A 72,089-nucleotide genomic window follows, 5' to 3' on the forward strand; every position below is an offset into this window, starting at 1 on the left:
CCCATAACATAATAAACCAGTGGATGAAGTGTTTAAACTAAAAAGGACATTAACTCAAGAGAAGGGTAGATTGAACCTGGGAAAAACTGTTATTAATATTTCCCAACTCTTTAACCCCACAGAGGTACAGGAGAGGGTTTTAAACAAGGGCCTTACATTTGTTCCAACCCCAAAACATTGTAAAGTACAAATTCAGGAAGATCTGAAAAGGTTTTACAGGAGAGTAAAACTGACCGATTACTTTAGCGATTCAGAAACAGACAAGCAACCTTTTACACCACCATCAGAATGGACCCCACCAAACAATAAAATAGAGCCAGAAATCCTAAACTTTATTAAACAGACTCAATCACAAATTGAAAAAATCCCTAAACAGACAGACAAGCAAAACCTCACTGGAAGAGAGAGACGGGCAATCATAGAACTTAGAAACAATCTAGATATAATCATAAAACCAGCAGATAAGGGCAGTAGTATAGTGATCATGGATAGGCAACAGTATCTACTTGAAGCTCACAGACAGCTTAATAATACAGCCCACTACACGAAATTAGCAGGACCAATTTACCAGGACACACGAAAAGAGATTGGAAACATTTTAACAGAACTAAAGAAATCTAAACACTTAAATCAGAAACAAGTGGAATACCTAAGGGGGGAACAACCACAACCCAGAAAATTCTACATACTACCCAAAATACACAAGCACCCTGACACATGGACTGTACCAGGAGAAATACCACCAGGAAGACCAATTGTGTCAGACTGTGGTAGTGAATCCTACAGGATAGCAGAATACATTGACTCATTCCTAAACCCCTTATCACAGAAGCACCCTAGCTACATTAAAGACACTTACCACTTCATAGAAATAGTGAACTCACTGACCGTACCCCCGAACGCAATACTCTTTACCATGGACATTGAAAGCCTATACACAAACATAGAAACAGACAGAGGCATACAGGCAGTGGAAAATATCCTTAGAAAGTTCCCCCAACCCCACAGACCAGATGCAGCCATAATCCAGCTATTACACCTAGGACTAACAAAAAATGACTTTGAATTCCAGGAGCAATTCTACCTACAGATTAAGGGCACGGCTATGGGCAAGAAATTTGCCCCGGCCTACGCAAACATATACATGGCAGACTGGGAAAACACAGTCTTTGAAAAGTGTTCCAAGCTCCCGATGTGTTATTACAGATACCTGGATGACATATGGGGAGTCTGGACTCACACAGAAACAGAATTGCAAGAATTTGTAGGTATTCTCAACAGTCACCACCAATCGATTAAACTTAAAGTTACAACACATAGAGAAAGTGTGGATTTCCTGGACACCACAGTATTTAAATTACAACAGGAGAATAACAGCCACAAGCTAGCAACAAAGGTATTCTTTAAAGAAACAGACACACACACACTCCTGCACATAAACAGCCACCATCCAAAACATACCTTTCGGGGGCTGGTGAAGTCACAACTGACACGTTTTCACCGCATATGCACAAACGGAGAGGACTTTAGGGAAGCCACCACAACCCTATTTACTGCACTGAGACAGAGAGGTTACACAAAAAGGTTCCTCAGGCACCTTAAGTCTGATTTCCTGAGGGGACTGAATAGCCCACGGCCAAACAGAGAAGTAGCAAGACTACCACTGATAACGACATACGATACAATGACCAAACTAATACACGGAGTGATTAAAACCCAATTTGGGAAACTAAAAGAGGATGTTGACACACTTAGTCGATACCACATAACGTCGGCATACAAAAGAACTCGGAACCTTCGGGACATGCTGGTTCGGAGTAGGATAAGAAAACAGACAACCCAGAACTGCACAAACCCAAAATGTGGGACGTGTAAATACCTAATAATCCGCAAAATGATACAAAATAGACACACAGGAAAAGCAGCCCTAATTAAACAAAGAATTACATGTGAACAGCACAATGCTGTTTATGCAATTCGATGCAAACAATGCCACATCTTGTATGTAGGAGAAACAGGGAATAGTCTAAGGATGAGGCTCACAGGGCACCTCAGTGCTATTAGAACAAAGGATGTATACAAACCTACCTCCCGACACTTCATGGAGCATGGTCTTGAATCCCTGGAATTTATGGGGTTGGAGACCAACATGAACTGGACAACCTCACAAAGGAAGAGGAGGGAAAAACACTGGATTACAAACCTACAAACTCAGTTACCAAAGGGCTTAAATCAGATCTAAAATGGGGGAAATCCAACATCAAAAAACAAAACTGCCCCGACCTTAATTACCACAAATCCCAACCCCAACTTGATAAACCTCCCAAACCGCAACCACACCACACCCTACCCTAATCACAATAAACAGAGCTAACCCCTACTGTTTAAGCTAACCAAAACCACTAAACCCCACACTGCCCACAACAAACAGACCAAAGCCCCAACCCTAACTACAAACAGACCCCATCCATATCCCAAATCCTAACTCCAAATGCACCCCACTCTACCCCTAAAGCCTAACCGTAACTCTAATACAGCAAACCTAATCTCCCACCCCACCCCTAAAATCTAAGCCTAACACACCCCACCCTACTCCTAAACCCTGACCCTCACTTAACCCTACCCCTAATGCAACCCTAACCCATAACTCCAACCCCCCAGCCCTGAATCTAATCACAACTCTCCAAATGCAGCCCACTCTACCCCTAAAGCCTAACCGTAACTCTAATACAGCAAACCTAATCTCCCACCCCACCCCTAAAATCTAAGCCTAACACACCCCACCCTACTCCTAAACCCTGACCCTCACTTAACCCTACCCCTAATGCAACCCTAACCCATAACTCCAACCCCCCAGCCCTGAATCTAATCACAACTCTGACCCTGGACCCTAACCCTGATGCACCCTACCCTACCCCTAAACACCTAACCCTAACCCTGATGCACCCTACCCTACCCCTAAACACCTAACCCTAACCCTGATGCACCCAACCCTACCCCTAAAACATAACCCTAACCCCACCCCACCCCTAAACACCTAACCCTAACCCTGATGCACCCCAACCTAACCCCAATATAGCCCTGAACCTAACTGCGACCCTGACCCTCACCTAACCCCAACACTAACCCCAGTGCAGCAACCCTAACCCTAACCTGAACCCCCCAACCTCAATACAACATAACCCTAACACTACGTAAAATAAAGGGTAGAGTTCCAACACCAATAATAATAACTAAATACGACATAGAGGCCATAAATTGGCAAAACCCAGGAACTGATTATAACCCCAGAGGGGGATCAAAGGATTACGGATCAAGAAATTACTAAGAAGCGATCGGCAAGAAAAAGAAGCCAGGTGGTAAGGTAAAGCGTGGGCCAACCAAAAGTGGCAGGTATAAGTGACAAGCAGCTCAAGGGTTGAGTGAGAATACGAACACAAGAGGGTGTAACTACCCTCCTGCCCACACCATACAACCTAACCCTAACCCTAACCCAATTGTGTCAGACTGTGGTAGTGAATCCTACAGGATAGCAGAAAACATTGACTCATTCCTAAACCCCTTATCACAGAAGCACCCTAGCTACATTAAAGACACTTACCACTTCATAGAAATAGTGAACTCACTGACCGTACCCCCGAACGCAATACTCTTTACCATGGACATTGAAAGCCTATACACAAACATAGAAACAGACAGAGGCATACAGGCAGTGGAAAATATCCTTAGAAAGTTCCCCCAACCCCACAGACCAGATGCAGCCATAATCCAGCTATTACACCTAGGACTAACAAAAAATGACTTTGAATTCCAGGAGCAATTCTACCTACAGATTAAGGGCACGGCTATGGGCAAGAAATTTGCCCCGGCCTACGCAAACATATACATGGCAGACTGGGAAAACACAGTCTTTGAAAAGTGTTCCAAGCTCCCGATGTGTTATTACAGATACCTGGATGACATATGGGGAGTCTGGACTCACACAGAAACAGAATTGCAAGAATTTGTAGGTATTCTCAACAGTCACCACCAATCGATTAAACTTAAAGTTACAACACATAGAGAAAGTGTGGATTTCCTGGACACCACAGTATTTAAATTACAACAGGAGAATAACAGCCACAAGCTAGCAACAAAGGTATTCTTTAAAGAAACAGACACACACACACTCCTGCACATAAACAGCCACCATCCAAAACATACCTTTCGGGGGCTGGTGAAGTCACAACTGACACGTTTTCACCGCATATGCACAAACGGAGAGGACTTTAGGGAAGCCACCACAACCCTATTTACTGCACTGAGACAGAGAGGTTACACAAAAAGGTTCCTCAGGCACCTTAAGTCTGATTTCCTGAGGGGACTGAATAGCCCACGGCCAAACAGAGAAGTAGCAAGACTACCACTGATAACGACATACGATACAATGACCAAACTAATACACGGAGTGATTAAAACCCAATTTGGGAAACTAAAAGAGGATGTTGACACACTTAGTCGATACCACATAACGTCGGCATACAAAAGAACTCGGAACCTTCGGGACATGCTGGTTCGGAGTAGGATAAGAAAACAGACAACCCAGAACTGCACAAACCCAAAATGTGGGACGTGTAAATACCTAATAATCCGCAAAATGATACAAAATAGACACACAGGAAAAGCAGCCCTAATTAAACAAAGAATTACATGTGAACAGCACAATGCTGTTTATGCAATTCGATGCAAACAATGCCACATCTTGTATGTAGGAGAAACAGGGAATAGTCTAAGGATGAGGCTCACAGGGCACCTCAGTGCTATTAGAACAAAGGATGTATACAAACCTACCTCCCGACACTTCATGGAGCATGGTCTTGAATCCCTGGAATTTATGGGGTTGGAGACCAACATGAACTGGACAACCGCACAAAGGAAGAGGAGGGAAAAACACTGGATAACAACCCTACAAACTCAGTTACCAAAGGGCTTAAATCAGATCTAAAATGGGGGAAATCCAACATCAAAAAACAAAACTGCCCCGACCTTAATTACCACAAATCCCAACCCCAACTTGATAAACCTCTCAAACCGCAACCACACCACACCCTACCCTAATCACAATAAACAGAGCTAACCCCTACTGTTTAAGCTAACCAAAACCACTAAACCCCACACTGCCCACAACAAACAGACCAAAGCCCCAACCCTAACTACAAACAGACCCCATCCATATCCCAAATCCTAACTCCAAATGCACCCCACTCTACCCCTAAAGCCTAACCGTAACTCTAATACAGCAAACCTAATCTCCCACCTCACCCCTAAAATCTAAGCCTAACACACCCCACCCTACTCCTAAACCCTGACCCTCACTTAACCCTACCCCTAATGCAACCCTAACCCATAACTCCAACCCCCCAGCCCTGAATCTAATCACAACTCTCCAAATGCACCCCAATCTACCCCTAAAGCCTAACCGTAACTCTAATACAGCAAACCTAATCTCCCACCCCACCCCTAAAATCTAAGCCTAACACACCCCACCCTACTCCTAAACCCTGACCCTCACTTAACCCTACCCCTAATGCAACCCTAACCCATAACTCCAACCCCCCAGCCCTGAATCTAATCACAACTCTGACCCTGGACCCTAACCCTGATGCACCCTACCCTACCCCTAAACACCTAACCCTAACCCTGATGCACCCTACCCTACCCCTAAACACCTAACCCTAACCCTGATGCACCCAACCCTACCCCTAAAACATAACCCTAACCCCACCCCACCCCTAAACACCTAACCCTAACCCTGATGCACCCCAACCTAACCCCAATATAGCCCTGAACCTAACTGCGACGCTGACCCTCACCTAACCCCAACACTAACCCCAGTGCAGCAACCCTAACCCTAACCTGAACCCCCCAACCTCAATACAACATAACCCGAACACTACATAAAAGAAAGGGTAGAGTTCCAACACCAATAATAATAACTAAATATGACATAGAGACGATAAATTGGCAAAACCCAGGAACTGATTATAACCCCAGAGGGGGATCAAAGGATTACGGATCAAGAAATTACTAAGAAGCGATCGGCAAGAAAAAGAAGCCAGGTGGTAAGGTAAAGCGTGGGCCAACCAAAAGTGGCAGGTATAAGTGACAAGAAGCTCAAGGGTTGAGTGAGAATACGAACACAAGAGGGTGTAACTACCCTCCTGCCCACACCTTACAACCTAACATTCAGGAGTGACACGCTTTACATTACCACAGACAAAAAAAGATATAAATGCCAAGAAAAGAAAACCCAGAGAATATATCTTGCAAATACCTTAAATCTAAACTTGATCAGTGAGGTAGATGGTTAAATAACTTTTTGTTCCCCTTTTGCCCCCCCACAAAAAAAGCAGCAAGCAACTTCTAAAAATAGGGAGCACCAAGGAGGTTTTTTTAAATTTTAAAATCTAAAATATTTAAAAGGTGCACTTAAAATAAAGCATGGCTGGAAATGTGGGTCTGACAGACATGGAAGTCATCTTCCAAACCCCCCCCCCCCCTACGAGGTTTGGGACAGCAATAAGGGCACAAAAGATTACATATTTTTTTTTAAAAGTTGTAGTTCCCATGGACACGGTCTCTGGACATTGATGCGGGGACAGCCCCTTTAAGAGATGCCTGGTGCTGCGGGGACGGCCCCTTTAAGAGATGCCTGGTGCTGCGGGGAACGCGACAGCAGGGAGCTGCTGGATATCGACCTCGGTTTTTTTTAAAAGAAACCCTTTCCCCGGGGATCTGGAGGAGTTGGGGACACGGGTGAGAATCCGATAACTTTATCTAGTCTTTAGATTTTGAGCGTTCACCGGGTGATTTTTATCTTTGAAATCGGGTTTTTTTCTCAGCGACTGAAAAGCGAGCGCCGCGTGAGGCATTCTGGGATATGGAGTTCTCTCGGGTCAAACACGAGGGCAAGACCCGTAAATAAAAGGGTTTACTTGGTCTCTCTGGGGCTGGGGGACCTTTCTTTCCCCCTCCTCTCCCCCCGGGGGGCGGGTGGCAGCGGTTACGGGAGTTTTTATGGGGAATCGGACCTTGGAAATCAAAATTTTGTTCCACGCGGCCGCTGAAAAGCGAGCGCCGCGTGAGGCATTCTGGGATATGGAGTTCTCTCGGGTCAAACACGAGGGCAACGCTCTTAAATAAAAGGGTTTACTTTGTTTTTTTGGGGCTGGGGGACCTTTCTTTCCCCCTCCTCTCCCCCCGGGGGGGTGGGTGGCGGCGGATTCGGGATTTTTTTTGGGGAATCGGACCTTGGAAATCGGTTTTTTTCTGCGCGGCCGCTGAAAAGCGAGCGACGCGTGAGGCATTCTGGGAGATTGAGTTTCGTTTAACGAGCGATCGGGTTTAAAAAGGAGGAAATCGGTGGGAAGTTTAATTAATTGTTTAAAATACCCTCATAATTAAAAGGCATAGCCGGAGGTGGGAGTTTGGAGAAGTAGCTTCATGTTTTTATTTAAAAAATGAGGTGAGGCGGACAGGTAATCAAGCCCCGGGGTCAGCGGACAGTCAGACTCCGTGGCGCCAGAATGACCTGGAGCATTAAAACAGATTCAAAGGTTAAAAAGCAATATTTTTAAAAACATTACCTCAAAAAAAATAACCCCAAACATCTAAGATAAACTAAAGGAACATTAAAACATTAGGTTAAAAAAATATAATTTAAAAATAACGAACACGTGGAGCGAAGGGGGCGGGGCCAGCCCTGCATGAGACAGGACTCATTACATACAGGACAGAAATTCTAACCAATCCCAGGTCAAGGCTAGCCTGCTTGTGGGCGGGAACAAAACTTCAGCCAACAGTAGCACACAGGGGAGGGGCCAGTCCAAGGCTCCGGACTTATAAGCAACTGTAAACAAAGTTAAAATCCTTTCTCCCTGATGAAGCTTAAGGATAAGCGAAACGTCGGAGAAAAAAAGATTCCAGGCCGGAGAACTTACTGAACGAAAGAGTTTTTGGATAGTACTGTTGCAGGCTGAGAACCATCGAAGCCAGAGAGCCACCGGAGGGGAGGTGAGACCGGTGGAAAAAGAGCCTTTCCAGGCGGGACAGCCGGCTGAGCTGGGGAGTGTTTGGAGGACGCAGTCCCAGGCAGGAGACCATCTGAGCCAGGGAGCCACCGTGGGGTGAGATTACAGTTACTAGCGGGGACCTCTATTACCAAATAGAAGCTAGTAACATCTTTTAAAACCTTTTGCACCTTTCTACACCCAGGGAATGGCTAACACTATGCGGAACACATGCAGGTTGTCTGACAACCGTACGCATATGAGGTACACATAGGTGTCTCCCCGTAGCCAGGGATGAATTTGCTACAACAGTGAGAATAATTTATAGAATTTTCCAGACAATCCACCATCTAATATTCTTAAAGGGCCAGAATCAGCCCCCTAAGGGCATCTTAAAACAAGCTGATAAACTAACCTGCTTTATAAAACCGGCAAAACCGTCACAGGAAACCCTAACCAAATTGGCTTTGAATTCAGAAAATTGGGCAAAACAGACCAGACAGATTCTAATTGAGCACTATACAACAAACCTGGAAGAATTAGAAAATGAATTTGCTCAGGCTGCAGTGACAGAGCGCCTGGAAGAAATTATGATGAAAGCCACTAATTGGATTAAAAAGAGTCTTAGACATAAATTCAAAATTCAATCAATTGATGAGGCAAAGAGACATGTGGTGGGATTAGCATCACGGTTGACAGAGCAAGGGACCAGCACACAATTGAGGACAGAACAGCGGACCGGCACACGGACTAGGACGCCCCCACGCCATAGGCCAAATACCTGGGCAGCCTTGTTCCACCAGCCTGCGATCACAGCCCCCTCATGCCGCAGACGGACTGAACCCCCCCCCCCCACCCCGTGGGCCAGCTGCCACGACTTTGTCACGCCACCGACGGACACCCCCACCCCGTGAGCCAACTGCCACAACCTCGTCAAGCCACCGACACCCCCCCCCACCCTTTGAGCCAGCTGCCATGACTTCAGCACGCCACCGGCAGACCCCCCCACCCCTTGCACCAGTTGCCACGACTTCGTCACACCACCAACACACCCCCCCACCCTTGGAGCCAGCTGCCATGACTTCGTCATGCCACCGATGGACCCCCCACCCCTTGCACCAGTTGCCACGACTTCGTCACACCACCAACACACACCCCCACCCTTTGAGCCAGCTGCCATGACTTCGTCACGCCACCGAGAGACCCCCCCACCCCGTGGGCCAGCTACCCCGACTTCATCACACCACCAGCAGACCACTGAAACCCCCCCTTCCTTGCGGTCCAGGGCAGTGACCCCCCCTTCCCCGCCATCCAGGGCGGCGACTAGCCCTACCCCACCCCACAGGCCAAGGACCAGGATTTCCAATGTGGCCATCATTAGGGACCTGGACATCACACTTGGCTCTCAAGAGCCTGAGCCACGTAGACCCCAGCACTACATGGGGAACCAACATCAGACCGTATTAAACCAAATCACTAGGGATTCCTCAGACCCAAAACAAACAGAAGGGAGAACCCCTCCTACACCAGGGACAAATCCATGCACAACATTCCTGTACCCCAAAACCAGGGTCACGTACCAACAGAGACAAAAGAAAGACTGTACCAAACCAACCATCCCAAGAAATACAGCAGTTCTAGAGCCCGAGATCAGTGTCACAAAACAACCCCTTCCACAGAAACAAAGGAGCGACCAGACCGGACAGGTAAACCCAATAGACACAGAAATGAGGACAGGAACAATGAGAGCCCAGACAGATAACACAGTAGGAGAGGCAGAAATAGCTGAAGCCGAGGTAGGGAACACAATAGGGGAGGCAGGGGTAGCAGACATAGAAACAGAAAACACACCAACAGGGGCAGAACCTGACTCTGAAGGGGAAGATGCACGGAGAGTGACGAGGCACCCCAACACCAGCCGAAAAAACATTACCTGGAAATTGGAACCCAGAAAATCCATTTTAATAATAGGAGATTCCAACCTCTCCAAGATAAAAAGATGCCCAAATCCCACCACCCAAATTGATAGCTTTCCAGGAGCTAAATTCATTCATGTCACAGCAATTCTGGACAAATTGGAACCCTGTCCGGAGACCAAAAAGGTGGTGCTCTCAGTTGGCATTAATAATCGAACGCAGAGACCACTGACTGCAACCAAGCAACTGCAGTCATTACTTAAATTGGCTAAGAGCACATTCCCAAATGCTCAGATCTGGGTGCCGGAAATTAACTTCAGTAACTTACTTCCAGAAATGGAGAGGGATACAATCAGAGGAATTAACCAGCATATAAAAAAACAGAATTACATACCAGCAATTAATGCTAGATCCTTTAAAGTGGGGGCTGACCACATCCATTGGACAGATAGCACTGCCCATAACATAATAAACCAGTGGATGAAGTGTTTAAACTAAAAAGGACATTAACCCAAGAGAAGGGTAGATTGAACCTGGGAAAAACTGTTATTAATATTTCCCAACTCTTTAACCCCACAGAGGTACAGGAGAGGGTTTTAAACAAGGGCCTTACATTTGTTCCAACCCCAAAACATTGTAAAGTGCAAATTCAGGAAGATCTGAAAAGGTTTTACAGGAGAGTAAAACTGACCGATTACTTTAGCGATTCAGAAACAGACAAGCAACCTTTTACACCACCATCAGAATGGACCCCACCAAACAATAAAATAGAGCCAGAAATCCTAAACTTTATTAAACAGACTCAATCACAAATTGAAAAAATCCCTAAACAGACAGACAAGCAAAACCTCACTGGAAGAGAGAGACGGGCAATCATAGAACTTAGAAACAATCTAGATATAATCATAAAACCAGCAGATAAGGGCAGTAGTATAGTGATCGTGGATAGGCAACAGTATCTACTTGAAGCTCACAGACAGCTTAATAATACAGCCCACTACACGAAATTAGCAGGACCAATTTACCAGGACACACGAAAAGAGATTGGAAACATTTTAACAGAACTAAAGAAATCTAAACACTTAAATCAGAAACAAGTGGAATACCTAAGGGGGGAACAACCACAACCCAGAAAATTCTACATACTACCCAAAATACACAAGCACCCTGACACATGGACTGTACCAGGAGAAATCCCACCAGGAAGACCCATTGTGTCAGACTGTGGTAGTGAATCCTACAGGATAGCAGAATACATTGACTCATTCCTAAACCCCTTATCACAGAAGCACCCTAGCTACATTAAAGACACTTACCACTTCATAGAAATAGTGAACTCACTGACCGTACCCCCGAACGCAATACTCTTTACCATGGACATTGAAAGCCTATACACAAACATAGAAACAGACAGAGGCATACAGGCAGTGGAAAATATCCTTAGAAAGTTCCCTCAACCCCACAGACCAGATGCAGCCATAATCCAGCTATTACACCTAGGACTAACAAAAAATGACTTTGAATTCCAGGAGCAATTCTACCTACAGATTAAGGGCACGGCTATGGGCAAGAAATTTGCCCCGGCCTACGCAAACATATACATGGCAGACTGGGAAAACACAGTCTTTGAAAAGTGTTCCAAGCTCCCGATGTGTTATTACAGATACCTGGATGACATATGGGGAGTCTGGACTCACACAGAAACAGAATTGCAAGAATTTGTAGGTATTCTCAACAGTCACCACCAATCTATTAAACTTAAAGTTACAACACATAGAGAAAGTGTGGATTTCCTGGACACCACAGTATTTAAATTACAACAGGAGAATAACAGCCACAAGCTAGCAACAAAGGTATTCTTTAAAGAAACAGACACACACACACTCCTGCACATAAACAGCCACCATCCAAAACATACCTTTCGGGGGCTGGTGAAGTCACAACTGACACGTTTTCACCGCATATGCACAAACGGAGAGGACTTTAGGGAAGCCACCACAACCCTATTTACTGCACTGAGACAGAGAGGTTACACAAAAAGGTTCCTCAGGCACCTTAAGTCTGATTTCCTGAGGGGACTGAATAGCCCACGGCCAAACAGAGAAGTAGCAAGACTACCACTGATAACGACATACGATACAATGACCAAACTAATACACGGAGTGATTAAAACCCAATTTGGGAAACTAAAAGAGGATGTTGACACACTTAGTCGATACCACATAACGTCGGCATACAAAAGAACTCGGAACCTTCGGGACATGCTGGTTCGGAGTAGGATAAGAAAACAGACAACCCAGAACTGCACAAACCCAAAATGTGGGACGTGTAAATACCTAATAATCCACAAAATGATACAAAATAGACACACAGGAAAAGCAGCCCTAATTAAACAAAGAATTACATGTGAACAGCACAATGCTGTTTATGCAATTCGATGCAAACAATGCCACATCTTGTATGTAGGAGAAACAGGGAATAGTCTAAGGATGAGGCTCACAGGGCACCTCAGTGCTATTAGAACAAAGGATGTATACAAACCTACCTCCCGACACTTCATGGAGCATGGTCTTGAATCCCTGGAATTTATGGGGTTGGAGACCAACATGAACTGGACAACCTCACAAAGGAAGAGGAGGGAAAAACACTGGATAACAACCCTACAAACTCAGTTACCAAATGGCTTAAATCAGATCTAAAATGGGGGAAATCCAACATCAAAAAACAAAACTGCCCCGACCTTAATTACCACAAATCCCAACCCCAACTTGATAAACCTCTCAAACCGCAACCACACCACACCCTACCCTAATCACAATAAACAGAGCTAACCCCTACTGTTTAAGCTAACCAAAACCACTAAACCCCACACTGCCCACAACAAACAGACCAAAGCCCCAACCCAACCCTAACTACAAACAGACCCCATCCATATCCCAAATCCTAACTCCAAATGCACCCCACTCTACCCCTAAAGCCTAACCGTAACTCTAATACAGCAAACCTAATCTCTCACCTCACCCCTAAAATCTAAGCCTAACACACCCCACCCTACTCCTAAACCCTGACCCTCACTTAACCCTACCCCTAATGCAACCCTAACCCATAACTCCAACCCCCCAGCCCTGAATCTAATCACAACTCTCCAAATGCACCCCAATCTACCCCTAAAGCCTAACCGTAACTCTAATACAGCAAACCTAATCTCCCACCCCACCCCTAAAATCTAAGCCTAACACACCCCACCCTACTCCTAAACCCTGACCCTCACTTAACCCTACCCCTAATGCAACCCTAACCCATAACTCCAACTGCCCAGCCCTGAATCTAATCACAACTCTGACCCTGGACCCTAACCCTGATGCACCCTACCCTACCCCTAAACACCTAACCCTAACCCTGATGCACCCAACCCTACCCCTAAAACATAACCCTAACCCCACCCCACCCCTAAACACCTAACCCTAACCCTGATGCACCCCAACCTAACCCCAATATAGCCCTGAACCTAACTGCGACCCTGACCCTCACCTAACCCCAACACTAACCCCAGTGCAGCAACCCTAACCCTAACCTGAACCCCCCAACCTCAATACAACATAACCCTAACACTACGTAAAATAAAGGGTAGAGTTCCAACACCAATAATAATAACTAAATACGACATAGAGACCATAAATTGGCAAAACCCAGGAACTGATTATAACCCCAGAGGGGGATCAAAGGATTACGGATCAAGAAATTACTAAGAAGCGATCGGCAAGAAAAAGAAGCCAGGTGGTAAGGTAAAGCGTGGGCCAACCAAAAGTGGCAGGTATAAGTGACAAGAAGCTCAAGGGTTGAGTGAGAATACGAACACAAGAGGGTGTAACTACCCTCCTGCCCACACCATACAACCTAACATTCAGGAGTGACACGCTTTACATTACCACAGACAAAAGAAGATATAAATGCCAAGAAAAGAAAACCCAGAGAATATATCTTGCAAATACCTTAAATCTAAACTTGATCAGTGAGGTAGATGGTTAAATAACTTTTAGTTCCCCTTCAGCAACCCCACAAAAAAAGCAGCAAGCAACTTATAAAAATAGGGAGCACCAAGGAGGTTTTTTTAAATTTTAAAATCTAAAATATTTAAAAGGTGCACTTAAAATAAAGCATGGCTGGAAATGTGGGTCTGACAGACATGGAACTCATCTTCCCAAACCCCCCCCCCCCACGAGGTTTGGGACAGCAATAAGGGCACAAAAGATTACATATTTTTTTTTAAAAAGTTGTAGTTCCCATAGACACGGTCTCTGGACATTGATGCGGGGACGGCCCCTTTAAGAGATGCCTGGTGCTGCGGGGACGGCCCCTTTAAGAGATGCCTGGTGCTGCGGGGAACGCGACAGCAGGGAGCTGCTGGATATCGACCTCGGTTTTTTAAAAAGAAACCCTTTCCCCGGGGATCTGGAGGAGTTGGGGACACGGGTGAGAATCCGATAACTTTATCTAGTCTTTAGATTTTGAGCGTTCACCGGGTGATTTTTATCTTTGAAATCGGGTTTTTTTCTCAGCGACTGAAAAGCGAGCGCCGCGTGAGGCATTCTGGGATATGGAGTTCTCTCGGGTCAAACACGAGGGCAAGACCCGTAAATAAAAGGGTTTACTTAGTCTCTCTGGGGCTGGGGGACCTTTCTTTCCCCCTCCTCTCCCCCCGGGGGGCGGGTGGCAGCGGTTACGGGAGTTTTTATGGGGAATCGGACCTTGGAAATCAAAATTTTGTTCCACGCGGCCGCTGAAAAGCGAGCGCCGCGTGAGGCATTCTGGGATATGGAGTTCTCTCGGGTCAAACACGAGGGCAACGCTCTTAAATAAAAGGGTTTACTTTGTTTTTTTGGGGCTGGGGGACCTTTCTTTCCCCCTCCTCTCCCCCCGGGGGGGTGGGTGGCGGCGGAATCGGGATTTTTTTTGGGGAATCGGACCTTGGAAATCGGTTTTTTTCTGCGCGGCCGCTGAAAAGCGAGCGACGCGTGAGGCATTCTGGGAGATTGAGTTTCGTTTAACGAGCGATCGGGTTTAAAAAGGAGGAAATCGGTGGGAAGTTTAATTAATTGTTTAAAATACCCTCATAATTAAAAGGCATAGCCGGAGGTGGGGGTTTGGAGAAGTAGCTTCATGTTTTTATTTAAAAAATGAGGTGAGGCGGACAGGTAATCAAGCCCCGGGGTCAGCGGACAGTCAGACTCCGTGGCGCCAGAATGACCTGGAGCATTAAAACAGATTCAAAGGTTAAAAAGCAATATTTTTAAAAACATTACCTCAAAAAAATAACCCCAAACATCCAAGATAAACTAAAGGAACATTAAAACATTAGGTTAAAAAAATATAATTTAAAAATAACGAACACGTGGAGCGAAGGGGGCGGGGCCAGCCCTGCATGAGACAGGACTCATTACATACAGGACAGAAATTCTAACCAATCCCAGGTCAAGGCTAGCCTGCTTGTGGGCGGGAACAAAACTTCAGCCAACAGTAGCACACAGGGGAGGGGCCAGTCCAAGGCTCCGGACTTATAAACAACTGTAAACAAAGTTAAAATCCTTTCTCCCTGATGAAGCTTAAGGATAAGCGAAACGTCGGAGAAAAAAAGATTCCAGGCCGGAGAACTTACTGAACGAAAGAGTTTTTGGATAGTACTGTTGCAGGCAGAGAACCATCGAAGCCAGAGAGCCACCGGAGGGGAGGTGAGACCGGTGGAAAAAGAGCCTTTCCAGGCGGGACAGCCGGCTGAGCTGGGGAGTGTTTGGAGGACGCAGTCCCAGGCAGGAGACCATCTGAGCCAGGGAGCCACCGTGGGGTGAGATTACAGTTACTAGCGGGGACCTCTATTACCAAATAGAAGCTAGTAACATCTTTTAAAACCTTTTGCACCTTTCTACACCCAGGGAATGGCTAACACTATGCGGAACACATGCAGGTTGTCTGACAACCGTACGCATATGAGGTCGGACCCTGGTACACATAGGTGTCTCCCCGTAGCCAGGGATGAATTTGCTACAACAGTGAGAATAATTTATAGAATTTTCCAGACAATCCACCATCTAATATTCTTAAAGGGCCAGAATCAGCCCCCTAAGGGCATCTTAAAACAAGCTGATGAACTAACCTGCTTTATAAAACCGGCAAAACCGTCACAGGAAACCCTAACCAAATTGGCTTTGAATTCATAAAATTGGGCAAAACAGACCAGACAGATTCTAATTGAGCACTATACAACAAACCTGGAAGAATTAGAAAATGAATTTGCTCAGGCTGCAGTGACAGAGCGCCTGGAAGAAATTATGACGAAAGCCACTAATTGGATTAAAAAGAGTCTTAGACATAAATTCAAAATTCAATCAATTGATGAGGCAAAGAGACATGTGGTGGGATTAGCATCACGGTTGACAGAGCAAGGGACCAGCACACAATTGAGGACAGAACAGCGGACCGGCACACGGACTAGGACGCCCCCACGCCATAGGCCAAATACCTGGGCAGCCTTGTTCCACCAGCTTGCGATCACAGCCCCCTCATGCCGCAGACGGACTGAAAACCCCCCCCCCCCGTGGGCCAGCTGCCACGACTTTGTCACGCCACCGACGGACACCCCCACCCCGTGAGCCAACTGCCACAACCTCGTCAAGCCACCGACACCCCCCCCCACCCTTTGAGCCAGCTGCCATGACTTCAGCACGCCACCGGCAGACCCCCCCACCCCTTGCACCAGTTGCCACGACTTCGTCACACCACCAACACACCCCCCCACCCTTGGAGCCAGCTGCCATGACTTCGTCATGCCACCGATGGACCCCCCACCCCTTGCACCAGTTGCCACGACTTCGTCACACCACCAACACACACCCCCACCCTTTGAGCCAGCTGCCATGACTTCGTCACGCCACCGACAGACCCCCCCACCCCGTGGGCCAGCTACCCCGACTTCATCACACCACCAGCAGACCACTGAAACCCCCCTTCCTTGCGGTCCAGGGCAGTGACCCCCCCTTCCCCGCCATCCAGGGCGGCGACTAGCCCTACCCCACCCCACAGGCCAAGGACCAGGATTTCCAATGTGGCCATCATTAGGGACCTGGACATCACACTTGGCTCTCAAGAGCCTGAGCCACGTAGACCCCAGCACTACATGGGGAACCAACATCAGACCGTATTAAACCAAATCACTAGGGATTCCTCAGACCCAAAACAAACAGAAGGGAGAACCCCTCCTACACCAGGGACAAATCCATGCACAACATTCCTGTACCCCAAAACCAGGGTCACGTACCAACCGCTCCCACAGAGACAAAAGAAAGACTGTACCAAACCAACCATCCCAAGAAATACAGCAGTTCTAGAGCCCGAGATCAGTGTCACAAAACAACCCCTTCCACAGAAACAAAGGAGCGACCAGACCGGACAGGTAAACCCAATAGACACAGAAATGAGGACAGGAACAATGAGAGCCCAGACAGACAACACAGTAGGAGAGGCAGAAATAGCTGAAGCCGAGGTAGGGAGCACAATAGGGGAGGCAGGGGTAGCAGACATAGAAACAGAAAACACACCAACAGGGGCAGAACCTGACTCTGAAGGGGAAGATGCACAGAGAGTGACGAGGCACCCCAACACCAGCCGAAAAAACATTACCTGGAAATTGGAACCCAGAAAATCCATTTTAATAATAGGAGATTCCAACCTCTCCAAGATAAAAAGATGCCCAAATCCCACCACCCAAATTGATAGCTTTCCAGGAGCTAAATTCATTCATGTCACAGCAATTCTGGACAAATTGGAACCCTGTCCGGAGACCAAAAAGGTGGTGCTCTCAGTTGGCATTAATAATCGAACGCAGAGACCACTGACTGCAACCAAGCAACTGCAGTCATTACTTAAATTGGCTAAGAGCACATTCCCAAATGCTCAGATCTGGGTGCCGGAAATTAACTTCAGTAACTTACTTCCAGAAACGGAGAGGGATACAATCAGAGGAATTAACCAGCATATAAAAAAACAGAATTACATACCAGCAATTAATGCTAGATCCTTTAAAGTGGGGGCTGACCACATCCATTGGACAGATAGCACTGCCCATAACATAATAAACCAGTGGATGAAGTCTTTAAACTAAAAAGGACATTAACCCAAGAGAAGGGTAGATTACACCTGGGAAAAACTGTTATTAATATTTCCCAACTCTTTAACCCCACAGAGGTACAGGAGAGGGTTTTAAACAAGGGCCTTACATTTGTTCCAACCCCAAAACATTGTAAAGTACAAATTCAGGAAGATCTGAAAAGGTTTTACAGGAGAGTAAAACTGACCGATTACTTTAGCGATTCAGAAACAGACAAGCAACCTTTTACACCACCATCAGAATGGACCCCACCAAACAATAAAATAGAGCCAGAAATCCTAAACTTTATTAAACAGACTCAATCACAAATTGAAAAAATCCCTAAACAGACAGACAAGCAAAACCTCACTGGAAGAGAGAGACGGGCAATCATAGAACTTAGAAACAATCTAGATATAATCATAAAACCAGCAGATAAGGGCAGTAGTATAGTGATCATGGATAGGCAACAGTATCTACTTGAAGCTCACAGACAGCTTAATAATACAGCCCACTACACGAAATTAGCAGGACCAATTTACCAGGACACACGAAAAGAGATTGGAAACATTTTAACAGAACTAAAGAAATCTAAACACTTGAATCAGAAACAAGTGGAATACCTAAGGGGGGAACAACCACAACCCAGAAAATTCTACATACTACCCAAAATACACAAGCACCCTGACACATGGACTGTACCAGGAGAAATCCCACCAGGAAGACCAATTGTGTCAGACTGTGGTAGTGAATCCTACAGGATAGCAGAATACATTGACTCATTCCTAAACCCCTTATCACAAAAGCACCCTAGCTACATTAAAGACACTTACCACTTCATAGAAATAGTGAACTCACTGACCGTACCCCCGAACGCAATACTCTTTACCATGGACATTGAAAGCCTATACACAAACATAGAAACAGACAGAGGCATACAGGCAGTGGAAAATATCCTTAGAAAGTTCCCCCAACCCCACAGACCAGATGCAGCCATAATCCAGCTATTACACCTAGGACTAACAAAAAATGACTTTGAATTCCAGGAGCAATTCTACCTACAGATTAAGGGCACGGCTATGGGCAAGAAATTTGCCCCGGCCTACGCAAACATATACATGGCAGACTGGGAAAACACAGTCTTTGAAAAGTGTTCCAAGCTCCCGATGTGTTATTACAGATACCTGGATGACATATGGGGAGTCTGGACTCACACAGAAACAGAATTGCAAGAATTTGTAGGTATTCTCAACAGTCACCACCAATCGATTAAACTTAAAGTTACAACACATAGAGAAAGTGTGGATTTCCTGGACACCACAGTATTTAAATTACAACAGGAGAATAACAGCCACAAGCTAGCAACAAAGGTATTCTTTAAAGAAACAGACACACACACACTCCTGCACATAAACAGCCACCATCCAAAACATACCTTTCGGGGGCTGGTGAAGTCACAACTGACACGTTTTCACCGCATATGCACAAACGGAGAGGACTTTAGGGAAGCCACCACAACCCTATTTACTGCACTGAGACAGAGAGGTTACACAAAAAGGTTCCTCAGGCACCTTAAGTCTGATTTCCTGAGGGGACTGAATAGCCCACGGCCAAACAGAGAAGTAGCAAGACTACCACTGATAACGACATACGATACAATGACCAAACTAATACACGGAGTGATTAAAACCCAATTTGGGAAACTAAAAGAGGATGTTGACACACTTAGTCGATACCACATAACGTCGGCATACAAAAGAACTCGGAACCTTCGGGACATGCTGGTTCGGAGTAGGATAAGAAAACAGACAACCCAGAACTGCACAAACCCAAAATGTGGGACGTGTAAATACCTAATAATCCGCAAAATGATACAAAATAGACACACAGGAAAAGCAGCCCTAATTAAACAAAGAATTACATGTGAACAGCACAATGCTGTTTATGCAATTCGATGCAAACAATGCCACATCTTGTATGTAGGAGAAACAGGGAATAGTCTAAGGATGAGGCTCACAGGGCACCTCAGTGCTATTAGAACAAAGGATGTATACAAACCTACCTCCCGACACTTCATGGAGCATGGTCTTGAATCCCTGGAATTTATGGGGTTGGAGACCAACATGAACTGGACAACCTCACAAAGGAAGAGGAGGGAAAAACACTGGATAACAACACTACAAACTCAGTTACCAAATGGCTTAAATCAGATCTAAAATGGGGGAAATCCAACATCAAAAAACAAAACTGCCCCGACCTTAATTACCACAAATCCCAACCCCAACTTGATAAACCTCTCAAACCGCAACCACACCACACCCTACCCTAATCACAATAAACAGAGCTAACCCCTACTGTTTAAGCTAACCAAAACCACTAAACCCCACACTGCCCACAACAAACAGACCAAAGCCCCAACCCAACCCTAACTACAAACAGACCCCATCCATATCCCAAATCCTAACTCCAAATGCACCCCACTCTACCCCTAAAGCCTAACCGTAACTCAAATACAGCAAACCTAATCTCTCACCTCACCCCTAAAATCTAAGCCTAACACACCCCACCCTACTCCTAAACCCTGACCCTCACTTAACCCTACCCCTAATGCAACCCTAACCCATAACTCCAACCCCCCAGCCCTGAATCTAATCACAACTCTCCAAATGCACCCCAATCTACCCCTAAAGCCTAACCGTAACTCTAATACAGCAAACCTAATCTCCCACCCCACCCCTAAAATCTAAGCCTAACACACCCCACCCTACTCCTAAACCCTGACCCTCACTTAACCCTACCCCTAATGCAACCCTAACCCATAACTCCAACCGCCCAGCCCTGAATCTAATCACAACTCTGACCCTGGACCCTAACCCTGATGCACCCTACCCTACCCCTAAACACCTAACCCTAACCCTGATGCACCCTACCCTACCCCTAAACACCTAACCCTAACCCTGATGCACCCAACCCTACCCCTAAAACATAACCCTAACCCCACCCCACCCCTAAACACCTAACCCTAACCCTGATGCACCCCAACCTAACCCCAATATAGCCCTGAACCTAACTGCGACCCTGACCCTCACCTAACCCCAACACTAACCCCAGTGCAGCAACCCTAACCCTAACCTGAACCCCCCAACCTCAATACAACATAACCCTAACACTACGTAAAATAAAGGGTAGAGTTCCAACACCAATAATAATAACTAAATACGACATAGAGACCATAAATTGGCAAAACCCAGGAACTGATTATAACCCCAGAGGGGGATCAAAGGATTACGGATCAAGAAATTACTAAGAAGCGATCGGCAAGAAAAAGAAGCCAGGTGGTAAGGTAAAGCGTGGGCCAACCAAAAGTGGCAGGTATAAGTGACAAGAAGCTCAAGGGTTGAGTGAGAATACGAACACAAGAGGGTGTAACTACCCTCCTGCCCACACCATACAACCTAACATTCAGGAGTGACACGCTTTACATTACCACAGACAAAAGAAGATATAAATGCCAAGAAAAGAAAACCCAGAGAATATATCTTGCAAATACCATAAATCTAAACTTGATCAGTGAGGTAGATGGTTAAATAACTTTTTGTTCCCCTTCTGCCCCCCCACAAAAAAAGCAGCAAGCAACTTATAAAAATAGGGAGCACCAAGGAGGTTTTTTTAAATTTTAAAATCTAAAATATTTAAAAGGTGCACTTAAAATAAAGCATGGCTGGAAATGTGGGTCTGACAGACATGGAACTCATCTTCCCAAACCCCCCCCCCCCCACGAGGTTTGGGACAGCAATAAGGGCACAAAAGATTACATATTTTTTTTTAAAAAGTTGTAGTTCCCATAGACACGGTCTCTGGACATTGATGCGGGGACGGCCCCTTTAAGAGATGCCTGGTGCTGCGGGGACGGCCCCTTTAAGAGATGCCTGGTGCTGCGGGGAACGCGACAGCAGGGAGCTGCTGGATATCGACCTCGGTTTTTTAAAAAGAAACCCTTTCCCCGGGGATCTGGAGGAGTTGGGGACACGGGTGAGAATCCGATAACTTTATCTAGTCTTTAGATTTTGAGCGTTCACCGGGTGATTTTTATCTTTGAAATCGGGTTTTTTTCTCAGCGACTGAAAAGCGAGCGCCGCGTGAGGCATTCTGGGATATGGAGTTCTCTCGGGTCAAACACGAGGGCAAGACCCGTAAATAAAAGGGTTTACTTGGTCTCTCTGGGGCTGGGGGACCTTTCTTTCCCCCTCCTCTCCCCCCGGGGGGCGGGTGGCAGCGGTTACGGGAGTTTTTATGGGGAATCGGACCTTGGAAATCAAAATTTTGTTCCACGCGGCCGCTGAAAAGCGAGCGCCGCGTGAGGCATTCTGGGATATGGAGTTCTCTCGGGTCAAACACGAGGGCAACGCTCTTAAATAAAAGGGTTTACTTTGGTTTTTTGGGGCTGGGGGACCTTTCTTTCCCCCTCCTCTCCCCCCGGGGGGGTGGGTGGCGGCGGATTCGGGAGTTTTTTTGGGGAATCGGACCTTGGAAATCGGTTTTTTTCTGCGCGGCCGCTGAAAAGCGAGCGACGCGTGAGGCATTCTGGGAGATTGAGTTTCGTTTAACGAGCGATCGGGTTTAAAAAGGAGGAAATCGGTGGGAAGTTTAATTAATTGTTTAAAATACCCTCATAATTAAAAGGCATAGCCGGAGGTGGGGGTTTGGAGAAGTAGCTTCATGTTTTTATCTTAAAAAATGAGGTGAGGCGGACAGGTAATCAAGCCCCGGGGTCAGCAGACAGTCAGACTCCGTGGCGCCAGAATGACCTGGAGCATTAAAACAGATTCAAAGGTTAAAAAGCAATATTTTTAAAAAACATTACCTCAAAAAAAATAACCCCAAACATCTAAGATAAACTAAAGGAACATTAAAACATTAGGTTAAAAAAATATAATTTAAAAATAACGAACACGTGGAGCGAAGGGGGCGGGGCCAGCCCTGCATGAGACAGGACTCATTACATACAGGACAGAAATTCTAACCAATCCCAGGTCAAGGCTAGCCTGCTTGTGGGCGGGAACAAAACTTCAGCCAACAGTAGCACACAGGGGAGGGGCCAGTCCAAGGCTCCGTACTTTTCAGCAACCGTAAACAAAGTTAAAATCCTTTCTCCCTGATGAAGCTTAAGGATAAGCGAAACGTCGGAGAAAAAAAGATTCCAGGCCGGAGAACTTACTGAACGAAAGAGTTTTTGGATAGTACTGTTGCAGGCAGAGAACCATCGAAGCCAGAGAGCCACCGGAGGGGAGGTGAGACCGGTGGAAAAAGAGCCTTTCCAGGCGGGACAGCCGGCTGAGCTGGGGAGTGTTTGGAGGACGCAGTCCCAGGCAGGAGACCATCTGAGCCAGGGAGCCACCGTGGGGTGAGATTACAGTTACTAGCGGGGACCTCTATTACCAAATAGAAGCTAGTAACATCTTTTAAAACCTTTTGCACCTTTCTACACCCAGGGAATGGCTAACACTATGCGGAACACATGCAGGTTGTCTGACAACCGTACGCATATGAGGTCGGACCCTGGTACACATAGGTGTCTCCCCGTAGCCAGGGATGAATTTGCTACAACAGTGAGAATAATTTATAGAATTTTCCAGACAATCCACCATCTAATATTCTTAAAGGGCCAGAATCAGCCCCCTAAGGGCATCTTAAAACAAGCTGATAAACTAACCTGCTTTATAAAACCGGCAAAACCGTCACAGGAAACCCTAACCAAATTGGCTTTGAATTCAGAAAACTGGGCAAAACAGACCAGACAGATTCTAATTGAGCACTATACAACAAACCTGGAAGAATTACAAAATGAATTTGCTCAGGCTGCAGTGACAGAGCGCCTGGAAGAAATTATGACGAAAGCCACTAATTGGATTAAAAAGAGTCTTAGACATAAATTCAAAATTCAATCAATTGATGAGGCAAAGAGACATGTGTTGGGATTAGCATCACGGTTGACAGAGCAAGGGACCAGCACACAATTGAGGACAGAACAGCGGACCGGCACACGGACTAGGACGCCCCCACGCCATAGGCCAAATACCTGGGCAGCCTTGTTCCACCAGCCTGCGATCACAGCCCCCTCATGCCGCAGACGGACTGAAACCCCCCCCCCACCCCGTGGGCCAGCTGCCACGACTTTGTCACGCCACCGACGGACACCCCCACCCCGTGAGCCAACTGCCACAACCTCGTCAAGCCACCGACACACCCCCCCACCCTTTGAGCCAGCTGCCATGACTTCAGCACGCCACCGGCAGACCCCCCCACCCCTTGCACCAGTTGCCACGACTTCGTCACACCACCAACACACCCCCCCACCCTTGGAGCCAGCTGCCATGACTTCGTCATGCCACCGATGGACCCCCCCACCCCTTGCACCAGTTGCCACGACTTCGTCACACCACCAACACACACCCCCACCCTTTGAGCCAGCTGCCATGACTTCGTCACGCCACCGACAGACCCCCCCACCCCGTGGGCCAGCTACCCCGACTTCATCACACCACCAGCAGACCACTGAAACCCCCCCTTCCTTGCGGTCCAGGGCAGTGACCCCCCCCTTCCCCGCCATCCAGGGCGGCGACTAGCCCTACCCCACCCCACAGGCCAAGGACCAGGATTTCCAATGTGGCCATCATTAGGGACCTGGACATCACACTTGGCTCTCAAGGGCCTGAGCCACGTAGAACCCAGCACTACATGGGGAACCAACATCAGACCGTATTAAACCAAATCACTAGGGATTCCTCAGACCCAAAACAAACAGAAGGGAGAACCCCTCCTACACCAGGGACAAATCCATGCACAACATTCCTGTACCGCAAAACCAGGTTCACGTACCAACCGCTCCCACAGAGACAAAAGAAAGACTGTACCAAACCAACCATCCCAAGAAATACAGCAGTTCTAGAGCCCGAGATCAGTGTCACAAAACAACCCCTTCCACAGAAACAAAGGAGCGACCAGACCGGACAGGTAAACCCAATAGACACAGAAATGAGGACAGGAACAATGAGAGCCCAGACAGACAACACAGTAGGAGAGGCAGAAATAGCTGAAGCCGAGGTAGGGAACACAATAGGGGAGGCAGGGGTAGCAGACATAGAAACAGAAAACACACCAACAGGGGCAGAACCTGACTCTGAAGGGGAAGATGCACGGAGAGTGACGAGGCACCCCAACACCAGCCGAAAAAACATTACCTGGAAATTGGAACCCAGAAAATCCATTTTAATAATAGGTGATTCTAACCTCTCCAAGATAAAAAGATGCCCAAATCCCACCACCCAAATTGATAGCTTTCCAGGAGCTAAATTCATTCATGTCACAGCAATTCTGGACAAATTGGAACCCTGTCCGGAGACCAAAAAGGTGGTGCTCTCAGTTGGCATTAATAATCGAACGCAGAGACCACTGACTGCAACCAAGCAACTGCAGTCATTACTTAAATTGGCTAAGAGCACATTCCCAAATGCTCAGATCTGGGTGCCGGAAATTAACTTCAGTAACTTACTTCCAGAAATGGAGAGGGATACAATCAGAGGAATTAACCAGCATATAAAAAAACAGAATTACATACCAGCAATTAATGCTAGATCCTTTAAAGTGGGGGCTGACCACATCCATTGGACAGATAGCACTGCCCATAACATAATAAACCAGTGGATGAAGTGTTTAAACTAAAAAGGACATTAACCCAAGAGAAGGGTAGATTGAACCTGGGAAAAACTGTTATTAATATTTCCCAACTCTTTAACCCCACAGAGGTACAGGAGAGGGTTTTAAACAAGGGCCTTACATTTGTTCCAACCCCAAAACATTGTAAAGTACAAATTCAGGAAGATCTGAAAAGGTTTTACAGGAGAGTAAAACTGACCGATTACTTTAGCGATTCAGAAACAGACAAGCAACCTTTTACACCACCATCAGAATGGACCCCACCAAACAATAAAATAGAGCCAGAAATCCTAAACTTTATTAAACAGACTCAATCACAAATTGAAAAAATCCCTAAACAGACAGACAAGCAAAACCTCACTGGAAGAGAGAGACGGGCAATCATAGAACTTAGAAACAATCTAGATATAATCATAAAACCAGCAGATAAGGGCAGTAGTATAGTGATCATGGATAGGCAACAGTATCTACTTGAAGCTCACAGACAGCTTAATAATACAGCCCACTACACGAAATTAGCAGGACCAATTTACCAGGACACACGAAAAGAGATTGGAAACATTTTAACAGAACTAAAGAAATCTAAACACTTAAATCAGAAACAAGTGGAATACCTAAGGGGGGAACAACCACAACCCAGAAAATTCTACATACTACCCAAAATACACAAGCACCCTGACACATGGACTGTACCAGGAGAAATACCACCAGGAAGACCAATTGTGTCAGACTGTGGTAGTGAATCCTACAGGATAGCAGAATACATTGACTCATTCCTAAACCCCTTATCACAGAAGCACCCTAGCTACATTAAAGACACTTACCACTTCATAGAAATAGTGAACTCACTGACCGTACCCCCGAACGCAATACTCTTTACCATGGACATTGAAAGCCTATACACAAACATAGAAACAGACAGAGGCATACAGGCAGTGGAAAATATCCTTAGAAAGTTCCCCCAACCCCACAGACCAGATGCAGCCATAATCCAGCTATTACACCTAGGACTAACAAAAAATGACTTTGAATTCCAGGAGCAATTCTACCTACAGATTAAGGGCACGGCTATGGGCAAGAAATTTGCCCCGGCCTACGCAAACATATACATGGCAGACTGGGAAAACACAGTCTTTGAAAAGTGTTCCAAGCTCCCGATGTGTTATTACAGATACCTGGATGACATATGGGGAGTCTGGACTCACACAGAAACAGAATTGCAAGAATTTGTAGGTATTCTCAACAGTCACCACCAATCGATTAAACTTAAAGTTACAACACATAGAGAAAGTGTGGATTTCCTGGACACCACAGTATTTAAATTACAACAGGAGAATAACAGCCACAAGCTAGCAACAAAGGTATTCTTTAAAGAAACAGACACACACACACTCCTGCACATAAACAGCCACCATCCAAAACATACCTTTCGGGGGCTGGTGAAGTCACAACTGACACGTTTTCACCGCATATGCACAAACGGAGAGGACTTTAGGGAAGCCACCACAACCCTATTTACTGCACTGAGACAGAGAGGTTACACAAAAAGGTTCCTCAGGCACCTTAAGTCTGATTTCCTGAGGGGACTGAATAGCCCACGGCCAAACAGAGAAGTAGCAAGACTACCACTGATAACGACATACGATACAATGACCAAACTAATACACGGAGTGATTAAAACCCAATTTGGGAAACTAAAAGAGGATGTTGACACACTTAGTCGATACCACATAACGTCGGCATACAAAAGAACTCGGAACCTTCGGGACATGCTGGTTCGGAGTAGGATAAGAAAACAGACAACCCAGAACTGCACAAACCCAAAATGTGGGACGTGTAAATACCTAATAATCCGCAAAATGATACAAAATAGACACACAGGAAAAGCAGCCCTAATTAAACAAAGAATTACATGTGAACAGCACAATGCTGTTTATGCAATTCGATGCAAACAATGCCACATCTTGTATGTAGGAGAAACAGGGAATAGTCTAAGGATGAGGCTCACAGGGCACCTCAGTGCTATTAGAACAAAGGATGTATACAAACCTACCTCCCGACACTTCATGGAGCATGGTCTTGAATCCCTGGAATTTATGGGGTTGGAGACCAACATGAACTGGACAACCTCTCAAAGGAAGAGGAGGGAAAAACACTGGATAACAACCCTACAAACTCAGTTACCAAATGGCTTAAATCAGATCTAAAATGGGGGAAATCCAACATCAAAAAACAAAACTGCCCCGACCTTAATTACCACAAATCCCAACCCCAACTTGATAAACCTCTCAAACCGCAACCACACCACACCCTACCCTAATCACAATAAACAGAGCTAACCCCTACTGTTTAAGCTAACCAAAACCACTAAACCCCACACTGCCCACAACAAACAGACCAAAGCCCCAACCCTAACTACAAACAGACCCCATCCATATCCCAAATCCTAACTCCAAATGCACCCCACTCTACCCCTAAAGCCTAACCGTAACTCTAATACAGCAAACCTAATCTCCAACCCACCCCTAAAATCTAAGCCTAACACACCCCACCCTACTCCTAAACCCTGACCCTCACTTAACCCTACCCCTAATGCAACCCTAACCCATAACTCCAACCCCCCAGCCCTGAATCTAATCACAACTCTGACCCTGGACCCTAACCCTGATGCACCCTACCCTACCCCTAAACACCTAACCCTAACCCTGATGCACCCTACCCTACCCCTAAACACCTAACCCTAACCCTGATGCACCCAACCCTACCCCTAAAACATAACCCTAACCCCACCCCACCCCTAAACACCTAACCCTAACCCTGATGCACCCCAACCTAACCCCAATATAGCCCTGAACCTAACTGCGACCCTGACCCTCACCTAACCCCAGCACTAACCCCAGTGCAGCAACCCTAACCCTAACCTGAACCCCCCAACCTCAATACAACATAACCCTAACACTACATAAAATAAAGGGTAGAGTTCCAACACCAATAATAATAACTAAATACGACATAGAGACCATAAATTGGCAAAACCCAAGAACTGATTATAACCCCAGAGGGGGATCAAAGGATTACGGATCAAGAAATTACTAAGAAGCGATCGGCAAGAAAAAGAAGCCAGGTGGTAAGGTAAAGCGTGGGCCAACCAAAAGTGGCAGGTATAAGTGACAAGGAGCTCAAGCGTTGAGTGAGAATACGAACACAAGAGGGTGTAACTACCCTCCTGCCCACACCATACAACCTAACCCTAATCCCTAACCCTAACCCTAACCCTAATGCAGCCTGCTTCTGGGCGGGAACAAAACTTCAGCCAACATTAGCACACAGGGGAGGGACCAGTCCAAGGCTCCGGACTTATAAGCAACTGTAAACAAAGTTAAAATCCTTTCTCCCTGATGAAGCTTAAGGATAAGCGAAACGTCGGAGAAAAAAAGATTCCAGGCCGGAGAACTTACTGAACGAAAGAGTTTTTGGATAGTACTGTTGCAGGCAGAGAACCATCGAAGCCAGAGAGCCACCGGAGGGGAGGTGAGACCGGTGGAAAAAGAGCCTTTCCAGGCGGGACAGCCGGCTGAGCTGGGGAGTGTTTGGAGGACGCAGTCCCAGGCAGGAGACCATCTGAGCCAGGGAGCCACCGTGGGGTGAGATTACAGTTACTAGCGGGGACCTCTATTACCAAATAGAAGCTAGTAACATCTTTTAAAACCTTTTGCACCTTTCTACACCCAGGGAATGGCTAACACTCTGCGGAACACATGCAGGTTGTCTGACAACCGTACGCATATGAGGTCGGACCCTGGTACACATAGGTGTCTCCCCGTAGCCAGGGATGAATTTGCTACAACAGTGAGAATAATTTATAGAATTTTACAGACAATCCACCATCTAATATTCTTAAAGGGCCAGAATCAGCCCCCTAAGGGCATCTTAAAACAAGCTGATAAACTAACCTGCTTTATAAAACCGGCAAAACCGTCACAGGAAACCCTAACCAAATTGGCTTTGAATTCAGAAAACTGGGCAAAACAGACCAGACAGATTCTAATTGAGCACTATACAACAAACCTGGAAGAATTAGAAAATGAATTTGCTCAGGCTGCAGTGACAGAGCGCCTGGAAGAAATGATGACGAAAGCCACTAATTGGATTAAAAAGAGTCTTAGACATAAATTCAAAATTCAATCAATTGATGAGGCAAAGAGACATGTGGTGGGATTAGCATCACGGTTGACAGAGCAAGGGACCAGCACACAATTGAGGACAGAACAGCGGACCGGCACACGGACTAGGACGCCCCCACGCCATAGGCCAAATACCTGGGCAGCCTTGTTCCACCAGCCTGCGATCACAGCCCCCTCATGCCGCAGACGGACTGAAAACCCCCCCCCCCACCCCGTGGGCCAGCTGCCACGACTTTGTCACGCCACCGACGGACACCCCCACCCCGTGAGCCAACTGCCACAACCTCGTCAAGCCACCGACACACCCCCCCACCCTTTGAGCCAGCTGCCATGACTTCAGCACGCCACCGGCAGACCCCCCCACCCCTTGAACCAGTTGCCACGACTTCGTCACACCACCAACACACCCCCCCACCCTTGGAGCCAGCTGCCATGACTTCGTCATGCCACCGATGGACCCCCCCACCCCTTGCACCAGTTGCCACGACTTCGTCACACCACCAACACACACCCCCACCCTTTGAGCCAGCTGCCATGATTTCGTCACGCCACCGACAGACCCCCCCACCCCGTGGGCCAGCTACCCCAACTTCATCACACCACCAGCAGACCACTGAAACCCCCCCTTCCTTGCGGTCCAGGGCAGTGACCCCCCCTTCCCCGCCATCCAGGGCGGCGACTAGCCCTACCCCACCCCACAGGCCAAGGACCAGGATTTCCAATGTGGCCATCATTAGGGACCTGGACATCACACTCGGCTCTCAAGGGCCTGAGCCACGGAGACCCCAGCACTACATGGGGAACCAACATCAGACCGTATTAAACCAAATCACTAGGGATTCCTCAGACCCAAAACAAACAGAAGGGAGAACCCCTCCTACACCAGGGACAAATCCATGCACAACATTCCTGTACCCCAAAACCAGGGTCACGTACCAACCGCTCCCACAGAGACAAAAGAAAGACTGTACCAAACCAACCATCCCAAGAAATACAGCAGTTCTAGAGCCCGAGATCAGAGTCACAAAACAACCCCTTCCACAGAAACAAAGGAGCGACCAGACCGGACAGATAAACCCAATAGACACAGAAATGAGGACAGGAACAATGAGAGCCCAGACAGATAACACAGTAGGAGAGGCAGAAATAGCTGAAGCCGAGGTAGGGAACACAATAGGGGAGGCAGGGGTAGCAGACATAGAAACAGAAAACACACCAACAGGGGCAGAACCTGACTCTGAAGGGGAAGATGCACGGAGAGTGACGAGGCACCCCAACACCAGCCGAAAAAACATTACCTGGAAATTGGAACCCAGAAAATCCATTTTAATAATAGGAGATTCTAACCTCTCCAAGATAAAAAGATGCCCAAATCCCACCACCCAAATTGATAGCTTTCCAGGAGCTAAATTCATTCATGTCACAGCAATTCTGGACAAATTGGAACCCTGTCTGGAGACCAAAAAGGTGGTGCTCTCAGTTGGCATTAATAATCGAACGCAGAGACCACTGACTGCAACCAAGCAACTGCAGTCATTACTTAAATTGGCTAAGAGCACATTCCCAAATGCTCAGATCTGGGTGCCGGAAATTAACTTCAGTAACTTACTTCCAGAAATGGAGAGGGATACAATCAGAGGAATTAACCAGCATATAAAAAAACAGAACTACATACCAGCAATTAATGCTAGATCCTTTAAAGTGGGGGCTGACCACATCCATTGGACAGATAGCACTGCCCATAACATAATAAACCAGTGGATGAAGTGTTTAAACTAAAAAGGACATTAACCCAAGAGAAGGGTAGATTGAACCTGGGAAAAACTGTTATTAATATTTCCCAACTCTTTAACCCCACAGAGGTACAGGAGAGGGTTTTAAACAAGGGCCTTACATTTGTTCCAACCCCAAAACATTGTAAAGTACAAATTCAGGAAGATCTGAAAAGGTTTTACAGGAGAGTAAAACTGACCGATTACTTTAGCGATTCAGAAACAGACAAGCAACCTTTTACACCACCATCAGAATGGACCCCACCAAACAATAAAATAGAGCCAGAAATCCTAAACTTTATTAAACAGACTCAATCACAAATTGAAAAAATCCCTAAACAGACAGACAAGCAAAACCTCACTGGAAGAGAGAGACGGGCAATCATAGAACTTAGAAACAATCTAGATATAATCATAAAACCAGCAGATAAGGGCAGTAGTATAGTGATCATGGATAGGCAACAGTATCTACTTGAAGCTCACAGACAGCTTAATAATACAGCCCACTACACGAAATTAGCAGGACCAATTTACCAGGACACACGAAAAGAGATTGGAAACATTTTAACAGAACTAAAGAAATCTAAACACTTAAATCAGAAACAAGTGGAATACCTAAGGGGGGAACAACCACAACCCAGAAAATTCTACATACTACCCAAAATACACAAGCACCCTGACACATGGACTGTACCAGGAGAAATACCACCAGGAAGACCAATTGTGTCAGACTGTGGTAGTGAATCCTACAGGATAGCAGAATACATTGACTCATTCCTAAACCCCTTATCACAGAAGCACCCTAGCTACATTAAAGACACTTACCACTTCATAGAAATAGTGAACTCACTGACCGTACCCCCGAACGTAATACTCTTTACCATGGACATTGAAAGCCTATACACAAACATAGAAACAGACAGAGGCATACAGGCAGTGGAAAATATCCTTAGAAAGTTCCCCCAACCCCACAGACCAGATGCAGCCATAATCCAGCTATTACACCTAGGACTAACAAAAAATGACTTTGAATTCCAGGAGCAATTCTACCTACAGATTAAGGGCACGGCTATGGGCAAGAAATTTGCCCCGGCCTACGCAAACATATACATGGCAGACTGGGAAAACACAGTCTTTGAAAAGTGTTCCAAGCTCCCGATGTGTTATTACAGATACCTGGATGACATATGGGGAGTCTGGACTCACACAGAAACAGAATTGCAAGAATTTGTAGGTATTCTCAACAGTCACCACCAATCGATTAAACTTAAAGTTACAACACATAGAGAAAGTATGGATTTCCTGGACACCACAGTATTTAAATTACAACAGGAGAATAACAGCCACAAGCTAGCAACAAAGGTATTCTTTAAAGAAACAGACACACACACACTCCTGCACATAAACAGCCACCATCCAAAACATACCTTTCGGGGGCTGGTGAAGTCACAACTGACACGTTTTCACCGCATATGCACAAACGGAGAGGACTTTAGGGAAGCCACCACAACCCTATTTACTGCACTGAGACAGAGAGGTTACACAAAAAGGTTCCTCAGGCACCTTAAGTCTGATTTCCTGAGGGGACTGAATAGCCCACGGCCAAACAGAGAAGTAGCAAGACTACCACTGATAACGACATACGATACAATGACCAAACTAATACACGGAGTGATTAAAACCCAATTTGGGAAACTAAAAGAGGATGTTGACACACTTAGTCGATACCACATAACGTCAGCATACAGAAGAAGTCAAAACCTTCGAGGTATGCTGGTTCGGAGTAGGATAAGAAAACAGACAACCCAGAACTGCACAAACCCAAAATGTGGGACGTGTAAATACCTAATAATCCGCAAAATGATACAAAATAGACACACAGGAAAAGCAGCCCTAATTAAACAAAGAATTACATGTGAACAGCACAATGCTGTTTATGCAATTCGATGCAAACAATGCCACATCTTGTATGTAGGAGAAACAGGGAATAGTCTAAGGATGAGGCTCACAGGGCACCTCAGTGCTATTAGAACAAAGGATGTATACAAAACTACCTCCCGACACTTCATGGAGCATGGTCTTGAATCCCTGGAATTTATGGGGTTGGAGACCAACATGAACTGGACAACCTCACAAAGGAAGAGGAGGGAAAAACACTGGATAACAACCCTACAAACCCATTAACCAAAGGGCTTAAATCAGATCTAAAATGGGGGAAATCCAACATCAAAAAACAAAACTGCCCCGACCTTAATTACCACAAATCCCAACCCCAACTTGATAAACCTCTCAAACCGCAACCACACCACACCCTACCCTAATCACAATAAACAGAGCTAACCCCTACTGTTTAAGCTAACCAAAACCACTAAACCCCACACTGCCCACAACAAACAGACCAAAGCCCCAACCCGAACTACAAACAGACCCCATCCATATCCCAAATCCTAACTCCAAATGCACCCCACTCTACCCCTAAAGCCTAACCGTAACTCTAATACAGCAAACCTAATCTCCAACCCCACCCCTAAAATCTAAGCCTAACACACCCCACCCGACTCCTAAACCCTGACCCTCACTTAACCCTACCCCTAATGCAACCCTAACCCATAACTCCAACCCCCCAGCCCTGAATCTAATCACAACTCTGACCCTGGACCCTAACCCTGATGCACCCTACCCTACCCCTAAACACCTAACCCTAACCCTGATGCACCCTACCCTACCCCTAAACACCTAACCCTAACCCTGATGCACCCAACCCTACCCCTGAAACATAACCCTAACCCCACCCCACCCCTAAACACCTAACCCTAACCCTGATGCACCCCAACCTAACCCCAATATAGCCCTGAACCTAACTGCGACCCTGACCCTCACCTAACCCCAACACTAACCCCAGTGCAGCAACCCTAACCCTAACCTGAACCCCCCAACCTCAATACAACATAACCCTAACACTACGTAAAATAAAGGGTAGAGTTCCAACACCAATAATAATAACTAAATACGACATAGAGACCATAAATTGGCAAAACCCAGGAACTGATTATAACCCCAGAGGGGGATCAAAGGATTACGGATCAAGAAATTACTAAGAAGCGATCGGCAAGAAAAAGAAGGCGGGTGATAAGGTAAAGCGTGGGCCAACCAAAAGTGGCAGGTATAAGTGACAAGAAGCTCAAGAGTTGAGTGAGAATACGAACACAAGAGGGTGCAACTACCCTCCTGCCCACACCATACAACCTAACCCTAACCCTAACCCTAACCCTAACCCTAACCCTAACCCTAACCCTAACCCTAACCCTAACCCTAATGCAACGACCAAACTAATACACGGAGTGATTAAAACCCAATTTGGGAAACTAAAAGAGGATGTTGACACACTTAGTCGATACCACATAACGTCGGCATACAAAAGAACTCGGAACCTTCGGGACATGCTGGTTCGGAGTAGGATAAGAAAACAGACAACCCAGAACTGCACAAACCCAAAATGTGGGACGTGTAAATACCTAATAATCCGCAAAATGATACAAAATAGACACACAGGAAAAGCAGCCCTAATTAAACAAAGAATTACATGTGAACAGCACAATGCTGTTTATGCAATTCGATGCAAACAATGCCACATCTTGTATGTAGGAGAAACAGGGAATAGTCTAAGGATGAGGCTCACAGGGCACCTCAGTGCTATTAGAACAAAGGATGTATACAAACCTACCTCCCGACACTTCATGGAGCATGGTCTTGAATCCCTGGAATTTATGGGGTTGGAGACCAACATGAACTGGACAACCGCACAAAGGAAGAGGAGGGAAAAACACTGGATAACAACCCTACAAACTCAGTTACCAAAGGGCTTAAATCAGATCTAAAATGGGGGAAATCCAACATCAAAAAACAAAACTGCCCCGACCTTAATTACCACAAATCCCAACCCCAACTTGATAAACCTCTCAAACCGCAACCACACCACACCCTACCCTAATCACAATAAACAGAGCTAACCCCTACTGTTTAAGCTAACCAAAACCACTAAACCCCACACTGCCCACAACAAACAGACCAAAGCCCCAACCCTAACTACAAACAGACCCCATCCATATCCCAAATCCTAACTCCAAATGCACCCCACTCTACCCCTAAAGCCTAACCGTAACTCTAATACAGCAAACCTAATCTCCCACCCCACCCCTAAAATCTAAGCCTAACACACCCCACCCTACTCCTAAACCCTGACCCTCACTTAACCCTACCCCTAATGCAACCCTAACCCATAACTCCAACCCCCCAGCCCTGAATCTAATCACAACTCTCCAAATGCACCCCACTCTACCCCTAAAGCCAAACCGTAACTTTAATACAGCAAACCTAATCTCCAACCCCACCCCTAAAATCTAAGCCTAACACACCCCACCCTACTCCTAAACCCTGACCCTCACTTAACCCTACCCCTAATGCAACCCTAACCCATAACTCCAACCCCCCAGCCCTGAATCTAATCACAACTCTGACCCTGGACCCTAACCCTGATGCACCCTACCCTACCCCTAAACACCTAACCCTAACCCTGATGCACCCTACCCTACCCCTAAACACCTAACCCTAACCCTGATGCACCCAACCCTATCCCTAAAACATAACCCTAACCCTACCCCACCCCTAAACACCTAACCCTAACCCTGATGCACCCCAACCTAACCCCAATATAGCCCTGAACCTAACTGCGACCCTGACCCTCACCTAACCCCAACACTAACCCCAGTGCAGCAACCCTAACCCTAACCTGAACCCCCCAACCTCAATACAACATAACCCTAACACTACGTAAAATAAAGGGTAGAGTTCCAACACCAATAATAATAACTAAATACGACATAGAGACCATAAATTGGCAAAACCCAGGAACTGATTATAACCCCAGAGGGGGATCAAAGGATTACGGATCAAGAAATTACTAAGAAGCGATCGGCAAGAAAAAGAAGCCAGGTGGTAAGGTAAAGCGTGGGCCAACCAAAAGTGGCAGGTATAAGTGACAAGAAGCTCAAGGGTTGAGTGAGAATACGAACACAAGAGGGTGTAACTACCCTCCTGCCCACACCATACAACCTAACCCTAACCCTAACCCTAACCCTAACCCTAACCCTAACCCTAACCCTAACCCTAACCGTAACCCTAAAATCTAAAATATTTTAATGGTGCACTTAAAATAAAGCATGGCTGGAAATGTGGGTCTGACAGACATGGAACTCATCTTCCCAAACCCCCCCCCCCCCACCCCACGAGGTTTGGGACAGCAATAAGGGCACAAAAGATTACATATTTTTTTAAAAAATTTGTAGTTCCCATAGACACGGTCTCTGGACATTGATGCGGGGACGGCCCCTTTAAGAGATGCCTGGTGCTGCGGGGACGGCCCCTTTAAGAGATGCCTGGTGCTGCGGGGAACGCGACAGCAGGGAGCTGCTGGATATCGACCTCGGTTTTTTTAAAAGAAACCCTTTCCCCGGGGATCTGGAGGAGTTGGGGACACGGGTGAGAATCCGATAACTTTATCTAGTCTTTAGATTTTGAGCGTTCACCGGGTGATTTTTATCTTTGAAATCGGGTTTTTTCTCAGCGACTGAAAAGCGAGCGCCGCGTGAGGCATTCTGGGATATGGAGTTCTCTCGGGTCAAACACGAGGGCAAGACCCGTAAATAAAAGGGTTTACTTGGTCTCTCTGGGGCTGGGGGACCTTTCTTTCCCCCTCCTCTCCCCCCGGGGGGCGGGTGGCAGCGGTTACGGGAGTTTTTATGGGGAATCGGACCTTGGAAATCAAAATTTTGTTCCACGCGGCCGCTGAAAAGCGAGCGCCGCGTGAGGCATTCTGGGATATGGAGTTCTCTCGGGTCAAACACGAGGGCAACGCTCTTAAATAAAAGGGTTTACTTTGGTTTTTTGGGGCTGGGGGACCTTTCTTTCCCCCTCCTCTCCCCCCGGGGGGGTGGGTGGCGGCGGATTCGGGAGTTTTTTTGGGGAATCGGACCTTGGAAATCGGTTTTTTCTGCGCGGCCGCTGAAAAGTGAGCGACGCGTGAGGCATTCTGGGAGATTGAGTTTCGTTTAACGAGCGATCGGGTTTAAAAAGGAGGAAATCGGTGGGAAGTTTAATTAATTGTTTAAAATACCCTCATAATTAAAAGGCATAGCCGGAGGTGGGGGTTTGGAGAAGTAGCTTCATGTTTTTATTTAAAAAATGAGGTGAGGCGGACAGGTAATCAAGCCCCGGGGTCAGCGGACAGTCAGACTCCGTGGCGCCAGAATGACCTGGAGCATTAAAACAGATTCAAAGGTTAAAAAGCAATATTTTTAAAAACATTACCTCAAAAAAAATAACCCCAAACATCCAAGATAAACTAAAGGAACATTAAAACATTAGGTTAAAAAAATATAATTTAAAAATAACGAACACGTGGAGCGAAGGGGGCGGGGCCAGCCCTGCATGAGACAGGACTCATTACATACAGGACAGAAATTCGAACCAATCCCAGGTCAAGGCTAGCCTGCTTGTGGGCGGGAACAAAACTTCAGCCAACAGTAGCACACAGGGGAGGGGCCAGTCCAAGGCTCCGGACTTATAAGCAACTGTAAACAAAGTTAAAATCCTTTCTCCCTGATGAAGCTTAAGGATAAGCGAAACGTCGGAGAAAAAAAGATTCCAGGCCGGAGAACTTACTGAACGAAAGAGTTTTTGGATAGTACTGTTGCAGGCAGATAACCATCGAAGCCAGAGAGCCACCGGAGGGGAGGGGAGACCGGTGGAAAAAGAGCCTTTCCAGGCGGGACAGCCGGCTGAGCTGGGGAGTGTTTGGAGGACGCAGTCCCAGGCAGGAGACCATCTGAGCCAGGGAGCCACCGTGGGGTGAGATTACAGTTACTAGCGGGGACCTCTATTACCAAATAGAAGCTAGTAACATCTTTTAAAACCTTTTGCACCTTTCTACACCCAGGGAATGGCTAACACTATGCGGAACACATGCAGGTTGTCTGACAACCGTACGCATATGAGGTCGGACCCTGGTACACATAGGTGTCTCCCCGTAGCCAGGGATGAATTTGCTACAACAGTGAGAATAATTTATAGAATTTTCCAGACAATCCACCATCTAATATTCTTAAAGGGCCAGAATCAGCCCCCTAAGGGCATCTTAAAACAAGCTGATAAACTAACCTGCTTTATAAAACCGGCAAAACCGTCACAGGAAACCCTAACCAAATTGGCTTTGAATTCAGAAAATTGGGCAAAACAGACCAGACAGATTCTAATTGAGCACTATACAACAAACCTGGAAGAATTAGAAAATGAATTTGCTCAGGCTGCAGTGACAGAGCGCCTGGAAGAAATGATGACGAAAGCCACTAATTGGATTAAAAAGAGTCTTAGACATAAATTCAAAATTCAATCAATTGATGAGGCAAAGAGACATGTGGTGGGATTAGCATCACGGTTGACAGAGCAAGGGACCAGCACACAATTGAGGACAGAACAGCGGACCGGCACACGGACTAGGACGCCCCCACGCCATAGGCCAAATACCTGGGCAGCCTTGTTCCACCAGCCTGCGATCACAGCCCCCTCATGCCGCAGACGGACTGAAACCCCCCCCCACCCCGTGGGCCAGCTGCCACGACTTTGTCACGCCACCGACGGACACCCCCACCCCGTGAGCCAACTGCCACAACCTCGTCAAGCCACCGACACACCCCCCCACCCTTTGAGCCAGCTGCCATGACTTCAGCACGCCACCGGCAGACCCCCCACCCCTTGCACCAGTTGCCACGACTTCGTCACACCACCAACACACCCCCCCACCCTTGGAGCCAGCTGCCATGACTTCGTCATGCCACCGATGGACCCCCCCACCCCTTGCACCAGTTGCCACGACTTCGTCACACCACCAACACACACCCCCACCCTTTGAGCCAGCTGCCATGACTTCGTCACGCCACCGACGACCCCCCCACCCCGTGGGCCAGCTACCCCGACTTCATCACACCACCAGCAGACCACTGAAACCCCCCCCTTCCTTGCGGTCCAGGGCAGTGACCCCCCCTTCCCCGCCATCCAGGGCGGCGACTAGCCCTACCCCACCCCACAGGCCAAGGACCAGGATTTCCAATGTGGCCATCATTAGGGACCTGGACATCACACTTGGCTCTCAAGAGCCTGAGCCACGTAGACCCCAGCACTACATGGGGAACCAACATCAGACCGTATTAAACCAAATCACTAGGGATTCCTCAGACCCAAAACAAACAGAAGGGAGAACCCCTCCTACACCAGGGACAAATCCATGCACAACATTCCTGTACCCCAAAACCAGGGTCACGTACCAACCGCTCCCACAGAGACAAAAGAAAGACTGTACCAAACCAACCATCCCAAGAAATACAGCAGTTCTAGAGCCCGAGATCAGAGTCACAAAACAACCCCTTCCACAGAAACAAAGGAGCGACCAGACCGGACAGGTAAACCCAATAGACACAGAAATGAGGACAGGAACAATGAGAGCCCAGACAGACAACACAGTAGGAGAGGCAGAAATAGCTGAAGCCGAGGTAGGGAACACAATAGGGGAGGCAGGGGTAGCAGACATAGAAACAGAAAACACACCAACAGGGGCAGAACCTGACTCTGAAGGGGAAGATGCACAGAGAGTGACGAGGCACCCCAACACCAGCCGAAAAAACATTACCTGGAAATTGGAACCCAGAAAATCCATTTTAATAATAGGAGATTCTAACCTCTCCAAGATAAAAAGATGCCCAAATCCCACCACCCAAATTGATAGCTTTCCAGGAGCTAAATTCATTCATGTCACAGCAATTCTGGACAAATTGGAACCCTGTCCGGAGACCAAAAAGGTGGTGCTCTCAGTTGGCATTAATAATCGAACGCAGAGACCACTGACTGCAACCAAGCAACTGCAGTCATTACTTAAATTGGCTAAGAGCACATTCCCAAATGCTCAGATCTGGGTGCCGGAAATTAACTTCAGTAACTTACTTCCAGAAACGGAGAGGGATACAATCAGAGGAATTAACCAGCATATAAAAAAACAGAATTACATACCAGCAATTAATGCTAGATCCTTTAAAGTGGGGGCTGACCACATCCATTGGACAGATAGCACTGCCCATAACATAATAAACCAGTGGATGAAGTCTTTAAACTAAAAAGGACATTAACCCGAGAGAAGGGTAGATTGAACCTGGGAAAAACTGTTATTAATATTTCCCAACTCTTTAACCCCACAGAGGTACAGGAGAGGGTTTTAAACAAGGGCCTTACATTTGTTCCAACCCCAAAACATTGTAAAGTACAAATTCAGGAAGATCTGAAAAGGTTTTACAGGAGAGTAAAACTGACCGATTACTTTAGCGATTCAGAAACAGACAAGCAACCTTTTACACCACCATCAGAATGGACCCCACCAAACAATAAAATAGAGCCAGAAATCCTAAACTTTATTCAACAGACTCAATCACAAATTGAAAAAATCCCTAAACAGACAGACAAGCAAAACCTCACTGGAAGAGAGAGACGGGCAATCATAGAACTTAGAAACAATCTAGATATAATCATAAAACCAGCAGATAAGGGCAGTAGTATAGTGATCATGGATAGGCAACAGTATCTACTTGAAGCTCACAGACAGCTTAATAATACAGCCCACGACACGAAATTAGCAGGACCAATTTACCAGGACACACGAAAAGAGATTGGAAACATTTTAACAGAACTAAAGAAATCTAAACACTTAAATCAGAAACAAGTGGAATACCTAAGGGGGGAACAACCACAACCCAGAAAATTCTACATACTACCCAAAATACACAAGCACACTGACACATGGACTGTACCAGGAGAAATACCACCAGGAAGACCAATTGTGTCAGACTGTGGTAGTGAATCCTACAGGATAGCAGAATACATTGACTCATTCCTAAACCCCTTATCACAGAAGCACCCTAGCTACATTAAAGACACTTACCACTTCATAGAAATAGTGAACTCACTGACCGTACCCCCGAACGCAATACTCTTTACCATGGACATTGAAAGCCTATACACAAACATAGAAACAGACAGAGGCATACAGGCAGTGGAAAATATCCTTAGAAAGTTCCCCCAACCCCACAGACCAGATGCAGCCATAATCCAGCTATTACACCTAGGACTAACAAAAAATGACTTTGAATTCCAGGAGCAATTCTACCTACAGATTAAGGGCACGGCTATGGGCAAGAAATTTGCCCCGGCCTACGCAAACATATACATGGCAGACTGGGAAAACACAGTCTTTGAAAAGTGTTCCAAGCTCCCGATGTGTTATTACAGATACCTGGATGACATATGGGGAGTCTGGACTCACACAGAAACAGAATTGCAAGAATTTGTAGGTATTCTCAACAGTCACCACCAATCTATTAAACTTAAAGTTACAACACATAGAGAAAGTGTGGATTTCCTGGACAACACAGTATTTAAATTACAACAAGAGAATAACAGCCACAAGCTAGCAACAAAGGTATTCTTTAAAGAAACAGACACACACACACTCCTGCACATAAACAGCCACCATCCAAAACATACCTTTCGGGGGCTGGTGAAGTCACAACTGACACGTTTTCACCGCATATGCACAAACGGAGAGGACTTTAGGGAAGCCACCACAACCCTATTTACTGCACTGAGACAGAGAGGTTACACAAAAAGGTTCCTCAGGCACCTTAAGTCTGATTTCCTGAGGGGACTGAATAGCCCACGGCCAAACAGAGAAGTAGCAAGACTACCACTGATAACGACATACGATACAACGACCAAACTAATACACGGAGTGATTAAAACCCAATTTGGGAAACTAAAAGAGGATGTTGACACACTTAGTCGATACCACATAACGTCAGCATACAGAAGAAGTCAAAACCTTCGAGGTATGCTGGTTCGGAGTAGGATAAGAAAACAGACAACCCAGAACTGCACAAACCCAAAATGTGGGACGTGTAAATACCTAATAATCCGCAAAATGATACAAAATAGACACACAGGAAAAGCAGCCCTAATTAAACAAAGAATTACATGTGAACAGCACAATGCTGTTTATGCAATTCGATGCAAACAATGCCACATCTTGTATGTAGGAGAAACAGGGAATAGTCTAAGGATGAGGCTCACAGGGCACCTCAGTGCTATTAGAACAAAGGATGTATACAAACCTACCTCCCGACACTTCATGGAGCATGGTCTTGAATCCCTGGAATTTATGGGGTTGGAGACCAACATGAACTGGACAACCTCACAAAGGAAGAGGAGGGAAAAACACTGGATAACAACCCTACAAACTCAGTTACCAAAGGGCTTAAATCAGATCTAAAATGGGGGAAATCCAACATCAAAAAACAAAACTGCCCCGACCTTAATTACCACAAATCCCAACTCCAACTTGATAAACCTCTCAAACCGCAACCACACCACACCCTACCCTGATCACAATAAACAGAGCTAACCCCTACTGTTTAAGCTAACCAAAACCACTAAACCCCACACTGCCCACAACAAACAGACCAAAGCCCCAACCCTAACTACAAACAGACCCCATCCATATCCCAAATCCTAACTCCAAATGCAGCCCACTCTACCCCTAAAGCCTAACCGTAACTCTAATACAGCAAACCTAATCTCCCACCCCACCCCTAAAATCTAAACCTAACACACCCCACCCTACTCCTAAACCCTGACCCTCACTTAACCCTACCCCAAATGCAACCCTAACCCATAACTCCAACCCCCCAGCCCTGAATCTAATCACAACTCTGACCCTGGACCCTAACCCTGATGCACCCTACCCTACCCCTAAACACCTAACCCTAACCCTGATGCACCCTGCCCAACCCCTAAACACCTAACCCTAACCCTGATGCACCCAACCCTATCCCTAAAACATAACCCTAACCCCACCCCACCCCTAAACACCTAACCCTAACCCTGATGCACCCCAACCTAACCCCAATATAGCCCTGAACCTAACTGCGACCCTGACCCTCACCTAACCCCAACACTAACCCCAGTGCAGCAACCCTAACCCTAACCTGAACCCCCCAACCTCAATACAACATAACCCTAACACTACGTAAAATAAAGGGTAGAGTTCCAACACCAATAATAATAACTAAATACGACATAGAGACCATAAATTGGCAAAACCCAGGAACTGATTATAACCCCAGAGGGGGATCAAAGGATTACGGATCAAGAAATTACTAAGAAGCGATCGGCAAGAAAAAGAAGCCAGGTGGTAAGGTAAAGCGTGGGCCAACCAAAAGTGGCAGGTATAAGTGACAAGAAGCTCAAGCGTTGAGTGAGAATACGAACACAAGAGGGTGTAACTACCCTCCTGCCCACACCATACAACCTAACCCTAACCCTAACCCTAACCCTAACCCTAACCCTAACCCTAACCCAATTGTGTCAGACTGTGGTCGTGAATCCTACAGGGTAGCAGAATACATTGACTCATTCCTAAACCCCTTATCACAGAAGCACCCTAGCTACATTAAAGACACTTACCACTTCATAGAAATAGTGAACTCACTGACCGTACCCCCGAACGCAATACTCTTTACCATGGACATTGAAAGCCTATACACAAACATAGAAACAGACAGAGGCATACAGGCAGTGGAAAATATCCTTAGAAAGTTCCCCCAACCCCACAGACCAGATGCAGCCATAATCCAGCTATTACACCTAGGACTAACAAAAAATGACTTTGAATTCCAGGAGCAATTCTACCTACAGATTAAGGGCACAGCTATGGGCAAGAAATTTGCCCCGGCCTACGCAAACATATACATGGCAGACTGGGAAAACACAGTCTTTGAAAAGTGTTCCAAGCTCCCGATGTGTTATTACAGATACCTGGATGACATATGGGGAGTCTGGACTCACACAGAAACAGAATTGCAAGAATTTGTAGGTATTCTCAACAGTCACCACCAATCTATTAAACTTAAAGTTACAACACATAGAGAAAGTGTGGATTTCCTGGACACCACAGTATTTAAATTACAACAGGAGAATAACAGCCACAAGCTAGCAACAAAGGTATTCTTTAAAGAAACAGACACACACACACTCCTGCACATAAACAGCCACCATCCAAAACATACCTTTCGGGGGCTGGTGAAGTCACAACTGACACGTTTTCACCGCATATGCACAAACGGAGAGGACTTTAGGGAAGCCACCACAACCCTATTTACTGCACTGAGACAGAGAGGTTACACAAAAAGGTTCCTCAGGCACCTTAAGTCTGATTTCCTGAGGGGACTGAATAGCCCACGGCCAAACAGAGAAGTAGCAAGACTACCACTGATAACGACATACGATACAATGACCAAACTAATACACGGAGTGATTAAAACCCAATTTGGGAAACTAAAAGAGGATGTTGACACACTTAGTCGATACCACATAACGTCAGCATACAAAAGAACTCGGAACCTTCGGGACATGCTGGTTCGGAGTAGGATAAGAAAACAGACAACCCAGAACTGCACAAACCCAAAATGTGGGACGTGTAAATACCTAATAATCCGCAAAATGATACAAAATAGACACACAGGAAAAGCAGCCCTAATTAAACAAAGAATTACATGTGAACAGCACAATGCTGTTTATGCAATTCGATGCAAACAATGCCACATCTTGTATGTAGGAGAAACAGGGAATAGTCTAAGGATGAGGCTCACAGGGCACCTCAGTGCTATTAGAACAAAGGATGTATACAAACCTACCTCCCGACACTTCATGGAGCATGGTCTTGAATCCCTGGAATTTATGGGGTTGGAGACCAACATGAACTGGACAACCTCACAAAGGAAGAGGAGGGAAAAACACTGGATAACAACCCTACAAACTCAGTTACCAAAGGGCTTAAATCAGATCTAAAATGGGGGAAATCCAACATCAAAAAACAAAACTGCCCCGACCTTAATTACCACAAATCCCAACCCCAACTTGATAAACCTCCCAAAACGCAACCACACCACACCCTACCCTAATCACAATAAACAGAGCTAACCCCTACTGTTTAAGCTAACCAAAACCACTAAACCCCACACTGCCCACAACAAACAGACCAAAGCCCCAACCCTAACTACAAACAGACCCCATCCATATCCCAAATCCTAACTCCAAATGCACCCCACTCTACCCCTAAAGCCTAACCGTAACTCTAATACAGCAAACCTAATCTCCCACCCCACCCCTAAAATCTAAGCCTAACACACCCCACCCTACTCCTAAACCCTGACCCTCACTTAACCCTACCCCTAATGCAACCCTAACCCATAACTCCAACCCCCCAGCCCTGAATCTAATCACAACTCTGACCCTGGACCCTAACCCTGATGCACCCTACCCTACCCCTAAACACCTAACCCTAACCCTGATGCACCCTACCCTACCCCTAAACACCTAACCCTAACCCTGATGCACCCAACCCTACCCCTAAACACCTAACCCTAACCCTGATGCACCCTACCCTACCCCTAAACACCTAACCCTAACCCTGATGCACCCAACCCTACCCCTAAAACATAACCCTAACCCCACCCCACCCCTAAACACCTAACCCTAACCCTGATGCACCCCAACCTAACCCCAATATAGCCCTGAACCTAACTGCGACCCTGACCCTCACCTAACCCCAACACTAACCCCAGTGCAGCAACCCTAACCCTAACCTGAACCCCCCAACCTCAATACAACATAAACCTAACACTACATAAAAGAAAGGGTAGAGTTCCAACACCAATAATAATAACTAAATACGACATAGAGGCCATAAATTGGCAAAACCCAGGAACTGATTATAACCCCAGAGGGGGATCAAAGGATTACGGATCAAGAAATTACTAAGAAGCGATCGGCAAGAAAAAGAAGCCAGGTGGTAAGGTAAAGCGTGGGCCAACCAAAAGTGGCAGGTATAAGTGACAAGAAGCTCAAGCGTTGAGTGAGAATACGAACACAAGAGGGTGTAACTACCCTCCTGCCCACACCATACAACCTAACCCTAACCCTAACCCAATTGTGTCAGACTGTGGTAGTGAATCCTACAGGATAGCAGAATACATTGACTCATTCCTAAACCCCTTATCACAGAAGCACCCTAGCTACATTAAAGACACTTACCACTTCATAGAAATAGTGAACTCACTGACCGTACCCCCGAACGCAATACTCTTTACCATGGACATTGAAAGCCTATACACAAACATAGAAACAGACAGAGGCATACAGGCAGTGGAAAATATCCTTAGAAAGTTCCCCCAACCCCACAGACCAGATGCAGCCATAATCCAGCTATTACACCTAGGACTAACAAAAAATGACTTTGAATTCCAGGAGCAATTCTACCTACAGATGAAGGGCACGGCTATGGGCAAGAAATTTGCCCCGGCCTACGCAAACATATACATGGCAGACTGGGAAAACACAGTCTTTGAAAAGTGTTCCAAGCTCCCGATGTGTTATTACAGATACCTGGATGACATATGGGGAGTCTGGACTCACACAGAAACAGAATTGCAAGAATTTGTAGGTATTCTCAACAGTCACCACCAATCTATTAAACTTAAAGTTACAACACATAGAGAAAGTGTGGATTTCCTGGACACCACAGTATTTAAATTACAACAGGAGAATAACAGCCACAAGCTAGCAACAAAGGTATTCTTTAAAGAAACAGACACACACACACTCCTGCACATAAACAGCCACCATCCAAAACATACCTTTCGGGGGCTGGTGAAGTCACAACTGACACGTTTTCACCGCATATGCACAAACGGAGAGGACTTTAGGGAAGCCACCACAACCCTATTTACTGCACTGAGACAGAGAGGTTACACAAAAAGGTTCCTCAGGCACCTTAAGTCTGATTTCCTGAGGGGACTGAATAGCCCACGGCCAAACAGAGAAGTAGCAAGACTACCACTGATAACGACATACGATACAACGACCAAACTAATACACGGAGTGATTAAAACCCAATTTGGGAAACTAAAAGAGGATGTTGACACACTTAGTCGATACCACATAACGTCAGCATACAGAAGAAGTCAAAACCTTCGAGGTATGCTGGTTCGGAGTAGGATAAGAAAACAGACAACCCAGAACTGCACAAACCCAAAATGTGGGACGTGTAAATACCTAATAATCCGCAAAATGATACAAAATAGACACACAGGAAAAGCAGCCCTAATTAAACAAAGAATTACATGTGAACAGCACAATGCTGTTTATGCAATTCGATGCAAACAATGCCACATCTTGTATGTAGGAGAAACAGGGAATAGTCTAAGGATGAGGCTCACAGGGCACCTCAGTGCTATTAGAACAAAGGATGTATACAAACCTACCTCCCGACACTTCATGGAGCATGGTCTTGAATCCCTGGAATTTATGGGGTTGGAGACCAACATGAACTGGACAACCTCACAAAGGAAGAGGAGGGAAAAACACTGGATAACAACCCTACAAACTCAGTTACCAAAGGGCTTAAATCAGATCTAAAATGGGGGAAATCCAACATCAAAAAACAAAACTGCCCCGACCTTAATTACCACAAATCCCAACCCCAACTTGATAAACCTCTCAAACCGCAACCACACCACACCCTACCCTGATCACAATAAACAGAGCTAACCCCTACTGTTTAAGCTAACCAAAACCACTAAACCCCACACTGCCCACAACAAACAGACCAAAGCCCCAACCCTAACTACAAACAGACCCCATCCATATCCCAAATCCTAACTCCAAATGCACCCCACTCTACCCCTAAAGCCTAACCGTAACTCTAATACAGCAAACCTAATCTCCCACCCCACCCCTAAAATCTAAGCCTAACACACCCCACCCTACTCCTAAACCCTGACCCTCACTTAACCCTACCCCAAATGCAACCCTAACCCATAACTCCAACCCCCCAGCCCTGAATCTAATCACAACTCTGACCCTGGACCCTAACCCTGATGCACCCTACCCTACCCCTAAACACCTAACCCTAACCCTGATGCACCCTACCCTACCCCTAAACACCTAACCCTAACCCTGATGCACCCAACCCTATCCCTAAAACATAACCCTAACCCCACCCCACCCCTAAACACCTAACCCTAACCCTGATGCACCCCAACCTAACCCCAATATAGCCCTGAACCTAACTGCGACCCTGACCCTCACCTAACCCCAACACTAACCCCAGTGCAGCAACCCTAACCCTAACCTGAACCCCCCAACCTCAATACAACATAACCCTAACACTACGTAAAATAAAGGGTAGAGTTCCAACACCAATAATAATAACTAAATACGACATAGAGACCATAAATTGGCAAAACCCAGGAACTGATTATAACCCCAGAGGGGGATCAAAGGATTACGGATCAAGAAATTACTAAGAAGCGATCGGCAAGAAAAAGAAGCCAGGTGGTAAGGTAAAGCGTGGGCCAACCAAAAGTGGCAGGTATAAGTGACAAGAAGCTCAAGCGTTGAGTGAGAATACGAACACAAGAGGGTGTAACTACCCTCCTGCCCACACCATACAACCTAACCCTAACCCTAACCCTAACCCTAACCCTGACCCTGGACCCTAACCCTGATGCACCCTACCCTACCCCTAAACACCTAACCCTAACCCTGATGCACCCTACCCTACCCCTAAACACCTAACCCTAACCCTGATGCACCCAACCCTACCCCTAAACACCTAACCCTAACCCTGATGCACCCTACCCTACCCCTAAACACCTAACCCTAACCCTGATGCACCCAACCCTACCCCTAAAACATAACCCTAACCCCACCCCACCCCTAAACACCTAACCCTAACCCTGATGCACCCCAACCTAACTCCAATATAGCCCTGAACCTAACTGCGACCCTGACCCTCACCTAACCCCAACACTAACCCCAGTGCAGCAACCCTAACCCTAACCTGAACCCCCCAACCTCAATACAACATAACCCTAACACTACGTAAAATAAAGGGTAGAGTTCCAACACCAATAATAATAACTAAATACGACATAGAGACCATAAATTGGCAAAACCCAGGAACTGATTATAACCCCAGAGGGGGATCAAAGGATTACGGATCAAGAAATTACTAAGAAGCGATCGGCAAGAAAAAGAAGCCAGGTGGTAAGGTAAAGCGTGGGCCAACCAAAAGTGGCAGGTATAAGTGACAAGAAGCTCAAGCGTTGAGTGAGAATACGAACACAAGAGGGTGTAACTACCCTCCTGCCCACACCATACAACCTAACCCTAACCCTAACCCTAACCCTAACCCTAACCCTAACCCTAACCCAATTGTGTCAGACTGTGGTCGTGAATCCTACAGGATAGCAGAATACATTGACTCATTCCTAAACCCCTTATCACAGAAGCACCCTAGCTACATTAAAGACACTTACCACTTCATAGAAATAGTGAACTCACTGACCGTACCCCCGAACGCAATACTCTTTACCATGGACATTGAAAGCCTATACACAAACATAGAAACAGACAGAGGCATACAGGCAGTGGAAAATATCCTTAGAAAGTTCCCCCAACCCCACAGACCAGATGCAGCCATAATCCAGCTATTACACCTAGGACTAACAAAAAATGACTTTGAATTCCAGGAGCAATTCTACCTACAGATTAAGGGCACGGCTATGGGCAAGAAATTTGCCCCGGCCTACGCAAACATATACATGGCAGACTGGGAAAACACAGTCTTTGAAAAGTGTTCCAAGCTCCCGATGTGTTATTACAGATACCTGGATGACATATGGGGAGTCTGGACTCACACAGAAACAGAATTGCAAGAATTTGTAGGTATTCTCAACAGTCACCACCAATCTATTAAACTTAAAGTTACAACACATAGAGAAAGTGTGGATTTCCTGGACACCACAGTATTTAAATTACAACAGGAGAATAACAGCCACAAGCTAGCAACAAAGGTATTCTTTAAAGAAACAGACACACACACACTCCTGCACATAAACAGCCACCATCCAAAACATACCTTTCGGGGGCTGGTGAAGTCACAACTGACACGTTTTCACCGCATATGCACAAACGGAGAGGACTTTAGGGAAGCCACCACAACCCTATTTACTGCACTGAGACAGAGAGGTTACACAAAAAGGTTCCTCAGGCACCTTAAGTCTGATTTCCTGAGGGGACTGAATAGCCCACGGCCAAACAGAGAAGTAGCAAGACTACCACTGATAACGACATACGATACAATGACCAAACTAATACACGGAGTGATTAAAACCCAATTTGGGAAACTAAAAGAGGATGTTGACACACTTAGTCGATACCACATAACGTCAGCATACAAAAGAACTCGGAACCTTCGGGACATGCTGGTTCGGAGTAGGATAAGAAAACAGACAACCCAGAACTGCACAAACCCAAAATGTGGGACGTGTAAATACCTAATAATCCGCAAAATGATACAAAATAGACACACAGGAAAAGCAGCCCTAATTAAACAAAGAATTACATGTGAACAGCACAATGCTGTTTATGCAATTCGATGCAAACAATGCCACATCTTGTATGTAGGAGAAACAGGGAATAGTCTAAGGATGAGGCTCACAGGGCACCTCAGTGCTATTAGAACAAAGGATGTATACAAACCTACCTCCCGACACTTCATGGAGCATGGTCTTGAATCCCTGGAATTTATGGGGTTGGAGACCAACATGAACTGGACAACCTCACAAAGGAAGAGGAGGGAAAAACACTGGATAACAACCCTACAAACTCAGTTACCAAAGGGCTTAAATCAGATCTAAAATGGGGGAAATCCAACATCAAAAAACAAAACTGCCCCGACCTTAATTACCACAAATCCCAACCCCAACTTGATAAACCTCCCAAACCGCAACCACACCACACCCTACCCTAATCACAATAAACAGAGCTAACCCCTACTGTTTAAGCTAACCAAAACCACTAAACCCCACACTGCCCACAACAAACAGACCAAAGCCCCAACCCTAACTACAAACAGACCCCATCCATATCCCAAATCCTAACTCCAAATGCACCCCACTCTACCCCTAAAGCCTAACCGTAACTCTAATACAGCAAACCTAATCTCCCACCCCACCCCTAAAATCTAAGCCTAACACACCCCACCCTACTCCTAAACCCTGACCCTCACTTAACCCTACCCCTAATGCAACCCTAACCCATAACTCCAACCCCCCAGCCCTGAATCTAATCACAACTCTGACCCTGGACCCTAACCCTGATGCACCCTACCCTACCCCTAAAGACCTAACCCTAACCCTGATGCACCCTACCCTACCCCGAAACACCTAACCCTAACCCTGATGCACCCAACCCTATCCCTAAAACATAACCCTAACCCCACCCCACCCCTAAACACCTAACCCTAACCCTGATGCACCCCAACCTAACCCCAATATAGCCCTGAACCTAACTGCGACCCTGACCCTCACCTAACCCCAACACTAACCCCAGTGCAGCAACCCTAACCCTAACCTGAACCCCCCAACCTCAATACAACATAACCCTAACACTACGTAAAATAAAGGGTAGAGTTCCAACACCAATAATAATAACTAAATACGACATAGAGACCATAAATTGGCAAAACCCAGGAACTGATTATAACCCCAGAGGGGGATCAAAGGATTACGGATCAAGAAATTACTAAGAAGCGATCGGCAAGAAAAAGAAGCCAGGTGGTAAGGTAAAGCGTGGGCCAACCAAAAGTGGCAGGTATAAGTGACAAGAAGCTCAAGGGTTGAGTGAGAATACGAACACAAGAGGGTGTAACTACCCTCCTGCCCACACCATACAACCTAACCCTAACCCTAACCCAATTGTGTCAGACTGTGGTCGTGAATCCTACAGGATAGCAGAATACATTGACTCATTCCTAAACCCCTTATCACAGAAGCACCCTAGCTACATTAAAGACACTTACCACTTCATAGAAATAGTGAACTCACTGACCGTACCCCCGAGCGCAATACTCTTTACCATGGACATTGAAAGCCTATACACAAACATAGAAACAGACAGAGGCATACAGGCAGTGGAAAATATCCTTAGAAAGTTCCCCCAACCCCACAGACCAGATGCAGCCATAATCCAGCTATTACACCTAGGACTAACAAAAAATGACTTTGAATTCCAGGAGCAATTCTACCTACAGATTAAGGGCACAGCTATGGGCAAGAAATTTGCCCCGGCCTACGCAAACATATACATGGCAGACTGGGAAAACACAGTCTTTGAAAAGTGTTCCAAGCTCCCGATGTGTTATTACAGATACCTGGATGACATATGGGGAGTCTGGACTCACACAGAAACAGAATTGCAAGAATTTGTAGGTATTCTCAACAGTCACCACCAATCTATTAAACTTAAAGTTACAACACATAGAGAAAGTGTGGATTTCCTGGACACCACAGTATTTAAATTACAACAGGAGAATAACAGCCACAAGCTAGCAACAAAGGTATTCTTTAAAGAAACAGACACACACACACTCCTGCACATAAACAGCCACCATCCAAAACATACCTTTCGGGGGCTGGTGAAGTCACAACTGACACGTTTTCACCGCATATGCACAAACGGAGAGGACTTTAGGGAAGCCACCACAACCCTATTTACTGCACTGAGACAGAGAGGTTACACAAAAAGGTTCCTCAGGCACCTTAAGTCTGATTTCCTGAGGGGACTGAATAGCCCACGGCCAAACAGAGAAGTAGCAAGACTACCACTGATAACGACATACGATACAATGACCAAACTAATACACGGAGTGATTAAAACCCAATTTGGGAAACTAAAAGAGGATGTTGACACACTTAGTCGATACCACATAACGTCGGCATACAAAAGAACTCGGAACCTTCGGGACATGCTGGTTCGGAGTAGGATAAGAAAACAGACAACCCAGAACTGCACAAACCCAAAATGTGGGACGTGTAAATACCTAATAATCCGCAAAATGATACAAAATAGACACACAGGAAAAGCAGCCCTAATTAAACAAAGAATTACATGTGAACAGCACAATGCTGTTTATGCAATTCGATGCAAACAATGCCACATCTTGTATGTAGGAGAAACAGGGAATAGTCTAAGGATGAGGCTCACAGGGCACCTCAGTGCTATTAGAACAAAGGATGTATACAAACCTACCTCCCGACACTTCATGGAGCATGGTCTTGAATCCCTGGAATTTATGGGGTTGGAGACCAACATGAACTGGACAACCTCACAAAGGAAGAGGAGGGAAAAACACTGGATAACAACCCTACAAACTCAGTTACCAAAGGGCTTAAATCAGATCTAAAATGGGGGAAATCCAACATCAAAAAACAAAACTGCCCCGACCTTAATTACCACAAATCCCAACCCCAACTTGATAAACCTCCCAAACCGCAACCACACCACACCCTACCCTAATCACAATAAACAGAGCTAACCCCTACTGTTTAAGCTAACCAAAACCACTAAACCCCACACTGCCCACAACAAACAGACCAAAGCCCCAACCCTAACTACAAACAGACCCCATCCATATCCCAAATCCTAACTCCAAATGCACCCCACTCTACCCCTAAAGCCTAACCGTAACTCTAATACAGCAAACCTAATCTCCCACCCCACCCCTAAAATCTAAGCCTAACACACCCCACCCTACTCCTAAACCCTGACCCTCACTTAACCCTACCCCTAATGCAACCCTAACCCATAACTCTAACCCCCCAGCCCTGAATCTAATCACAACTCTCCAAATGCACCCCACTCTACCCCTAATGCCTAACCGTAACTCTAATACAGCAAACCTAATCTCCCACCCCACCCCTAAAATCTAAGCCTAACACACCCCACCCTACTCCTAAACCCTGACCCTCACTTAACCCTACCCCTAATACAACACTAACCCATAACTCCAACCCCCCTGCCCTGAATCTATTCACAACTCTGACCCTGGACCCTAACCCTGATGCACCCTACCCTACCCCTAAACACCTAACCCTAACCCTGATGCACCCTACCCTACCCCTAAACACCTAACCCTAACCCTGATGCACACAACCCTATCCCTAAAACATAACCCTAACCCCACCCCACCCCTAAACACCTAACCCTAACCCTGATGCACCCCAACCTAACCCCAATATAGCCCTGAACCTAACTGCGACCCTGACCCTCACCTAACCCCAACACTAACCCCAGTGCAGCAACCCTAACCCTAACCTGAACCCCCCAACCTCAATACAACATAACCCTAACACTACGTAAAATAAAGGGTAGAGTTCCAACACCAATAATAATAACTAAATACGACATAGAGACCATAAATTGGCAAAACCCAGGAACTGATTATAACCCCAGAGGGGGATCAAAGGATTACGGATCAAGAAATTACTAAGAAGCGATCGGCAAGAAAAAGAAGCCAGGTGGTAAGGTAAAGCGTGGGCCAACCAAAAGTGGCAGGTATAAGTGACAAGAAGCTCAAGGGTTGAGTGAGAATACGAACACAAGAGGGTGTAACTACCCTCCTGCCCACACCATACAACCTAACCCTAACCCTAACCCTAACCCTAACCCTAACCCTAACCCTAACCCAATTGTGTCAGACTGTGGTAGTGAATCCTGCAGGATAGCAGAATACATTGACTCATTCCTAAACCCCTTATCACAGAAGCACCCTAGCTACATTAAAGACACTTACCACTTCATAGAAATAGTGAACTCACTGACCGTACCCCCGAACGCAATACTCTTTACCATGGACATTGAAAGCCTATACACAAACATAGAAACAGACAGAGGCATACAGGCAGTGGAAAATATCCTTAGAAAGTTCCCCCAACCCCACAGACCAGATGCAGCCATAATCCAGCTATTACACCTAGGACTAACAAAAAATGACTTTGAATTCCAGGAGCAATTCTACCTACAGATTAAGGGCACGGCTATGGGCAAGAAATTTGCCCCGGCCTACGCAAACATATACATGGCAGACTGGGAAAACACAGTCTTTGAAAAGTGTTCCAAGCTCCCGATGTGTTATTACAGATACCTGGATGACATATGGGGAGTCTGGACTCACACAGAAACAGAATTGCAAGAATTTGTAGGTATTCTCAACAGTCACCACCAATCGATTAAACTTAAAGTTACAACACATAGAGAAAGTGTGGATTTCCTGGACACCACAGTATTTAAATTACAACAGGAGAATAACAGCCACAAGCTAGCAACAAAGGTATTCTTTAAAGAAACAGACACACACACACTCCTGCACATAAACAGCCACCATCCAAAACATACCTTTCGGGGGCTGGTGAAGTCACAACTGACACGTTTTCACCGCATATGCACAAACGGAGAGGACTTTAGGGAAGCCACCACAACCCTATTTACTGCACTGAGACAGAGAGGTTACACAAAAAGGTTCCTCAGGCACCTTAAGTCTGATTTCCTGAGGGGACTGAATAGCCCACGGCCAAACAGAGAAGTAGCAAGACTACCACTGATAACGACATACGATACAATGACCAAACTAATACACGGAGTGATTAAAACCCAATTTGGGAAACTAAAAGAGGATGTTGACACACTTAGTCGATACCACATAACGTCGGCATACAAAAGAACTCGGAACCTTCGGGACATGCTGGTTCGGAGTAGGATAAGAAAACAGACAACCCAGAACTGCACAAACCCAAAATGTGGGACGTGTAAATACCTAATAATCCGCAAAATGATACAAAATAGACACACAGGAAAAGCAGCCCTAATTAAACAAAGAATTACATGTGAACAGCACAATGCTGTTTATGCAATTCGATGCAAACAATGCCACATCTTGTATGTAGGAGAAACAGGGAATAGTCTAAGGATGAGGCTCACAGGGCACCTCAGTGCTATTAGAACAAAGGATGTATACAAACCTACCTCCCGACACTTCATGGAGCATGGTCTTGAATCCCTGGAATTTATGGGGTTGGAGACCAACATGAACTGGACAACCTCACAAAGGAAGAGGAGGGAAAAACACTGGATAACAACCCTACAAACTCAGTTACCAAAGGGCTTAAATCAGATCTAAAATGGGGGAAATCCAACATCAAAAAACAAAACTGCCCCGACCTTAATTACCACAAATCCCAACCCCAACTTGATAAACCTCCCAAACCGCAACCACACCACACCCTACCCTAATCACAATAAACAGAGCTAACCCCTACTGTTTAAGCTAACCAAAACCACTAAACCCCACACTGCCCACAACAAACAGACCAAAGCCCCAACCCAACCCTAACTACAAACAGACCCCATCCATATCCCAAATCCTAACTCCAAATGCACCCCACTCTACCCCTAAAGCCTAACCGTAACTCTAATACAGCAAACCTAATCTCCCACCCCACCCCTAATATCTAAGCCTAACACACCCCACCCTACTCCTAAACCCTGACCCTCACTTAACCCTACCCCTAATGCAACCCTAACCCAGAACTCCAACCCCCCAGCCCTGAATCTAATCACAACTCTCCAAATGCACCCCACTCTACCCCTAAAGCCTAACCGTAACTCTAATACAGCAAACCTAATCTCCCACCCCACCCCTAAAATCTAAGCCGAACACACCCCACCCTACTCCTAAACCCTGACCCTCACTTAACCCTACCCCTAATGCAACCCTAACCCATAACTCCAACCCCCCAGCCCTGAATCTAATCACAACTCTGACCCTGGACCCTAACCCTGATGCACCCTACCCTACCCCTAAACACCTAACCCTAACCCTGATGCACCCTACCCTACCCCTAAACACCTAACCCTAACCCTGATGCACACAACCCTATCCCTAAAACATAACCCTAACCCCACCCCACCCCTAAACACCTAACCCTAACCCTGATGCACCCCAACCTAACCCCAATATAGCCCTGAACCTAACTGCGACCCTGACCCTCACCTAACCCCAACACTAACCCCAGTGCAGCAACCCTAACCCTAACCTGAACCCCCCAACCTCAATACAACATAACCCTAACACTACGTAAAATAAAGGGTAGAGTTCCAACACCAATAATAATAACTAAATACGACATAGAGACCATAAATTGGCAAAACCCAGGAACTGATTATAACCCCAGAGGGGGATCAAAGGATTACGGATCAAGAAATTACTAAGAAGCGATCGGCAAGAAAAAGAAGCCAGGTGGTAAGGTAAAGCGTGGGCCAACCAAAAGTGGCAGGTATAAGTGACAAGAAGCTCAAGCGTTGAGTGAGAATACGAACACAAGAGGGTGTAACTACCCTCCTGCCCACACCATACAACCTAACCCTAACCCTAACCCTAACCCTAACCCTAACCCTAACCCTAACCCAATTGTGTCAGACTGTGGTAGTGAATCCTGCAGGATAGCAGAATACATTGACTCATTCCTAAACCCCTTATCACAGAAGCACCCTAGCTACATTAAAGACACTTACCACTTCATAGAAATAGTGAACTCACTGACCGTACCCCCGAACGCAATACTCTTTACCATGGACATTGAAAGCCTATACACAAACATAGAAACAGACAGAGGCATACAGGCAGTGGAAAATATCCTTAGAAAGTTCCCCCAACCCCACAGACCAGATGCAGCCATAATCCAGCTATTACACCTAGGACTAACAAAAAATGACTTTGAATTCCAGGAGCAATTCTACCTACAGATTAAGGGCACGGCTATGGGCAAGAAATTTGCCCCGGCCTACGCAAACATATACATGGCAGACTGGGAAAACACAGTCTTTGAAAAGTGTTCCAAGCTCCCGATGTGTTATTACAGATACCTGGATGACATATGGGGAGTCTGGACTCACACAGAAACAGAATTGCAAGAATTTGTAGGTATTCTCAACAGTCACCACCAATCGATTAAACTTAAAGTTACAACACATAGAGAAAGTGTGGATTTCCTGGACACCACAGTATTTAAATTACAACAGGAGAATAACAGCCACAAGCTAGCAACAAAGGTATTCTTTAAAGAAACAGACACACACACACTCCTGCACATAAACAGCCACCATCCAAAACATACCTTTCGGGGGCTGGTGAAGTCACAACTGACACGTTTTCACCGCATATGCACAAACGGAGAGGACTTTAGGGAAGCCACCACAACCCTATTTACTGCACTGAGACAGAGAGGTTACACAAAAAGGTTCCTCAGGCACCTTAAGTCTGATTTCCTGAGGGGACTGAATAGCCCACGGCCAAACAGAGAAGTAGCAAGACTACCACTGATAACGACATACGATACAATGACCAAACTAATACACGGAGTGATTAAAACCCAATTTGGGAAACTAAAAGAGGATGTTGACACACTTAGTCGATACCACATAACGTCGGCATACAAAAGAACTCGGAACCTTCGGGACATGCTGGTTCGGAGTAGGATAAGAAAACAGACAACCCAGAACTGCACAAACCCAAAATGTGGGACGTGTAAATACCTAATAATCCGCAAAATGATACAAAATAGACACACAGGAAAAGCAGCCCTAATTAAACAAAGAATTACATGTGAACAGCACAATGCTGTTTATGCAATTCGATGCAAACAATGCCACATCTTGTATGTAGGAGAAACAGGGAATAGTCTAAGGATGAGGCTCACAGGGCACCTCAGTGCTATTAGAACAAAGGATGTATACAAACCTACCTCCCGACACTTCATGGAGCATGGTCTTGAATCCCTGGAATTTATGGGGTTGGAGACCAACATGAACTGGACAACCTCACAAAGGAAGAGGAGGGAAAAACACTGGATAACAACCCTACAAACTCAGTTACCAAAGGGCTTAAATCAGATCTAAAATGGGGGAAATCCAACATCAAAAAACAAAACTGCCCCGACCTTAATTACCACAAATCCCAACCCCAACTTGATAAACCTCCCAAACCGCAACCACACCACACCCTACCCTAATCACAATAAACAGAGCTAACCCCTACTGTTTAAGCTAACCAAAACCACTAAACCCCACACTGCCCACAACAAACAGACCAAAGCCCCAACCCAACCCTAACTACAAACAGACCCCATCCATATCCCAAATCCTAACTCCAAATGCACCCCACTCTACCCCTAAAGCCTAACCGTAACTCTAATACAGCAAACCTAATCTCCCACCCCACCCCTAATATCTAAGCCTAACACACCCCACCCTACTCCTAAACCCTGACCCTCACTTAACCCTACCCCTAATGCAACCCTAACCCAGAACTCCAACCCCCCAGCCCTGAATCTAATCACAACTCTCCAAATGCACCCCACTCTACCCCTAAAGCCTAACCGTAACTCTAATACAGCAAACCTAATCTCCCACCCCACCCCTAAAATCTAAGCCGAACACACCCCACCCTACTCCTAAACCCTGACCCTCACTTAACCCTACCCCTAATGCAACCCTAACCCATAACTCCAACCCCCCAGCCCTGAATCTAATCACAACTCTGACCCTGGACCCTAACCCTGATGCACCCTACCCTACCCCTAAACACCTAACCCTAACCCTGATGCACCCTTCCCTACCCCTAAACACCTAACCCTAACCCTGATGCATCCAACCCTACCCCTAAAACATAACCCTAACCCCACCCCACCCCTAAACACCTAACCCTAACCCTGATGCACCCCAACCTAACCCCAATATAGCCCTGAACCTAACTGCGACCCTGACCCTCACCTAACCCCAACACTAACCCCAGTGCAGCAACCCTAACCCTAACCTGAACCCCCCAACCTCAATACAACATAAACCTAACACTACATAAAAGAAAGGGTAGAGTTCCAACACCAATAATAATAACTAAATACGACATAGAGGCCATAAATTGGCAAAACCCAGGAACTGATTATAACCCCAGAGGGGGATCAAAGGATTACGGATCAAGAAATTACTAAGAAGCGATCGGCAAGAAAAAGAAGCCAGGTGGTAAGGTAAAGCGTGGGCCAACCAAAAGTGGCAGGTATAAGTGACAAGAAGCTCAAGGGTTGAGTGAGAATACGAAGACAAGAGGGTGTAACTACCCTCCTGCCCACACCACACAACCTAACCCTAACCCTAACCCAATTGTGTCAGACTGTGGTTGTGAATCCTACAGGATAGCAGAACACATTGACTCATTCCTAAACCCCTTATCACAGAAGCACCCTAGCTACATTAAAGACACTTACCACTTCATAGAAATAGTGAACTCACTGACCGTACCCCCGAACGCAATACTCTTTACCATGGACATTGAAAGCCTATACACAAACATAGAAACAGACAGAGGCATACAGGCAGTGGAAAATATCCTTAGAAAATTCCCCCAACCCCACAGACCAGATGCAGCCATAATCCAGCTATTACACCTAGGACTAACAAAAAATGACTTTGAATTCCAGGAGCAATTCGACCTACAGATTAAGGGCACGGCTGTGGGCAAGAAATTTGCCCCGGCCTACGCAAACATATACATGGCAGACTGGGAAAACACAGTCTTTGAAAAGTGTTCCAAGCTCCCGATGTGTTATTACAGATACCTGGATGACATATGGGGAGTCTGGACTCACACAGAAACAGAATTGCAAGAATTTGTAGGTATTCTCAACAGTCACCACCAATCGATTAAACTTAAAGTTACAACACATAGAGAAAGTGTGGATTTCCTGGACACCACAGTATTTAAATTACAACAGGAGAATAACAGCCACAAGCTAGCAACAAAGGTATTCTTTAAAGAAACAGACACACACACACTCCTGCACATAAACAGCCACCATCCAAAACATACCTTTCGGGGGCTGGTGAAGTCACAACTGACACGTTTTCACCGCATATGCACAAACGGAGAGGACTTTAGGGAAGCCACCACAACCCTATTTACTGCACTGAGACAGAGAGGTTACACAAAAAGGTTCCTCAGGCACCTTAGGTCTGATTTCCTGAGGGGACTGAATAGCCCACAGCCAAACAGAGAAGTAGCAAGACTACCACTGATAACGACATACGATACAATGACCAAACTAATACACGGAGTGATTAAAACCCAATTTGGGAAACTAAAAGAGGATGTTGACACACTTAGTCGATACCACATAACGTCAGCATACAAAAGAACTCGGAACCTTCGGGACATGCTGGTTCGGAGTAGGATAAGAAAACAGACAACCCAGAACTGCACAAACCCAAAATGTGGGACGTGTAAATACCTAATAATCCGCAAAATGATACAAAATAGACACACAGGAAAAGCAGCCCTAATTAAACAAAGAATTACATGTGAACAGCACAATGCTGTTTATGCAATTCGATGCAAACAATGCCACATCTTGTATGTAGGAGAAACAGGGAATAGTCTAAGGATGAGGCTCACAGGGCACCTCAGTGCTATTAGAACAAAGGATGTATACAAACCTACCTCCCGACACTTCATGGAGCATGGTCTTGAATCCCTGGAATTTATGGGGTTGGAGACCAACATGAACTGGACAACCTCACAAAGGAAGAGGAGGGAAAAACACTGGATAACAACCCTACAAACTCAGTTACCAAATGGCTTAAATCAGATCTAAAATGGGGGAAATCCAACATCAAAAAACAAAACTGCCCCGACCTTAATTACCACAAATCCCAACCCCAACTTGATAAACCTCTCAAACCGCAACCACACCACACCCTACCCTAATCACAATAAACAGAGCTAACCCCTACTGTTTAAGCTAACCAAAACCACTGAACCCCACACTGCCCACAACAAACAGACCAAAGCCCCAACCCTAACTACAAACAGACCCCATCCATATCCCAAATCCTAACTCCAAATGCACCCCACTCTACCCCTAAAGCCTAACCGTAACTCTAATACAGCAAACCTAATCTCCCACCCCACCCCTAAATTCTAAGCCTAACACACCCCACCCTACTCCTAAACCCTGACCCTCACTTAACCCTACCCCTAATGCAACCCTAACCCATAACTCCAACCCCCCAGCCCTGAATCTAATCACAACTCTCCAAATGCACCCCAATCTACCCCTAAAGCCTAACCGTAACTCTAATACAGCAAACCTAATCTCCCACCCCACCCCTAAAATCTAAGCCTAACACACCCCACCCTACTCCTAAACCCTGACCCTCACTTAACCCTACCCCTAATGCAACCCTAACCCATAACTCCAACCCCCAGCCCTGAATCTAATCACAACTCTGACCCTGGACCCTAACCCTGATGCACCCTACCCTACCCCTAAAACATAACCCTAACCCCACCCCACCCCTAAACACCGAACCCTAACCCTGATGCACCCCAACCTAACCCCAATATAGCCCTGAACCTAACTGCGACCCTGACCCTCACCTAACCCCAACACTAACCCCAGTGCAGCAACCCTAACCCTAACCTGAACCCCCCAACCTCAATACAACATAACCCTAACTCTACGTAAAATAAAGGGTAGAGTTCCAACACCAATAATAATAACTAAATACGACATAGAGACCATAAATTGGCAAAACCCAGGAGCTGATTATAACCCCAGAGGGGGATCAAAGGATTACGGATCAAGAAATTACTAAGAAGCGATCGGCAAGAAAAAGAAGCCAGGTGGTAAGGTAAAGCGTGGGCCAACCAAAAGTGGCAGGTATAAGTGACAAGAAGCTCAAGAGTTGAGTGAGAATACGAACACAAGAGGGTGTAACTACCCTCCTGCCCACACCATACAACCTAACCCTAACCCTAACCCTAACCCTAACCCTAACCCTAAAGCAGCGTTACCCTAACCCTAACCCTAACCCTAATGCAGCGTAACCCTAACCCTAACCCTAACCCTAACCCTAACCCTAACCCTAACGCAGCGGCTGGAGGACGGGACACGTTCAGTAGTAGCCAGGCAGGAACTCTGGATGGTGCCTCAAGCGAAAGCACAAGGTGCAAAAAGATTTTATCTTCAAATACAAGAACTTTTCGTGGTTTTGTTGATTTTCAGCAAATGAACATATTTCAGCGAGGGAGAAGTTTTTTCTTTAATCGCGTCAGATTTTAGCTTAAAATACAAGAACTTTTCGTGGTTCTTGTCAATTTTTGTTGGCTTTCATCCAATGAACTTATTTCAGTCAGCCAGATCTTTCTTCTTCAAAGCAAAAAGATTTTATCTTCAAATACAAGAACTTTTTGTGGTTTTGTTGATTTTCAGCAAATGAACATATTTCAGCGAGCGAGAAGATTTTCTTTAAAAGCGTCAGATTTTAGCTTAAAATACAAGAACTTTTCGTGGTTTTGTCAATTTTTGTTGGTTTTCATCCAATGAACTTATTTCAGTCAGCAAGATCTTTCTTCTTGAAAGCAAAAATATTTTATCTTCAAATGCAAGAACTTTTCGTGGTTTTGTTGATTTTCAGCAAATGAACATATTTCAGCGAGCGAGAAGTTTTTTCTTTATTAGCGTCAGATTTTATCTTAAAATACAAGAACTTTTCGTGGTTCTTGTCAATTTTTGTTGGTTTTCATCCAATGAACTTATTTCAGTCAGCTAGATCTTTCTTCTTCAAAGCAAAAAGATTTTATCTTCAAATACAAGAACTTTTCGTGGTTTTGTTGATTTTCAGCAAATGAACATATTTCAGCGAGCGAGAAGTTTTTTATTTCATCGCGTCAGATTTTATCTTAAAATACAAGAACTTTTCGTGGTTCTTGTCAATTTTTGTTGGTTTTCATCTTATGAACTTATTTCAGTCAGCTAGATCTTTCTTCTTCAAAGCAAAAAGATTTTATCTTCAAATACAAGAACTTTTCGTGGTTTTGTTGATTTTCAGCAAATGAACATATTTCAGCGAGCGAGAAGTTTTTTCTTTAATCGCGTCAGATTTTATTTTAAAATACAAGAACTTTTCGAAGTTCTTGTCAATTTTTGTTGGTTTTCATCCAATGAACTTATTTCAGTCAGCTAGATCTTTCTTCTTGAAAGCAAAAAGATTTTATCTTCAAATACAAGAACTTTTCGTGGTTTTGTTGATTTTCAGCAAATGAACATATTTCAGCGAGCTAGAAGTTTTTTCTTCAATAGTGTAAGATTTTATCTTAAAATACAAGAACTTTTCGTGGTTCTTGTCAATTTTTATTGGTTTTCATCGAATGAACTTATTTCAGTCAGCTGGATCTTTCATCTTCAAAGCAAAAAGATTTTATCTTCAAATACAAGAACTTTTCGTGGTTTTGTTGATTTTCAGCAAATGAACATATTTCAGCGAGGGAGAAGTTTTTTCTTTAATCGCGTCAGATTTTATCTTAAAATACAAGAACTTTTCGTGGTTCTTGTCAATTTTTGTTGGTTTTCATCCAATGAACTTATTTCAGTCAGCTAGATCTTTCTTCTTTGAAGCTAAAAGATTTTATCTTCAAATACAAGAACTTTTCATGGTTTTGTTGATTTTCAGCAAATGAACATATTTCAGCGAGCGAGAAGTTTTTTCTTTAATCGCGTCAGATTTTAGCTTAAAATACAAGAACATTTCGTGGTTCTTGTCAATTTTTGTTGGCTTTCATCCAATGAACTTATTAAAGTCAGCCAGATCTTTCTTCTTCAAAGCAAAAAGATTTTATCTTCAAATACAAGAACATTTTGTGGTTTTGTTGATTTTCAGCAAATGAACATCTTTCAGCGAGCGAGAAGATTTTCTTTAAAAGCGTCAGATTTTAGCTTAAAATACAAGAACTTTTCGTGGTTCTTGTCAATTTTTGTTGGTTTTCATCCAATGAACTTATTTCAGTCAGCAAGATCTTTCTTCTTGAAAGCAAAAATATTTTATCTTCAAATGCAAGAACTTTTCGTTGTTTTGTTGATTTCAGCAAATGAACATATTTCAGCGAGCGAGAAGTTTTTTCTTTATTAGCGTCAGATTTTATCTTAAAATACAAGAACTTTTCGTGGTTCTTGTCAATTTTTGTTGGTTTTCATCCAATGAACTTATTTCAGTCAGCTAGATCTTTCTTCTTGAAAGCAAAAAGATTTTATCTTCAAATACAAGAACTTTTCGTGGTTTTGTTGATTTTCAGCAAATGAACATATTTCAGCGAGCTCGAAGTTTTTTCTTCAATAGCGTCAGATTTTATCTTAAAATACAAGAACTTTTCGTGGTTCTTGTCAATTTTTGTTAGTTTTCATCTTATGAACTTATTTCAGTCAGCCAGATCTTTCTTCTTCAAAGCAAAAAGATTTTATCTTCAAATACAAGAACTTTTCGTAGTTTTGTTGATTTTCAGCAAATGAACATATTTCAGCGAGCGAGAAGTTTTTTCTTCATTAGCATCAGATTTTATCTGAAAATACAAGAACTTTTCGTGGTTCTTGTCAATTTTTGTTGGTTTTCATCCAATGAACTTATTTCAGTCAGCCAGATCTTTCTTCTTCAAAGCAAAAAGATTTTATCTTCAAATACAAGAACTTTTCGTGGTTTTGTTGATTTTCAGCAAATGAACATATTTCAGCGAGCGAGAAGTTTTTTCTTTATTAGCGTCAGATTTTATCTTAAAATACAAGAACTTTTCGTGGTTCTTGTCAATTTTTGTTGGTTTTCATCCAATGAACTTATTTCAGTCAGCTCGATCTTTCTTCTTAATAGCAAAAAGATTTTATCTTCAAATACAAGAACTTTTCGTGGTTTTGTTGATTTTCAGCAAATGAACATATTTCAGCGAGCTAGAAGTTTTTTCTTCAATAGCGTAAGATTTTATCTTAAAATACAAGAACTTTTCGTGGTTCTTGTCAATTTTTGTTAGTTTTCATCTTATGAACTTATTTCAGTCAGCTAGATCTTTCTTCTTCAAAGCAAAAAGATTTTATCTTCAAATACAAGAACTTTTCGTGGTTTTGTTGATTTTCAGCAAATGAACATATTTCAGCGAGGGAGAAGTTTTTCCTTTAATCGCGTCAGATTTTAGCTTAAAATACAAGAACTTCTCATGGCTCTTGTCAATTTTTGTTGGTTTTCATCCAATGAACTTATTTCAGTCAGCTAGATCTTTCTTCTTCAAAGCAAAAAGATTTTATCTTCAAATACAAGAACTTTTCGTGGTTTTGTTGATTTTCAGCAAATGAACATATTTCAGCGAGCTGGAAGTTTTTTCTTTAATAGCGTCAGATTTTATCTTAAAATACAAGAACTTTTCGTGGTTCTTGTCAATTTTTGTTGGTTTTCATCCAATGAACTTATTTCAGTCAGCAAGATCTTTCTTCTTGAAAGCAAAAAGATTTCATCTTCAAATGCAAGAACTTTTCGTGGTTTTGTTGATTTTCAGCAAATGAACATATTTCAGCGAGCGAGAAGTTTTTTCTTTATTAGCGTCAGATTTTATCTTAAAATACAAGAACTTTTCGTGGTTCTTGTCAATTTTTGTTAGTTTTCATCTTATGAACTTATTTCAGTCAGCTAGATCTTTCTTCTTCAAAGCAAAAAGATTTTATCTTCAAATACAAGAACTTTTCGTGGTTTTGTTGATTTTCAGCAAATGAACATATTTCAGCGAGGGAGAAGTTTTTCCTTTAATCGCGTCAGATTTTATCTTAAAATACAAGAACTTTTTGTGGTTCTTTTCAATTTTTGTTGGTTTTCATCCAATGAACTTATTTCAGTCAGCTAGATCTTTCTTCTTCAAAGCAAAAAGATTTTATCTTCAAATACAAGAACTTTTCGTGGTTTTGTTGATTTTCAGCAAATGAACATATTTCAGCGAGCGAGAAGTTTTTTCTTTATTAGCGTCAGATTTTATCTTAAAATACAAGAACTTTTCGTGGTTCTTGTCAATTTTTGTTGGTTTTCATCCAATGAACTTATTTCAGTCAGCTGGATCTTTCTTCTTAATAGCAAAAAGATTTTATCTTCAAATACAAGAACTTTTCGTGGTTTTGTTGATTTTCAGCAAATGAACATATTTCAGCGAGCTGGAAGTTTTTTCTTTAATAGCGTCAGATTTTATCTTAAAATACAAGAACTTTTCGTGGTTCTTGTCAATTTTTGTTGGTTTTCATCCAATGAACTTATTTCAGTCAGCTAGATCTTTCTTCAAAAAAGCAAAAAGATTTTATCTTCAAATACAAGAACTTTTCGTGGTTTTGTTGATTTTCAGCAAATGAACGTATTTCAGCGAGCTGGAAGTTTTTTCTTTAATAGCGTCAGATTTTATCTTAAAATACAAGAACTTTTCGTGGTTCTTGTCAATTTTTGTTGGTTTTCATCCAATGAACTTATTTCAGTCAGCGAGATCTTTCTTCTTCAAAGCAAAAAGATTTTATCTTCAAATGCAAGAACTTTTCGTGGTTTTGTTGATTTTCAGCAAATGAACATATTTCAGCGAGCGAGAAGTTTTTTCTTTAATAGCGTCAGATTTTATCTTAAAATACAAGAACTTTTCGTGGTTCTTGTCAATTTTTGTTGGTTTTCATCTTATGAACTTATTTCAGTCAGTTAGATCTTTCTTCTTCAAAGCAAAAAGATTTTATCTTCAAATAAAAGAACTTTTCGTGGTTTTGTTGGTTTTCAGCAAATGAACAGATTTCAGTGAGCGAGAAGTTTTTTCTTTAAAAGCGTCAGATTTTAGCTTAAAATACAAGAACTTTTCGTGGTTCTTGTCAATTTTTGTTGGTTTTCATCCAATGAACTTATTTCAGTCAGCAAGATCTTTCTTCTTGAAAGCAAAAAGATTTTATCTTCAAATGCAAGAACTTTTCGTGGTTTTGTTGATTTTCAGCAAATGAACATATTTCAGCGAGCGAGAAGTTTTTTCTTTATTAGCGTCAGATTTTATCTTAAAATACAAGAACTTTTCGTGGTTCTTGTCAATTTTTATTGGTTTTCATCCAATGAACTTATTTCAGTCAGCTAGATCTTTCTTCTTCAAAGCAAAAAGATTTTATCTTCAAATACAAGAACTTTTCGTGGTTTTGTTGATTTTCAGCAAAAGAACATATTTCAGCGAGCTGGAAGTTTTTTCTTTAATAGCGTAAGATTTTATCTTAAAATACAAGAACTTTTCGTGGTTCTTGTCAATTTTTGTTGGTTTTCATCTGATGAACTTATTTCATTCAGCTCGATCTTTCTTCTTCAAAGCAAAAAGATTTTATCTTCAAATACAAGAACTTTTCGTGATTTTGTTGATTTTCAGCAAATGCACATATTTCAGCGAGCGGGAAGTTTTTTCTTTAATAGCGTCAGATTTTATCTTAAAATACAAGAACTTTTCGTGGTTCTTGTCAATTTTTGTTGATTTTCATCAAATGAACTTATTTCAGTCAGCTAGATCTTTCTTCTTTAAAGCAAAAAGATTTTATCTTCAAATACAAGAACTTTTCGTGGTTTTGTTGATTTTCAGCAAATGAACATATTTCAGCGAGCTGGAAGTTTTTTCTTCAATAGCGTAAGATTTTATCTTAAAATACAAGAACTTTTCGTGGTTCTTGTCAATTTTTGTTAGTTTTCATCTTATGAACTTATTTCAGTCAGCTAGATCTTTCTTCTTCAAAGCAAAAAGATTTTATCTTCAAATACAAGAACTTTTCGTGGTTTTGTTGATTTTCAGCAAATGAACATATTTCAGCGAGGGAGAAGTTTTTCCTTTAATCGCGTCAGATTTTATCTTAAAATACAAGAACTTTTCGTGGTTCTTGTCAATTTTTGTTGGTTTTCATCCAATGAACTTATTTCAGTCAGCTAGATCTTTCTTCTTCAAAGCAAAAAGATTTTATCTTCAAATACAAGAACTTTTCGTGGTTTTGTTGATTTTCAGCAAATGAACATATTTCAGCGAGCGAGAAGTTTTTTCTTTATTAGCGTCAGATTTTATCTTAAAATACAAGAACTTTTCGTGGTTCTTGTCAATTTTTGTTGGTTTTCATCCAATGAACTTATTTCAGTCAGCTAGATCTTTCTTCTTAATAGCAAAAAGATTTTATCTTCAAATACAAGAACTTCTCGTGGTTTTGTTGATTTTCAGCAAATGAACATATTTCAGCGAGCTGGAAGTTTTTTCTTTAATAGCATCAGATTTTATCTTAAAATACAAGAACTTTTCGTGGTTCTTGTCAATTTTTGTTGGTTTTCATCCAATGAACTTATTTCAGTCAGCAAGATCTTTCTTCTTGAAAGCAAAAAGATTTTATCTTCAAATGCAAGAACTTTTCGTGGTTTTGTTGATTTTCAGCAAATGAACATATTTCAGCAAGCAAGAAGTTTTTTCTTTATTAGCGTCAGATTTTATCTTAAAATACAAGAACTTTTCGTGGTTCTTGTCAATTTTTGTTGGTTTTCATCCAATGAACTTATTTCATTCAGCGAGATCTTTCTTCAAAAAAGCAAAAAGATTTTATCTTCAAATACAAGAACTTTTCGTGATTTTGTTGATTTTCAGCAAATGAACATATTTCAGCGAGCGAGAAGTTTTTTCTTTAATAGCGTCAGATTTTATCTTAAAATACAAGAACTTTTCGTGGTTCTTGTCAATTTTTGTTGGTTTTCATCTTATGAACTTATTTCAGTCAGCTAGATCTTTCTTCTTCAAAGCAAAAAGATTTTATCTTCAAATACAAGAACTTTTCGTGGTTTTGTTGATTTTCAGCAAATGAACATATTTCAGCGAGGGAGAAGTTTTTTCTTTAATAGCGTCAGATTTTATCTTAAAATACAAGAACTTTTCGTGGTTCTTGTCAATTTTTGTTGGTTTTCATCCAATGAACTTATTTCAGTCAGCTAGATCTTTCTTCTTAAAAGCAAAAAGATTTTATCTTCAAATACAAGAACTATTCGTGGTTTTGTTGATTTTCAGCAAATGAACATATTTCAGCGAGGGAGAAGTTTTTTCTTTAATAGCGTCAGATTTTATCTGAAAATACAAGAACTTTTCGTGGTTCTTGTCAATTTTTGTTGGTTTTCATCCAATGAACTTATTTCAGTTAGCTAGATCTTTCTTCTTCAAAGCAAAAAGATTTTATCTTCAAACACAAGAACTTTTCGTGGTTTTGTTGATTTTCAGCAAATGAACATATTTCAGCGAGGGAGAAGTTTTTTCTTTAATAGCGTCAGATTTTATCTTAAAATACAAGAACTTTTCGTGGTTCTTGTCGATTTTTGTTGATTTTCATCCAATGAACTTATTTCAGTCAGCCAGATCTTTCTTCTTCAAAGCAAAAAGATTTTATCTTCAAATACAAGAACTTTTCGTGGTTTTGTTGATTTTCAGCAAATGAACATATTTCAGCGAGGGAGAAGTTTTTTCTTTAATAGCGTCAGATTTTATCTTAAAATACAAGAACTTTTCGTGGTTCTTGTCAATTTTTGTTGGTTTTCATCCAATGAACTTATTTCAGTCAGCTAGATCTTTCTTCTTCAAAGCAAAAAGATTTTATCTTCAAATACAAGAACTTTTCGTGGTTTTGTTGGTTTTCAGCAAATGAACAGATTTCAGCGAGCGAGAAGTTTTTTCTTTAAAAGCGTCAGATTTTAGCTTAAAATACAAGAACTTTTCGTGGTTCTTGTCAATTTTTGTTGGTTTTCATCCAATGAACTTATTTCAGTCAGCAAGATCTTTCTTCTTGAAAGCAAAAAGATTTTATCTTCAAATGCAAGAACTTTTCGTGGTTTTGTTGGTTTTCAGCAAATGAACAGATTTCAGCGAGCGAGAAGTTTTTTCTTTAAAAGCGTCAGATTTTAGCTTAAAATACAAGAACTTTTCGTGGTTCTTGTCAATTTTTGTTGGTTTTCATCCAATGAACTTATTTCAGTCAGCAAGATCTTTCTTCTTGAAAGCAAAAAGATTTTATCTTCAAATGCAAGAACTTTTCGTGGTTTTGTTGATTTTCAGCAAATGAACATATTTCAGCGAGCGAGAAGTTTTTTCTTTATTAGCGTCAGATTTTATCTTAAAATACAAGAACTTTTCGTGGTTCTTGTCAATTTTTATTGGTTTTCATCCAATGAACTTATTTCAGTCAGCTAGATCTTTCTTCTTCAAAGCAAAAAGATTTTATCTTCAAATACAAGAACTTTTCGCGGTTTTGTTGATTTTCAGCAAAAGAACATATTTCAGCGAGCTGGAAGTTTTTTCTTTAATAGCATAAGATTTTATCTTAAAATACAAGAACTTT

Source organism: Heptranchias perlo, unplaced genomic scaffold, assembly GCF_035084215.1.
Source record: "Heptranchias perlo isolate sHepPer1 unplaced genomic scaffold, sHepPer1.hap1 HAP1_SCAFFOLD_82, whole genome shotgun sequence".
In the NCBI taxonomy this organism is placed as follows: Eukaryota; Metazoa; Chordata; class Chondrichthyes; order Hexanchiformes; family Hexanchidae; genus Heptranchias; species Heptranchias perlo.